General features: G+C 32.4%; 5 protein-coding genes, 1 long non-coding RNA gene and 1 other non-coding gene across 11 annotated transcripts; 3 read left to right on the top strand and 4 right to left on the bottom strand.

The window, feature by feature from the left end:
• Positions 1–5,665: 5,665 nt before the first annotated feature.
• Positions 5,666–7,464, bottom strand: LOC114169016. 2 transcript variants are annotated; one of them, XM_028054025.1, is made up of 2 exons: positions 6,556–7,464; positions 5,666–6,109 (listed from the first exon to the last, which is right to left on the bottom strand). In XM_028054025.1, exon 1 carries the CDS (start codon positions 7,250–7,252, stop codon positions 6,560–6,562), a length of 693 nt encoding a protein of 230 aa, XP_027909826.1. In that variant the 5' UTR covers positions 7,253–7,464; the 3' UTR covers positions 5,666–6,109; positions 6,556–6,559. The 2 variants fall into 2 exon arrangements, with proteins under 2 accessions (XP_027909826.1, XP_027909825.1); XM_028054024.1 differs by having other exon boundaries at positions 5,666–6,093.
• Positions 7,465–16,266: 8,802 nt separating this feature from the next.
• Positions 16,267–16,347, top strand: TRNAL-AAG. The gene has a single exon. It is a non-coding gene; the product is annotated as a tRNA-Leu (tRNA).
• Positions 16,348–17,751: 1,404 nt separating this feature from the next.
• Positions 17,752–21,198, bottom strand: LOC114170167 (pentatricopeptide repeat-containing protein At1g74900, mitochondrial). Of its 4 annotated transcripts, XM_028055650.1 has the most exons (4): positions 19,474–21,195; positions 19,188–19,372; positions 18,305–18,403; positions 17,752–18,006 (listed from the first exon to the last, which is right to left on the bottom strand). In XM_028055650.1, exon 1 carries the CDS (start codon positions 20,968–20,970, stop codon positions 19,495–19,497), a length of 1,476 nt encoding a protein of 491 aa, XP_027911451.1. In that variant the 5' UTR covers positions 20,971–21,195; the 3' UTR covers positions 17,752–18,006; positions 18,305–18,403; positions 19,188–19,372; positions 19,474–19,494. The 4 variants fall into 4 exon arrangements, with proteins under 4 accessions (XP_027911451.1, XP_027911453.1, XP_027911450.1 ...); XM_028055652.1 differs by having other exon boundaries at positions 17,754–18,403; positions 19,188–19,334; positions 19,474–21,198; XM_028055649.1 differs by having other exon boundaries at positions 17,754–18,403; positions 19,188–19,377; positions 19,474–21,197.
• Positions 21,199–33,869: 12,671 nt separating this feature from the next.
• LOC114169918 (arogenate dehydratase/prephenate dehydratase 6, chloroplastic-like) lies at positions 33,870–35,610 on the bottom strand. Its single transcript, XM_028055315.1, has one exon. It carries the CDS (start codon positions 35,368–35,370, stop codon positions 34,096–34,098), a length of 1,275 nt encoding a protein of 424 aa, XP_027911116.1. The 5' UTR covers positions 35,371–35,610; the 3' UTR covers positions 33,870–34,095.
• Positions 35,611–37,953: 2,343 nt separating this feature from the next.
• LOC114169919 lies at positions 37,954–39,956 on the top strand. The gene is made up of 3 exons (XR_003601024.1): positions 37,954–38,206; positions 38,326–38,399; positions 39,669–39,956. It is a non-coding gene; the product is annotated as an uncharacterized LOC114169919 (long non-coding RNA).
• Positions 39,957–41,343: 1,387 nt separating this feature from the next.
• Positions 41,344–52,254, bottom strand: LOC114169711 (nucleobase-ascorbate transporter 12-like). The gene is made up of 10 exons (XM_028054977.1): positions 51,459–52,254; positions 51,248–51,345; positions 50,986–51,156; positions 50,528–50,628; positions 48,314–48,449; positions 48,115–48,165; positions 47,729–48,016; positions 46,580–46,814; positions 44,180–44,466; positions 41,344–41,826 (listed from the first exon to the last, which is right to left on the bottom strand). Exons 1-10 carry the CDS (start codon positions 51,925–51,927, stop codon positions 41,605–41,607), a joined length of 2,058 nt encoding a protein of 685 aa, XP_027910778.1. The 5' UTR covers positions 51,928–52,254; the 3' UTR covers positions 41,344–41,604.
• Positions 52,255–66,789: 14,535 nt separating this feature from the next.
• LOC114168228 (probable 2-carboxy-D-arabinitol-1-phosphatase) lies at positions 66,790–71,402 on the top strand. The gene is made up of 10 exons (XM_028052977.1): positions 66,790–66,854; positions 67,236–67,716; positions 67,823–67,928; positions 68,649–68,865; positions 68,971–69,089; positions 69,287–69,385; positions 69,713–69,766; positions 69,836–69,934; positions 70,278–70,385; positions 70,750–71,402. Exons 2-10 carry the CDS (start codon positions 67,364–67,366, stop codon positions 71,122–71,124), a joined length of 1,530 nt encoding a protein of 509 aa, XP_027908778.1. The 5' UTR covers positions 66,790–66,854; positions 67,236–67,363; the 3' UTR covers positions 71,125–71,402.
• The last annotated feature ends 687 nt before the right edge of the window (positions 71,403–72,089 follow it).

Here is a 72,089-nt window from a genome sequence, read left to right as displayed (position 1 = left end):
GAAGTGAGACATGATATATAAAGCGTAGGATGAGAAAAGTTCAGGTCCAATTATTTCTTAGCTTATTTACTTTTATTCTTTTTGTCACTTTATAAGATGTAGGTGAACCACATTAATCACTAAAATATGTGTCATTTTTTTCAGCTTTTAAATTAATGCATTACTTATTATTGAGGTTTGGTCATCCAAGGTAGGATGAGATTTGTACAAAGTTCTTTTGTTAAAGTTGGCAAACATCATAGTACTATGAATGAGATTTGCTTCAAAATGAGTGGAGAAAAAACAAGGAACAAAATTAAAAAAATTAGATAAAATTTACACACAAATTATAATATTTATTAAAATTCACTTTCAATGAAAGATCTGAAGTGAAAAAAGAAAAACAGATTAGAACATACTTTATTTAACCTAAAATTCTTAAGATCTCAATCAAAGAGACTTGTATAAACACCGTGAAAAAAAAAAACATAAATTAATATGTGATATATTATTAACAATATTAATAATTTTTTGTTTTTAGATTTAGTTTTTTTAAAGTTGAAATAAAATTATCATCTTCTAAAATCAAACTGACATATTCAAATAAAAGTGAAGTGAGAGTATTATACTACTAATTAAATCTTAAATAAATAAATAAAAGTACCGACTTTTAGATAATTTTCATCATCCATTTCGGTTCCAAGTCCTTTTATAATACTAATGTCAAATAATTGGCCTTTTTAACAAACAATGGATGATGCAATTTGAATACAACACTAAGGGTAGGTACTTTTAATGAAGACTTTTTCATTGGTCCACACTTTCCCCATTGTTCAAACTTTACTCTTTTAAAATACTTGTATGAAAGATCATGAAATTAACCATGTTTTTACTCTTTAAAATTTTAAATAAATTCAATTTTTATCTTTTAAATCTAAAATTTGTATATGGCTTTAATTTTTCAAATTTATTATCTAGGTTAACAAAATGTAAATAAATAAACCTTGTGAGAAGGAGAACAAGATAACAAATAGAACATGCATCTATCTATATACCTAATTCCATGTAAGCAAAATTGAAATTGAATTTTTAAGGTTTTCAGTGTAATTTGTTTAAAATAAGTGTTACGTACTTCAAATTGCACTTGTCCACTACAAACACTCCATTGCTGCATCCACTTATGAAGTGATCTATGGCAGCACGAAAGGTTGATGGCAAGTTTTATTAAACTAAAAAATAAGTGTTTTTGATGAAATATTGTAACTACACTTATTTATAAATAATATTAAAAAATTAAACATTTTTATTATAAAACATATCAAACAAACATGTAATGGGTAAATTTTTTGTTCTATTACAAAAAATAAAAACAAACAAACTGGTTCATCAATTCAATAGGTAGTACATTTTTCTATTGATGAAATGAAAAATATACTCATGAAAAGAAAATTTAAAAGCAATGGAATCTATTTTTCTCCTCGATCATCAAAGATTCATAATTAAATTCAAAGTTTCATATATTGTTTGATTGAACATATATATCGAGACGAAACAATAAAATAAAAAATATATATATTTCACATTTAAAAATAAGATTAAGTATGGCACTATAAAAAAATTATATTCATTTTTTTTTTCACATTGTTTTTTTAATGTTTATAGAGAAGTTTCTCCAAACATATCTAATATCTATTTTTATGATAGATTATAATTACAATTTTTCAGATAATTCTGCTCAAAAGTAGTTTTAAATTTAATAACGTTATTTCACCAAAAAAACAAAATCCAATTTTGACATGCGTGTATATAAAACTAAATGAAGAAAGTTTTTTTTTTTTCAAAATCTTAACTAAAAAACTTTTATAACGAAGAAAGCAACTTATTTTTCAGGAATATTTTTTCACAAACAACCTTCTAGCATGAATTTAAGATTTCAGCTGTCCTAAATACTTCATGGAAAAACTCCAGATATCTCTCTTTTTTCTAATAAAAGTTACAAAGTGAAAGAACTTTTATTGGCCTGGTAGCTAAATGAACATTGTTTGGGTAACTATTTTCTGCACCCTCATATATTTGTTTCTGCACTCCCATATAAGAAAATATTTCTTTTGTTACTTTTAGATTGTGTAATAGAAAACTAAATAATAGTTTTTAAATTATATAATTCAAAAAATAACAATAAATTTTGAATTGTATAATTTTGAAGTCAAATAACTTTTGAATTGACTACCAATTTACACAATTCAAAAGAGACAAAATAGAAAGCTTTTTCTTTTAGGGGTGCAGGAAGACATTTATAAAGGTGCGTGATGAGCCTGCTCTTTGAAGAGTTTATTGGGCCGGTGTGCTTGTGGTTTGAACCAGAAAATCAAATCAATAGGCCCAGAACAAATTCGTGTAGCGTATCGTCTAAATTTCTATCTTTACACTTTCATGATGGAAAGAACTGTACATCCAATTAACTTATACTCTATCTTTTACTGTTATAAAAAATTTTACCAAAAAAATTATTTCATAGGAACTTGAACAAAATATTTAGAGGTGCTAAATTATATTTTTTTATATATACATTATTTTTTCTAATTATTTTTTTTTATTTCTGGGATTTAAATTATTTTCATACAGTGATCACATATTTTTTTTTCTAATTTTTTTAATTTATTGAATTCACACGTAATTTGTATGGTAATTTATGTTTCAATTCAAGATTATTCATTATGTGCAGTGGAATTCGTAATGCATGTCAAAATATATCCATAAAATTTTACAAATTTTACCGTATGTAAAAAAACATAAAATTCATGAATGTCATAATTTAAGATTATATTAATTTGGAAAAAAATATAATTAGGGTTCAATCTCAATTTCATAAAAGAATCCCAAAATCATAATTAGAGTTCATACTAATTTGGGAAAAATTTAAATGAAAAGGAATATCATAATAGGAAAATCATAAATCTAACACACATCAATAATAATAGAATACTAATCTTGATTAATGAGAGATACTATGATAATGCATTTTCAGCATCCATGTTTTCCATTTCTTTTTACCTTTTTTTTAGTTTTTTTTTTATTGTCATGCTTTATTGATGAATTAATGAGAAGAAACTTTATGAGACAAAATCTTAATCCCTTTTGTTAACCAATATCTATCAAAATAGTTTTTATTTTATTTTTTAAATAGTAAAGATATATGAATAAATAATATAGATAAATAAAATGATGAGAAATTGTTTCAAATTTATTATAAATAATATAATTTTAATATATATATATATATATATATATATATATATATATATATATATATATATATATATATAATTAAATTAAAAATTTTGTAGGAGTCACGTCTTTCCCATGTCATAGTGAAGGTCCACCCTTGCTATTTCATTCATGTTATAGGTAGAAAACATATTGTCACATAGCATAATATATTTTAAATTTAGTATAGAATCGATTTTTTTCTAGTTATAATTATTTAAAATAACTAAATTAAAACAATTGTATTTTAATATTTATAATTATTACAATATTAGAACAGTAAACAAGACCCAGAAGGCCTAATTTTTCTGAAGGGAAAAATCACCGATAACAAAATTTGTTCCCCCCACCCACATAACTCCTAACCTTAGCCTATTAAAATGTGAGTCTGAAACAACCTTATTCCATTCCAAAATCTTGACCCAATAGACCTAACCCCTACATTTATAAATATAAAAGTTCATTTTTTTGTGACATTTTACCTTTCCAATGGATTGTCAAATGATTTTTTTTATGTGAAATAATTTTTTCCTATGTTGTTGATGCAAAAGGTCCTACATTGTCATCATTATTCTTGTTGGAGTTCTAACTCTACAAAATGTAGGGCTCCAGGGGCATTTTCATTTATTTATAAAATAGGGGGAAGGTCAACAATGAAAATGACATTGTTAAAATGATTCATGTGAGTGGTCTACCATGTGGCTTTTAATGTCAAACTTTGGCTTGCCTTATGTTTTTTTCATTGCATGTAGTGCCTAAATTCACCACCAATTTTCAATATAAGAGACAATTTCAAAAACTAAGGTTATAATGTTATATAAATTCAAAAACTACATAAAATTTCCCCGATTGTTAGCAATAGATCGATATATGTTAGAGGTGAGTTTTAAGTCTAACTCAATCCCACAAATCTGACTTCTAAGATAAGAATTGCACTCACTTATATATTGTGAATTGATCTTATCTCTAGTCGATGTGAGACTTCAACTAATATATGTGTGTCAATATAACATTTAACAATTCAAACCGATGTGTCTAACATTGTTATACTCTTAAATGTCATATTTAAATTCAAATAATTTCAGAAAGTAAATTTGAAAAAGGTTTAAAATCTACTGGGTAGAAGATAGAAGAAAAGTATTGATTTTATATAATGATAAATTTATGTAAGAAAATAACATTTGAAAAATAAAGACAAAGCACATCATATTGAAGTGTGTAGTAATTTATGCAAATGCAGTGAAGATAACGTGGTGGGTCTCTTAACTCTTAACAAAAAAATGCTGAAAACAGTGAGTCATAATGACCTAAGCTATGAATGGTGACAGAGAAAGGAAAAATATGTGTTGATAGTGTAAATGATGGTGGCATGACAAAAGATAGAGATCGAAGGAATGGGAAAGAAATAGAAATTTGAAAGTGTTTGATTATCAACACACAAAAGGGAAAGTTGCCATGAAAGGGTATGAGAGAAACAGAGAAAAAAATTGAGCATGCATGCTTCTATCATGTAGTTCATTTACCTTAAAATATCTCCTCCTGTTTACAATGTTGTCCAGAATCTTTGGCTATTATTATTTACAATTCCAAGTTTATTATATCTTAAAGTGTTTGACTTTATAATGATTATTAAATCATCGATATAACACACTTGCTAATTTTTATTAATTTACCCAATGTTCTAGGTAACTAAAGTGCAATTCACTAATCGGTTAGTCAGTAATTTAGTTTTTATATGCACATATTTAATTTGTTTTGATTTTATATCGTTAATTTCATTTTGAAAGATATTATTATCAAAATCAGACAAAATTTTAAACAAGAAAATAACTCAAATTTTGACATATTATACATCTAGATTCTGACACATGACACTTTTTAAAAAAAGTTAATATCAATTAATAAAAAGTTTGTATTAAGCATTTTAAAGAAAATAAAATTGATTTAAGTAAACAAAAATAGGATTAAATATGTCTATTTTTTAATTTTAATGTCAAATTAAAATTTATCTTTTGTTTTAAACTTTAACACACCTTTAAAAATGAAAAAAATGTAATAATTGTGTTAAATGATTTTTAAATGCTAAATTACAATTTACACTAACATTTTGAATTTTGAATTTTGAATTACTTTGACATATTCTAACTCAAATTCATTTGAAATAAAATTAATATTGTTAGATTAAGAAAATTATATTTATTTATTTTTAAAATTTAGAAATACAAGATATAAAAAATTGAGATAAAAAATAAATTTTAATTTTACCTTAAATTTAAGAACAACAACGATATTTAATTAAAAGATATATAAAAAATAAAAATAGATGAAATAGCAAAAGATGAAATAACTTGTTGTGAGAGGTTATAATTTTTATGGAAGAAAGACAGAAGAAGAAAATGTAGATGGAAGCAACCCCCACTTGCCAAAGAGAGAAATAAATCATAGCCCCATTTTTCTGTCACATCACATCACATGCAGAGAGACCATTGAATCGAATTCAATTCCCTAAACTGCACAATTCGCAGTGTTCATAATCAAAAGTTATAGCAGCTTGGGGGGTCGTACCTTCTAACTTCTATTCCAACACAATAACCAAAAAATAAAAACAAAAATAAATTAAAAACCCTTTCTACCTTACTTTCTTTCCAAGTCATGTGTGAAGTTTGAAGCCGACAACATACATTGTTCTCGCAGATCAAATAAATAGAACTATAGAATTCCAATAACTTAAAACACATGCATTTTCGCAGCCACAACAACTCCTGTTTCTTTGTCTCCCCCATTTCCAAAACCACTTCCATAACGTAGCTGCAAACGGCTTTCTGGAAGAATCACCATGCATTCATGCTTCAAAACAAACACACTAACGTTTTAAATTATTCACCAAAATTTACTACACTATTTTTTTTTTCTTCTTCAAGTTTATCATTGTCCTTTACAATGTAATGTCATGTCATGAGAAATAATATTACGATGTGCAATTATTCATAATCTGCAACTCTTTCAGTACGATAATTCGGTGTTACGAAGCATCACGACAACATGCGAAACCTATGCCTACCATGTTCCTCTTTAGCAACTCTTTCATTCCTATTTTCGATGGCTTAATTAATTAATTAATTAATTAATGAGAAGAAGAAAAAAATAAAATCTCAAAACGGTATGTCGTTTTCATTGGAAGCACTTTTTTTTTACCTTACGTAACGCAGACTTTTTTTTCGACGATAAACCTAGGTGTAATAATAACAATGATAGTGATGAATAAATGAATAAATAAATAAATAATAGAAAAGGAATAATAAGCTTTACCGTTTTACGTTGTGGATGACGACCTAAGAAGTCGTTTTGTGAGGTGTGAGGTTGACGACGGTCTCTGAGAACGAGTGGCGCGTTTCAACGGTTCGACCACCGAGTCTCTGAACCGGTACGGCAACGCTTGGTTCCTCCCTCGCTTGGACCGGACCACCGGTTCTCTCTCCTCCAAGACGTCGCCGTATATATCAACCACCACCCACCTCTCTTTCCGTTTCTCCGGACTCGCTCGCTGAGTCGTTGACTCGGTACCGAGTCCCCTCTCTTCTCCCGAGTCAGACTCGTCTTTTCCAGAGACCACTCTCGCCGCTTCTATAAGCAAATCGAGACAATTACTATCGCGCCCCTGAAACGACGCCGTTTGAACGTCGTTAACTTCATTGTTAAGATTTTGGTTGTCCCCGTCGGGTTTCTCTGAGAGTTGAACGCTCTTCTCCGGAAACCCTTCTTCTTGCCGTTCTTCGTTGCTGTTTTGAAGCGTGGCGGAGGCGCTGTCGCTTCTAGAAGATTCCGATTCCGTGAGGGGAGAGAATCTGAGATTCAAATCGATGCCAACCCCTTTGGTGGGGAAGGGTTCTTGATGTTCTTCTCCTTGTTCTTGTTTTTCTGTGAAGGGTGGAGTGGACGAAATTATGCGCAGAATCTTGAAGAAACACATTTGGGTCTTCGAATAACCGCGGCACGAGGAAGCCATGGGAGCAAAGAAGAAAGCTTCTTTTTTTTTTCTCAGCGGTTTATCGCATGGATCGAGTTGTGGGTGAAATCTACGATTTGGTGTGAGTGTTAGAAAATTTCTTTCCTAAATGGCAAAAAGATTCTAGACAGTAACACACTACATAGTTTATTTCTTAGGTTTTCTCAAAATTAAAATTACTCCCTTTTGTTGGAGAGAGAAGGTGACAACAGGGATAGTTTTTTTTTTTTTTTCTTTCTCTCCTTCTCGTTCCTAATTTTATTTTATTTGCTTCTTACATTTTAAAAGAATATACATATTTAAAAAAATAATAATAACACAAATAACTGTTTAAAGATGATAATTTAAACACAAGAATTGTTTTAATTTAAACATGACGCAATACATTCTGACGATAATTATCGGTGGTATTTGTTTTGTTTGATAAGGTATCTGACACTGTACGGAAAATATGAGATTTGTTTTTCCAGATGAAGTACAGGATTTTCATGGAATGAACTGAGGAGTTAGTCTGAAAACAAAGCATTTAGGATTTAATTTATTTTATTTTGTGATTGAAAATGTTGTTTGGGATGTAATGTTAATGAATGTGGCTTTTGTGCAGTTGAGGAAGGTTGTCGGAGTGTAATTGGGCTGAGAAAACGTGTCATGGTTGTTCCAATGGGATGTGACACGTGGCAAACTGGGATTACTGAGAAAAGAAAAATAGAAAAAGAGTCTGCAACTGGCCTTGGCCCCCCCTGCATGCAGTGTGCAAATAATAGTTCTTTCCTCTGTCTCTCTTCTGAACTCTTATGTTATGCCTCAATCTAACGTCAACCATATTCATCACCGTCACCATCATCATCATCATCTTCTTAACCTTTTTATTTACTGATTCATCAACCATTTCAAGAGATTGTTTATGATGCATGCAAAAGTTTCGATTCAATCTAGTGCCTCGTAGAGAATGGACAATGAAAAGTAGATGCCAACATGGACTTAGTCTGTAGGGCAGAAAAAAATATGGACTTAGTCTTTAGGCCAAAAAAAATATGTGACGGGTCAGGACAATGAATTCGTTGAGTTCGTAGAAATTTGGTTCGTGAAAGTTCTTAACTTGCATGAGTGACTTATCAACCTATTTCAAAAAAATTTGTATTTATATATATTAATTAATTTTTTTTTACTTCTTCATGAATATTCAAAATTCTTTTATGATTCAAAAAAGTATTATGTATTTTTAAATGTACTAGAATTTGAATTTAAAGAATATATCGTCATGTCAAAGTACAAATATAATAAATATGATAAAAATGACAAATTATCAATTTATTATCAACTCTACGAAGTTTTTGTTTAATTTTATGAATTTGTTAAAGTTTTCCAAATTATTAAACATAAAAAATTTTATCATAAAAAATTATTTTAAAAAAAAATAAAGTTGGTCGGCCTGTACTTAAACAGGACAGACCAAATTACTCATGTTAAAAATGCGAGACAGGGTCAGTCTAACTTAAATTTTGCAGACCATACCTAAATGAACCAGACAGGTCGCATTACCATCCTAATAAAAAGTTAGATACATAACTATATTTGATACCAAAAATTAACTTTAACTTATAATTTTTTTACTTATTAAAAAACAATTCGTCCAAACATATAGGAAACAACTACTACTGCATTGACATTCACTAGCTAGTGATGTTAGAGAAAAGAATTGAAGAGAGAATGGGGATGGTGGTTAGAGTAGGGAACGTAACACAACTATGGTGGAGCCTACTTTCTTTATGTGAGAGAATGAACCTTTTTACTTTTACTTAATTTTAGAAAATATTTATTTAATATTTAGTAAAACTAATTATCTTGTTATTTTATATAATTTGGAATATATGTACGTGAAAATGATTATTAAAAAAAGAAGACAAATGAAAAGGTAGAAAAAGTCATACACTATATCACGTGCTATTTTACTTTTTCTAAGTTTAAATAATAAAGCTCTCACCTTCGATTTTTCTGCAGTTGACATTTCTATTCTCACAGGACTATCTAATTTTGAAATACACAAGCTTATACTGAGACAAGGTTGATTTTCGAGAGTAAATTGTGCAGACGAGATTTTTGAAACTTCCTAAAATTATATTTCTCTCTTTTTTTAAAAAAATTTATACATTTTTTAAAATTTACATAATAATTTTTTATATTATAGACAAATTATTTTAAGTTTTAAAGGTATCATGCTTACACTGCTTAAAGAAAATCATTATCCTTATACAAAAATGTCAATATGATTTAACATAATATACTGAAGTATAATTATAACCGACCCTTTTATCAATTCATTGTATATATAATTCTAAACTTCTCACTATTACTGATATTATTTATATTGAAAACACATGTATTGGTCTGCATTTTGTCATGTTATAAAAATGTAAAGAATTTTTTTGTTTATGAACATATTGATTTAATCTTCATACCCATTAGTACACTGAAAGAAGAAAATACAGAATAGAAGAAAAAATACAACATGCTGAAAAAAAGAGAAAAGCATCTCACCTTCAGATAACAGAGGATGTGTAATTTCTTTATTCAAAATAAAATAAAAAAACTGAATACAAATATATATATATATATATATATATATATATATATATATAAATAAAGGAAAAATAGTAAAATAATATGTATATATTAAAATTGATGTTACTGTTTTGTAAGATGTTTTTGTTTATACTGTGTTTTGATATGACATGTTATGGAGTGGAATGGGTTCAGAGGTGGTTGGCAAACAAAGTTCATGATAGCTTACAAGGAATCAGGGTAGAAGGTAGTTGAACTTTAACTTTCCACCTTTAATTTCGCAAGTACTACTAATATTATTATTCTATATTTCCATTTCATACACTCATAACTGCTACACACAATAATTATTTAAATACTCTGAGCTTTTTTATTCTCTTCCAGTTGTGACAATTTCTCTAGTTACATCAAATTTAAGAATATTCTCTAGGTTTTTATTTATTTTCAATCGGTCCTTTTTTACCGGCTTTCATTTAAAAAACATCTCGACATTTTAGCTTACGTAAACAGATTTTTTTTTTCAAAAACACGATAAAAAAAAATAATAATTGCAGATGATATAGTAGTAATAATAATAATTTATTAGTTAGTTAGGATTTTACAGAAACCTTAACTTTTTTTTTCTTATTTTAAAAGGTGACACACATGCACTTTTGATGCTATAATATGATTGTGTGACTAGAATTTATTGTATCTATATTTCTACCTCGTAACATGATATTGTTTTCTTTTTTTGTGTTTGACTTTTGTGTATATAGTCCGTTCTTCTTTCGTTCTTTTATATAAAAAATTGATATTGTTTTTTTAAAGGTAGAATATATTTTGTAAAGATATTCAATTTTTTCATGCTTATTTTAAATTTTTTTATATTAATTTTAATCTGAGATGTTCTGATTTATTCCAAATATCATTATGAGATGTTCTGAGTCATTTCAAATCTAAAAAAGATATGTCTTTATAAAACACTCTACCACTCAAGTCAAATAAATGCGTCAGATAATAATAAAGACGGTAATAATAGAACATAATTAATTTACTTTTTGTATTATGTTATTTATATCATATTTATGGACTTTTACCGGAATAGGTATGTTGGTCCACACGACTAATTACTTTGATTAATTTTGTTTAATACTCTGTTAGTATGTTTTAGCCATTGTTATAACTTAAGCACATTTTTCTATTGTTAATGATGTGGTCGACATGGTATCATCCTGGTCAAGGTTATGTCATTTTGGTCTCGATATATTTAGATTGAGTTAATCTCGGGTCAAACAGTCGAGATGTCTTCAAACACATGTTGTACAAGTAATCAGAACTTAGATCTGATCATATATTTTAGAAAATAAATATCACGTTCAAGATAAAAATGTTTAACAAGAATAATAATTTTAGTATATGTGAAAAAATAGTAAGTCATTCATAACACGGAGTTATTTATGAACTTGTTGAAAAAATAAAATATGTTATGACATGGTTATACGATCTTCATGATAAAATCCATTAGTAAAAAATAATACATTGTTAAATAGACATCTGAATGAGTGCAATTCAATTTTGATGGAACTTTTGTATCAAACATGTGGAGGTAGAAGACAAAAATGTTACAAAGGTTTTATAATTCTTTCTTTCACTATCTTATAAGAACTTTATGAGTTCTTTAAGCGTAGGAAATGATTCCACCGTTAAACCATTAATAAAACTTGTAGCAGTATTAAAAGGTTGAGTCTAGATAACATTTCATTTTTTTTTCTTGTAACCACAATATATATATATATATATACTAATAATAAATGAGAGTCAATATGCACATTTTTTTTCATATCTATTCTTTCAATAACCACTCTTTTAAATTTAAATAATTATTTATAATCAAAAACTTATTTTTCAATTTTACCTTTTTAGTAACATTTTTTTTAATTTAAATCATTATTCTTAATAAAAATTATATATTTTTTTATAAAAATTATTTTAAAGTTTATTAATAATTTTTATTTTAATAATTAAAAATAATTTTATTGTTTAATAAAAGAATTATATAATAGAAAAAGGTTTGAAACACGTAGTATCTATAACAATAATCTATAATCTATAATTATATATAAAGGGGATTCCCTCTTTTGTGTCCACATTTCATAATTCCAACTTTATCTTGGGGATTCCCTCTTTTGTGTCCACATTTCATAATTCCAACTTTATCCTTTACAATTTAATTATTTATTAAATTTTTAAAAATTAACGGTTACTTTCACAAGTTTTTATAAAATTATTTACTTATCTCCTTCTTCTTTTTTCTCCTACTATTCATCAACAATTATTTTTCTCATATTTTCTCCATACATTTCACTTTAATTTTTATAAATATACTTTTATTTTTTTTCATTAACTTATTAATATAATTCAAAAAATGCGTACACACATGCGTGATAGCGTCTGTGTTTACGCTAGTAACAATAATAAAGGAGATTCTTTTTTTGTGTCCACATTTCACAATACCCGTTTTACCCTTAGTTATTTTAAAAATTAATTATTTTATAAATAAATTACTCTATAACAATAAAAAGGGGATTTCCTCTTTTGTGTCCACATTTCATAATTCCAACTTTACCCTGGGGATTCCCTCTTTTGTGTCCACATTTCATAATTCCAACTTTATCCTTTATAATTTAATTATTTATTAAATTTTTAAAAATTAACGGTTACTTTCACAAGTTTTTATAAAATTATTTACTTATCTCCTTCTTCTTTTTTCTCCTACTATTCATCAACAATTATTTTTCTCATATTTTCTCCATACATTTCACTTTAATTTTTATAAATATACTTTTATTTTTTTTCATTAACTTAGTAATATAATTCAAAAAATGCGTACACACATGCGTGATAGCGTCTGTGTTGACGCTAGAAACAATAATAAAGGAGATTCTTTTTTTGTGTCCACATTTCACAATACCCGTTTTACCCTTAGTTATTTTAAAAATTAATTATTTTATAAATAAATTACTCTATAACAATAATAAAGGGGATTCATCTTTTTATGTCTACATTTTATAATACCCGTTTTAACTTTTACCCTTAGTTATTTTAAAAATTAATTATTTTATAAATAATTTACTTTAAATTATTTTTTTACAAATCTCTTTTGTCTTAAATTATTATTTAATTTTTTTTACATTTTTTTTAATTTTATATTTAACAACTATTTTAAAAAATATATATTTGTTATTGATCTTAAATTTCTTAAAAATTAAAAAATACGAATACACATCCGCTATTCACCTGTGTGTTCGCTAGTATATAAAGAATGTAAATTTTAAATATTAACAATTCTTTTCCGATTTGATTAACATGCTAAAACTTAAAATCCGTAAGATCAAGACCTTACCGGTCCAAGCCCAACCCGCTTTACACAGAGACAGTTTCTTCCTCCATATATTTCTTTCTGCACTCCTAACTAAACAATTTTATTTTATTTCATTCTTTTGAATTATGCAATTTGAAAGTTAAAAATTCTGAATTATATAATCCAAGAAACAAAAATTTCAAATCATATAATCTAAAATCTACCTCTTTCCTAAAAAAACTTGTGAATTTTTTGACTTTCAAATTAGATAATCCGACACATTTGAATTGTACAATTCAAAAGTCAACTAACTTTGAAATTGTATAATCTAAAAACTATTTTTTCTTTAATGTTTCTTAATTTTTAAAATCCATTTTTATTTTTTGATTGTACATTCGGAAAAATAGTTTTGATTTCAAGATACTAGAAAGGACAAAATAAAAATAATTTTTATATGCCATCCACAAATAAATCTTTTGAACATTATCATCACCATTTTTTAAGCGCAAACGTTCCTCCCAAAATACAAAAATTCCCAAATTCTGCAATAGTACAGAAATTTGAAAAATTATGGAAAATAGTTTCTACAAATTAGTTAATATACAAAATAGTTTTAATTTATGAAGAAGTCAATTTATTTCTTTATTTATATATATAAAGCGTAGAATCTTGTTTATGAGTTTTTTTTATGGATAAAGATAGTTAATCCACCTTTTTTGATTCATTTTTAATTAACTCATTCAATCACCATTAGATTATTTATTTTTATTATTTCAAATGATGTGATGTGATAATCTAATGGTGATTGAAGTGGTGAATTAAAAGTAAGTCAAAAAAAATGAGTTAAACTATCATTGTTCTTTTCTTAGAAAAATAAAATAAAATAAAATCTTGTGTAAGTTAAAAATAACTTATGAGTAAACTAATATATATATATATATATATATATATATATATATATATATATATATATATATATATATATATATATATATATATATATAATTGCATGATTTTTCCAATTTATGTTTATATTGATTTTAATGTATAAATAAACCCATTTCATAATTTTTGTATAGTATAAGTAATTTTCAGGAAATTCATCTAAATAAACCTATTGTATTAAAATAAGAATTACAAGATATATTTACTTAACAAACTATTTACACTTTAAAACCTTTTTCAGGATGGGTTGAAATTTTGGTAGAAATTACTAATTTTAATAACCCTCCCTCGTGAGGAGAAAGAGTAAAATGATACTCACTAAAATAGTCCATTTTCAATATATATCACCCAATCATAAAATAAATTTTGAAAACAATTATTAAAGAGAGGATAATTTTACTAGTAAGTTGATCAATTAAGTGGTAAACGTATTAATTGTCCATAAATACTTTAAAATTGACATGTACTGCTATCTTATTTATATTTAATTCACAAATCTAATTATGAATTAAGGGTCTTATATTAAATAAAAAAAATTAGTCACTAAAACATTTTCATAAAGATTAAAGAATAACTTTTTACATTGAAAATAACATCAAATATTTTATGTAAACAACAGTTAAATATGTTTTTAGTTATTGAGTGTTAATGCAAAATTAAAATTCGTTTATTTGAAACTTTGATATATCTTAATCCTCAAACTTTGAAAATAAATGGATATAGTCATTATAACTCAATTAAGTTAAAATGTTTTGTATGTAAAATGCCTTCTAACTCACATTAAAGTGAAAAGTGTAAACAACTCAAATACTAGCAGAAAATGCATTTGACACGTAATTTTTTTTTTAACATAATTGATTAAAAGGAGTATATCTACTCATTTTAAAGTTTTGAACCAAAATACCAAAGTTTTAGATAAGGACAAATTTCAATTTCACATCAAATTTTAGAAATTAAAAGCATATTTAATCCTATAAACAATTCATATTTTAGAAATTAATCTCTCTTATATATATTCTTAAATTTCCCAACACATGTAATAACTTATCCTTTATTTAAACTTAATTTAACTAAATTATGATTAATATATTTTTTTACACCTAAATTAAATTAAATGAGGCACATAAGGACAATAAACCACCACCTTATCCTTATCCTTGCGTTCAACATTATGTATTTTAAACCATCATTAGGAAGATTCTTGAACCTTATTAAAAATTTGAATTAGTATATAATTTATCCAAAAAAAAAAAATTAATCATAAACCTATGAGTTTGAACAAGTAAAGGGAGTTTGTCTTACAAGCATTTCAAATTTGAATGAGTTTTAATTCTTAGTTCTTTCTTTAACTATGAATTGACAAGGTAACCTAAATTTAAACACACTTGTAATAAGTCATTAGAAAGAAAATAAAAGGAAGCAAGAAAACAATGTGGAAGTGATATTCAAGAAAAAAGAGAGAGCATATTATAACAACTAATTTGAATTATGATTACATTTTTAGAATGAAATATTGTTTGAGTTTGCAATATTATAAGGCTGATGAATTTTCTCAAACCCTAATTATAATACCATTAATAAAATAAAATAAAAAACTCTTAATTTGTGAAATGAAAAGATGGATGGAAGAATCATCATTTGCAAACATATTTGAGAAAAGGAAAACATAGGTTTAAAAAATTATAAACCTAATATTTCCGGTGAGAACCACAAATAACTAATAATTGTTATTAACTTGATTGTTAACAACATTAGAGGGTGGATTAATCAAGACCTAAAATTCTCCTATTATGACACCACAAAAAGATATACCTAAATTTGTTAAATTATTTGTCCAACTTAGATTCAAGATATTTCCCTTTAATAAGCTTCGGTTTATTTCATCATCAGAAATAAGCAGATGAAGAAAATTCTCTTATGAACTAAAACAATGGACATCTATTATGCCAAAAAAAAAATCCTATAATTAATAAAAAAAACTATATAATTAAAATGTCATTTTGAAAAATCACATCTCAAAAATTATTGAAATATTAAATTTTTTCATTGTTTTCATGTATCAATAATGTACACCCCTAGTAAAGAACGTGCCATTATGATTAATTAAAAACTGTTTTAATTAATATGGGTATATAAAGGGAAGGACTAAAAATATCAACAAAATGTTGAGATGGCCGAGTTGGTCTAAGGCGCCAGATTAAGGTTCTGGTCCGAAAGGGCGTGGGTTCAAATCCCACTCTCAACAATTTATGTTTTTCTTTTATATTTGTTATGTTTTTTTTTCTTGGATATTTTTTATGTTTTTCTTTTATATTTGTTATGTTTTTTTTTTCTTTTCTTGGATATTTTTTATGTTTTTCTTTTATATTTGTTATGTTTTTTTTTCTTTTCTTAGATATTTGTTATGTTTTTTTTTTATTTTCTTGGATATTTGTTATGTTTTTTTTTCTTTTCTTGGATATTTGTTTAATAGCATAAGTTTGTTTAATTTTGGACCAAGTGTTGCCCAACCAACCACATTGATTTGATGTTTGTTGGACCCAATCCAACTGTACTGTGGCTGAACCAATTTTTTCTTTCAAAATCCAGCTTCTTAAACCCTAGATTTTTAGGTCAACTTCATAATTTTCATCTTGAATTGAAAGCACGACGATATCTTAATCAATATATAATCACTACAATTTAGGTGAAAAAAGAAATAAACAAAGAAAAGTCTCTAATTTTTTTTTTCTCAATTCAGGAAAGTGTCATTTTGAGCACCAATTTCTAGGACATGTTGTGATGGTATGCAAATATCTTCATTACTTGAATTAAATTCCCTATGTTTATGAGGTTTTTTTTATTTGAACAGAGTAATTAAACCAAGGATTAAAGACTTGAAATTAAAATTGTTTCTATCATTTTGTTTCTCAAGTTTCATAAATAAATATATTTATTCTAACTGAATGATATCAATTTTCTTATCATATTAAATAGTATTTAAAATTATATATATTTACTTTTAAAATTTAAAATTTAAAATATATCAAAATTTAAGATAAAAATGAATTTTAATTTTATATTTAAGTTTAAGAATTGAAAGTATTTTAATCCTCTAATTACTTAAATTTATCCCATAATGTATGTATAAACACATGAGAATGAATTACGATGAATACCTTATCCCTTTTGTCTAAATATGCATTTAAGTTTTTTTTTTAAATTCAAATATTTTATTTTTTTTCTAATTTTAAATAAAATTATTCAAAAGAACTAATCTAAAATATAAAATCAAATAAAAATTTGTTTTAAATTATAATTAAAAATTTTCATAATAAAATATTATTGAAAACATATTTCATCTTTAAAAAAAATAATAAGTTATACCATGAAATATAAATAATTAAAAATTAAGTATTTTAAAAAGTACATTGCATTAAGAAAACATAAATACATAAAATTAAACTCTAACCTGCTTTTCAAATATTTCTCCCACCAATAAATGCAATCAATATCTTTTATTAAGCAAGTTGTATGCTATTACTAATTAAAACTTATGGGAAATTAAAATTTTTGGTAAACCTTAAGACTATAATTGTGGAATAACCCGGTGAAAAAGAGTAGAGGAAAAGAAGAAATACTTTAACAATATAAAGATTAATAAGAGTCTAATTTAGTTCACAAACGTTTGTGATTAAATAATGAATAGTTTCGTCATCACCCTCCACAAACATTGAAGTGCCTATTTGATCAAAAAATACCACAATTTGATTTCTACACAATAACTTCTCCCTAACAAATAATGCAGAGAGATTACAAAGAATCTTAATTCAAAAATAGCTGAATTTACATGAGACTAAATTGAGAGGCAAGAAAGATGAATCGTGGATTAAAGAGCTCCATCATTATCTTGCCAACATCATCCCTGCAAAGGCAATTACAAAATACTTCATTGATCAAGCTTATTCCAAGTTACAATATAGACCCTTGAATTGTAAGAGCAGGAATAATCCAATTTGCTTCAGCAAATGATCCAGTATTCCCCAAGAGGCAAAACAACAAAATTGGCCCCTGTTAAGCATTGGACAAGTTTCCGATCGGGTCCGGGTCAAAAACCGGCCGACTTATCCGATCAAATTCGCCGGGTCGGAGTTGACAAAATCCATATACTCATCCTTTTCAACATGTTAGAGTGACCAAACTGAAAATTCATCATTAATTACCTCTTCATCCAGAAAATGTCAAGCCACTCTTGAAATATCAACCCCAATGCAGCAAAACTGTTGCAGGCAATAGATTTCAATGTTCTAGCCTCTTCAGGCCTGAAATATGATCAGATTGTAGACACTAGCTTAGCACTCACTCACAGTTGGCTAGTTTGTAGTAAAATTTAAAATTCGGGTAAGATTAATATGAATAATGGTGAATTTTGGCCTTCAATATCTTGTTTTATATTGTAGGAAAGAAAGGTACATAATCTTCGAAACAAGCAAGCTTATAACCAGATAGCCCCCTAAATGCACATTCATCCGGGCAATTTATCTCTTTTTCATTCAATTTATGTCCTTTGAAACAGAATTTCAAACTCAAAGTGGAGTTATTTGCATATATAACATCTCTGATCTTCACACAAGCTCCTATATAATATATGCACCTTTTTTCTTAAACAGTAACAACATAATTATAAACCATTCAACCTTCCAGCTTTCTTAAAAGCTAAAACATGACTAACATGATGGGAGTTGAAGAAAAATCACGGACAGCGAATCTCACAACAAATGGTGCACCTACAACCTCCGCCAGCTAAAATTTTAATTTAAAAACAGTAACTCATGGCCACATGATAACTAACTCCATACCCTTTTGTATTATATATTCATATCCTGCGATAACATGGGAGAAAAATGCTTATACAATAAAACTTTTTCAGCAACATGTCACATTGAAACTTGAAATATACAAAGGTTAGAAGAATCAATGAAACTGAAATTCAACATACAGTGTCAGAATATGTCAGATACACATTGAGTTCGACACTTAAAATAATTATTTGTTCAAAAACACACAAACAGAAAAAAGGAAATCAAAATGGAAAAATGAACGAACCTGGATGAGAAGACCCTGAAAGCATAGTTTTCAGCAATGGTGAGTTCATCATCCACCAGTGAGTTCCTCACCCCAGATCACAGAAACTTCGTCCAAATTGCAGAATGAGGAACATGCTCTCCAATACAATGCACCATGCCCTTTCAACTGTTGAAAAAACAAGTGGCTTGTGTCACTTCGAGTACCTACACTACACATCAGCACAGATGAAGCAAATGAACACAGAGCAATATAACCTCGAGAACAAAAGACAATAACTCTGTCAGAAAAGGAAACAAGAACTCACCAAATCCAACAATCAAACATCTCACAGTTTCAAACGCCGAACAACACGGCCACACCTGCTCTGCATTCTCAGAATCTCTTTGGCAAAATCCTGATTCCCAGTAATAACAAGTCCATTCAACACCCTATTGAAAGTAAACTTCCGCGGCAAGAACCCTCTATCAACCATCTCCATCAACAATTTCCCAGCCACCACCAAATCTTCAGATTTCTTCCTCAAAAACATGGCACTGATCAGAACATTGTAAGTATCCAAATTGGGCAAGCAAGGCTCATCCCTCATCTTCTCAAACATCTCCAAACCCTTCTCAATCTCCCCAGCATCACAAAAGTACCTAATCACAACATTATATGTCTGAACAGAAGCCCTCAAACCATGTTCCCCCATTCTCCCCATAAACCCTAATGCCCTCTCCATGTCCCCAACATGACAAAAACCTCTGATAACAACGTTGTAAGTAACCACATTCGGCGCACACAACCCCTTTCTCAACATCTCCTCAAAAACCACTACTGCATTCTCCACGCTGTCCTTCTTACACAAAACCTGAATCAAAGCATTACACGTGGCGACACTAGGAGCCACACCCTCCTTCACCATCTCATCAAAAACCCTACGAGATTTCTTAACCTCACCCGCCACCCCAAACCCGTGAATCACAGTCGTGTAAGTCACAACATCAATCTCGCACTTCCTCTTCTTCATCTCCAAGTAAAACTCCCAAGCCTCCTTAATCTGATTACTCCGAAAATAACCTTTCAGCAATGTGTTGTACGTGACCATCGTAGGGTTTATCCCTCGCTGCACCATTTCCTTCAGAACCTGCAACGCCATCGGCGTGCGTTTGATTAGGCAATAACCGTTTGCGATTATGTTGTAGCTCACGCAATCGAGTTTGAATCTGGATCGGAACGTTTTGAGCAAGGTGTGTGCCATTTCCACGCGCCTAGATTTGCAGAGGACGTCGAGGACGGTGTTGAATGAGTTCAGGTCCTGGCGGCAACCATGCTCGTGCATGGAGATGAAGGTTCTGACGGCGCGGTGGGGTTTTCCATTCGCGGCGTAGCGCTCGGCGAGGATGGCGAAGGTTCGGGGAGTTGGGCCGCGGCGGAGAGATCGCATGCGGCCCACTAAGGCCCATGCGGCGTTGTAGTCGTGCATGCGGGCCGCGATGTCGATGGCGTGGTCGAACGACGAGGCGCAGTGGATGTACGAAGGGTGGCGGTCCAGGTGTTTGAAGAATTGAAGGGCCTTGGGCCCGTGGTTCCAGAGGCGCTTCAGGACCTGGTTCACGAGCTCGGGGGCCCATTGGATCGTGGGCTTGGATAGGGCCTCGGAGAGAGTGACTGGGTCTGATTCGAGGACCAGATGGGCTATGGTGGCGTCTGAGGGTTGTTGAACTCCGTCGGAGAGGGTAACCGCGTTACGTGGAAGCGGAAACTGAGCGTGCTTCTTCGACAGAGGGAGGAGGTGGAGACGAAAACGCTTCTGGAACATTTTAGGGGCTTTCTCGGATTTTCACTCAAACGCGCGTTTGGTTTAAGCTTTTAGACAGTGCCTTCTTCTGTCTTGCATTGAGGTAAGTAATTGTGTGACTGGAAGGTAATTGTATTCGCCTACCTTGTTTTTATTAATTATATTTTAGTCCTTCTGATTATTTTATTTGCGGGTGTCGATGTCGTGAAATTTTGAATCTGGTCCTCTTGCAAAGCGCAGATCATATTTAAACCACAGCATTTTCTTTATCCATTTTAGAACCATTTTGTTATTGTTTTAGTTATTGTGGATATGTTAGTGTGTTATTAAATTTTTGTCCAAAATATATTTGTATTAAATTTTTGTCCACAATATATGTGGTTTTACAAATATTTTTATTGGTAGGAATGTTAATTGGGCCAGATTATTTAAAAATTCAATTAAATTGAGTTTTATTTATAATTTAATTAAATCTTATCTTACATAAATTAATTTATTTTTATCTTTAATTAATTTGGTTAGGTTTTTTATGTGTTAATTGCAATTTTTTAATCAGTTCAATATTTAAAAATTATAACTTTTAATAATAATAAAAAATATAATTCTAATTCAATTGATGTACTAGATCCAATTCGTTTAACTGAATTAGATTAGATTTTATTTAATATACATAAAAAAGTAACATTTCAATCAAATCTATTATTTTTTTAAATGAATTCACTTTCGTCAGATCTACCAATTTGTAAATACTCTTCTTCGGTGTGATTTAATCTTTATTATTTTGATTAAAATTGTAACACCCAAATTTTCTAAATATTTTAGATCATTACTTATGGTAAATAGATTTAAATTATATATATATATATATATATATATATATATATAATTTCAGTGATAATTGTAATCCATTACATTCAAATCAAAATAATATCTCAATGTAGTTATAAAATATTTCAAAATAATGAAATATAATTAATACACTTCTTTAAAACATAAAATTCATGGTAATTAATATTAACTTTTACTCTAGGTTTTCATTGATCTTCTCCAACTTTTGAGCTACTGACACCATATGTGTTTATGTGCTCATGTATTGGTCACCATCATTAGGTAAGTACAAAATCAAACAAAATTAAGAAATAAAAGAAAATTAATGGTAAAATAATGCATTCATTTATTAAAGATCACTAAATCATCTTGTCTCATTCATCTCAATATTATTATTCAATTACTCACTAAAAAAATAACTTATAATAAAAATTATTAAAACAAATCTTTTATAGAAATCAATCCAATAATTTATTCTACAATAAATTTTATTATTTAACTAGCTAAAAGATATAAACAATTCACATTCATCAAATCAAATACTAACTGTCAATCCAATGACTCAACCTAATGGTTCAATCAATTATCAACCTAAAGAGACTTCAACAACTAAATAAATATAAATTTTGCTTATGGAAGATTAATTTATTCATAAGACTCTACATCTCTATCATACTTATCACTCCTTTATTTTGTGAAAACTTGTATCATGAATGAATAAATTAGAATTATTCATCAATTCATGATAGGATTAATTTTATTAACTCTCTAAATATAATTATCTTTCGTATCATACCGTTTGTCAAGTAAAGTCTTTTCAACTATCACCACCTAGATATCTTCCTCAGATAATATCTTTCAATACACTTTACATACACTAAGGTAGTACTTCCCCATTCGAAATAACATCTTTGACCAATCAACTATACTACATCATCATTCATCACACAATTACAAATGTGACTATCAATTAATTAAAGTTTATAGTAGGTTTAATTAGTTGTTTGGTCTTTGTTTTGGTTCAAAAATATTAAGTTGGTCCTCCAATAATCTCAATTTGTGAAAATTTAATGCAATTTGGTCATTTCTGTTTATTAGTAATGTATAAATAGTTTTAAAGACAATGTCACATCTCAAATTGTAGCTTTTTAATTATTTTTTTTTTGAAAAAAAAATTAGGTGTTAGATCCACAATTGTGCCACATGACATTTTCAATGTGATGTGACCGTAGCAATGTGATGTGGCAAAATCTCAATTTAAATTTTATATTTATGTTTTTTATTTAATTTAATCCCATTGTTTGTTAAAATCGGATAATGTCCCTTTTCAAATTGAGACAAAATTTATTATTTGTATAAATCTTATGGTAATATTTTTATTAAATATTTTTGGAATTATGTTTAAACCAAGTCCAACATTTTTATAGATATTTTTATTAGTTAAAATAATTTTTTATGTATCTTTAACTTGTTTAATTAATAATTATATATGTAAATTTTTATATGTCTAAAATTTTGATCTATAGTTTTTATGTAATTGAACTATTTTAACCAAATTTAAGATGAAACGACTAATTTAACCTTAATAAAAGTTTGTTTAAAATTAATTTATTTAAATGAAATCCACTAATATAATTAAATCTAGTTTAAAAATATTTCGAGAAACATTTAATAAACTTTTTTAATAAAAATATTATAAAAAAATGAATTTGGTCTAGGAAAAGGAAAATTAAGAGAATTAAAAGGGCTAGGAAAGAAAGGAATGAGAAAAGAAAAGAAGAAAGACATGTATATCGGCTTGCAAGTGGGTTCTACAAAAATAAATATCAATGTTTAAAAAAAAAAACTTATAAAAGAATATATTTTCTAAACAAACTCAAATCCAATTAAATTATTTTTAAAGACAAATGGAAATATCGTGTAGATTTACTTAAGCAACAATGATTATGAGCCACAAATCATATAACTAATTAATTAATGATGAATATAAGAATAAGAAAGCACATCCCTCACCTACCACTACACACACAACCCTTTCATCTTCCTCACCAAACCCTCACTCTCAACCCAACCTGCCGCCAACAAATTACAATATTACTTTCTTCTCTCTTATCTTCATTTCACTTTTCAACTATTAATTCATTTTTGCTAACACTTTATGGCTACCTTAAAGAGAAAACAGTACAAGCAACATGTTAGTAAACATAATTTTTTCAATGATTAAAATCTATTTAAAATAATAAACACGAAATAAAATTTGTAAATAAGTTGTGATTATAAATGTTTATATATTAATTAATAAAAATACGAGTTTAAAAGTATGAGTTTAAAAACGTGTTTATAATAATTTGTGTTGGACGTTCTACATCGACTATAGATAAAGCAATTTCATAATACATAAGTGAGGTGCAAACCTCATCTTACAAACCGGTTTTGCATCGTTGAGTTAGGCTTAAAGTCCATTTCTAATATGGTATCAGAGCCAATTGTTTAAAAAAAAAATGAAATTTCTTGGATATTCTGTTTTACCCGCTAGCGGGCCGCTAATGGACCACCCATAATGACAATTTCATAATATATAACCTTATAAGTTAGTTTTGTAGGATTGAGTTAGGCTTAAAACCCAGTTCTATCATCTCTCTAAACTCTCTAAATGCATTATTGTTACATCATCATCTACCATTCAATTTATCCACATTTTGATTGTTTGAATCAACCTAATTCGTAATCTATGAGTGTTGTTTTATAAACGTAGAAGAAGGAAGTTTATGACCATCAAAATTATGACAGTTTAGAAAAATAACCTACAAAATTATGACAGTTAAACAAACACTTTTTTATATACAACAACCACGATTAAGGTTTAACTAATCTTTTAATTCTCTTAAAACTAAATAGTTCTTGTTTAGGATTTTATATATATATATATATATATTTTATTCTTATAAAATCTAAAATCATTGTTTAGTCTTTATAAAGATATGGATTTTGATTTTAGTTCTTGAAATTTTTTGTCCATTAAAAAGTTTAAATGATTATCCTTAGTTTTTAATTTTCAATAATAGTTATTATATTGACTTGGAGCTTTTTTAGTTTGCATTATATTATAACATTAATACGTGTCACTGTTTTTTCAACATATAAATAGTTAATTAATATCATACATATAATACTAAGATAAAAAAAATAACAATTCTTAATTTTCTAGTAACCAAAATAAAATAAAACATTATAAAAGGAAAAAAAAAATCTTACACTAAATCATATTTAAGTCTAAAATCTATAACTTTATACAGTGTCGTTTTTTTAAGTGGAATCATGCAATGCAACTTAAATATCCAAAATAGTTTGACTTTAATAAATAATAAAAATCTTTTACAGAAACAGTAGTTACATATCTTTTATGATCATGATTAAAATATGTTAAACATGGGCTTGAAGTGCTCACATCATAAATTTAAGGCAGAATAAACAATCAATTCAGTTTTTGTATTATAATAATTGATATTAATTTAATTCTTCAAAGCCGTTAGTATTAAAATTAATTTAACTAGTTCGACGACCAGTTTCAGAAGTAGCATCAAAATAATTGTATTGTATCTATACACACACTCATATATATATATATATATATATATATATATATATATATATATATATATATATATATGTATATAAATATTGAAGAACACAGTTGACCTTAGCTTTCACTGATTGATTAAAAGAATAAATTTATTTCATTTTTTAGAAGAATGTTGTTGTTATGGGTCTTTCTATAGAAGCACAAGTTGATAAATAAAAATATAGAAACTATAGATAACGAATAAAATAAGTTTCTTGTATTAGTAAATAAGATCCTTAAGTGAATAATTAATATCACTTTTATTCCTTAATTAATACATACCCTTAACCATACATTCCCAAAATAAATATATTTAAGAAAATAAATAAATCTCATTTTCAAAGTGACTAAAGTATTAAATTAGCGTCATTTTCCTTAGGGGTATTTTTGTTTAGTATTTATCATCGTTGCTATATTTTTGTATTCGAACGAAATCATGTGATAGCATAAGTAGTTTTCATGCGAAGGATTGATGAGTTCAAACATGGAAGGGTATTTAAAATACTTTCGAAGAGTGAATAAAAAGAAATCAATTGAATGACTCAAAAGAAACAAACAAGGACCAATCCATAGATAAGTATTTTCACACATATGATAAATGGTATTGACTACACTATGTTTAAAAAGCATATGGGATTAAATAAAAGTACCAAAATGAGAAGGAGGAACATTTTAGACTTACCAAATTATTTTCCCAATAATCGTGAGGATATTTCTTTAAGTTGTTTTAAAAGATAAGTTTTTGTAATATAAATAATATATATTTGATTTATTTGCTTCACTATTTTTTATGTTTAAATAAAGATAAAATCTTTCATTTTCTTTCTTTTTATTTATGTAAATGATTTTTTTATTACTCTTTTTTTCATGCCTCTCAATTCAAAAAGTGTTTTTAGGTAATGATAATTTTAGCCTTACGTAAGCCTTGTCAAGAGGTAAGATTAAAAGTTTTTAAACTTATCTGTTGTTGTGAAAGACTGGTTGGAGAAGAGAGAAAAAGGAAAAATATTAGAAAAAGAAGATAGGAGTTTTATTGGATTTTAAATAACAACAAATAGGATGGAATTGATGTATTCCTAACTTGATTGGATATTTTCTTTAAGTTAAAATGATGAGAAAGTTAAGAAAATACGACATAACACAAGTTTGATGGTACAATTGCTCCTATGTATTTTTTTTTCTTCACCGTCATTTCATAAATCTCAACATATGAATGTTGGTTTTAAAACTTTAAGACTATTTTTTTTTGGTGATTTATTATTCAAGCAGAACACAAGATGTAGATTTGCGAGGGTTTTTTTATGTTCGTTTGGAATAATTTGCAGGCGAATGCGAGCGCGGAACAACGAGATCAACCTGTTATGCCATCCCGCATTATTGAGAAGATTTGTGGATGAAATGTGTGATTTTACAAAAATAACCTCGTTTGTGGAAATTGTGCATGTCTCATAAAAAAAATCCACGAGTTACAATGTAATAGGATGCAACTTCACGGTGCAGTTTCACATTGAAGAACCTAAATGCTTCTTGCAGTTCTAGATACTGTGCATGTCATTATAGAATTGGGGATTTGATGACCAGTGAGTTTCAATGATAAGAAAATAATGAATAAAGTCAAGGTGTTTTAAAGAGCAATGATGATTCAGGGTTGAAATAATAATGGTAATAGTTGTCCACGAGCTTCTTGTAACAAAAATGTATCGACGAATATTAGTATAAATCAAACAAGATCAATGATATGTCTAGTAAAAAAAGAATAATTACTAATGGTAAGAGTGAAACTCATCTGGATAAGAGTGGAACTGAATTTGTGATACCAAGCACATGGTGCTTGTTTACTGTATATAGCTCTGTGAAGATGACAAACTTGGTTAGTATTATAGGAGAATTCAGGAGGTTGTGTCATAAAAAGAATTTCATATAGGTCACCATTTAAAGAGGCATTATTTATGTTCAACTAATGTATAAGTGTTGGGAATAGTCCAAGTATGAGTCAAAAAGTCCCACATTGGATAGAAAAGACAAAGTTAAACACTATATAAGAATAAAGGCCCATAACAACATTGCCTTAAGGTTTTGGTGTAAAAGTGGTGTCTAAGGTCTTATATGTGTAAGACTAATGTCATATAACCATATAGAACCACAATCTCTCAATGACCATAATTATGCCATGACTATGACTATAAACCATATATGAAAAAATATCGATGGTTCGGAGTGTGACTTAGAATAATCGAGACTAGCAACTTGATTGTATCCACAAGCAACAAGGCAAATTTTGCAATGTCAAAGTGAGCCATCTTTGTTGTATTTCTTTTTAAAAATCCATATGTAGCCAATTGTATGGGCTTCAGGGGGAAGATCAACAAGGTTCCATGTTTTATTTTTGAGCGACATATCAAATTCAAGTTGTATAGCTTGTTTCCACTCTAGTAGATTAAGCACAATTGTGATTGTAGCAGGTTACACATCAATTGAGGTTGTAATCCAAGCTTTCGGTTTATAAATGTCATACTTGCCATTAGTTTGCATTGAATGAATGTTAAGAGTAAAAGGAACATTGGATGAAACATGAAAGGAAGAAGGACAAGTCAAATTGTCCTCAAATAAAGATGAATGCACACCAAAAACAATATTAGAAGAGTGGTTGATGGAGTTGTGTTGTGTATAAGGGATAACAGTAGTAGAAATCTCATATATAGTAGAAGGATGAACCAAGAGAGGAAGGTTTGTATCAATAATATTATCAATATCAATGGAGGACACTTCATACTGATTTTTGTCATGTTATGAAAAGTCATGCTCATTAAAAACATCATTATAAGAGATAAAGATTTTACCATTTGGGATTAAACAAATATAGCCTTTATGATTGAAATGATAGCCTAAGAATAAGCAAGATGAGATTTGAAATTAAATTTATGTTGATTACGCGATCTAAGCAAAGGATAACAACTACAACTAAAAACTTTGAATATACTACAATCAGGTTGCTTTCCATAAAGAACATGATAAGGATTGTCATTATCAAGAACAAACATAGGAAGAGTATTAATGACCATGGTTGCAACAAGAAAGCCATATCCCAATATTTAAAAGGATGAGAAGCACGAGCCAAAAGACTAAGACTTATCTTAATAACATGTTTGTGTTTGCGCTCAACAACACCATTTTGGTTGTGTATAAGGGCAAGTGAGCCTATGATGAACACCAACAACATGAAAAATCTCCTTGATTATTTCGTGTTTATAGTATTACAAAAGTTAGGATAAAAATTCAAAAACACATTAATATCTCTAGCAAATTGAGAGACACTCGACATATTTTTGATTTGGAGAACATGTAAAAAAATTGTTAAATACAAAACTTGATGAAGTAAGGGAGTAACTAAAAATGACATAACCAGTATGGATGATAGACAAGCGTGTACCATTGCTTAGTTTAACTTTTTTAGTACTATTGAATTAAGATTTTGAAGAAAATAAGGTGATATCATTAATAACATGATGAGATGCTCCATTATCGGAGTACTAAAACGAATAAATCATAATGGATGAAGAAAAAAGTTGATAACTGTTATTGCCGTACTAGTTTCGATTTAGTACCGAAAATAATACAGCAAAAGCCACTCGAAAAAAAATCTATCCCCTCCTTCCTTCCTTCCATCTCCTCATATACCGAATTGCCTGCGTGTCGAAAAATACGGCTACTAACCGAGTTGGTTTCGCGTCGTGGGCGATTACCTAACGTGGCCATATCTCTCCGAGTTTCTCGGGGTCTTGCAGTTATGGCTTGACTGCTAATGTGCAGAGTGGGTCGCTTGATATCTTCATTTGGGCCGGTCCACTTAAATCCATTGTTCGGGTGAGACTCGGGCGCGTCTAGCCATTACACTAACCCTCTGAGCTTTCGGATAATTTATTGGGCGAGAAGGTCATACCACTTTACCTGTGCGCGTGAGTTTCAAACATTTCCGTTTTTTTCTTCACTTCAGGGCTAATAAATGAACGCCACGTTGTCCATGTTCTAGAAGGTTTCAACTGCTAAAAACTCAGGTTTTCCCTCTCAAACGATGACATTTTATGACCGTGTCGCTTCATTTTCTCCTTTTCTTACACTCTTCTTCTTCCGCTTCTTCTGCCACCGTTCGTGCCGCCACACCCTTCTTTATCAGTGTAGTGTTTTGCTCCGTTTTCCTCCAGGTACTCTGTTTTCATCCTCATTTACTTCGATTCTAATCGTTTCCATCCGTACTGTGACCTTCTGACTTCGAGGTTTTTGCGCGATAACCCCTGATTTAAGGTTTTGGATGAATAATGAGGTTTTGGATGAGTAATGTAGGGTAACTAGTGAAAAAATGCTTGCTTTAACTATGTCGCTGTTTTAGTTTCAAACCACATTTTACTTGTTCTAGAGGCCTTTGCCCTAGTGGGTGTTTTTTCGGTTTTGTATGCCTGAGCGGTTTTTCTGAGTGGTTTTCCGGTTGCTTTTGGTTGTGCGAGGGGATCTTTAGGTTGGAGTGCTTGGTTAGAGTTTTGAGTGAGCTGATGACGACCTATGACGAATTATATCCTTGGGCGTCTTTAGAACTTCGTCGAGAGATGTCAGGCTTTACCTCCGATCAAGTGGTAGATCGGTTTCGGCAAGGGCAGAGATTATGTCAGAGTAACGAGGCGGACGCTATTGTGGTTCGTTGCGGATTAGATGAGCCCGTGTGTGTTGATATTGAGGCCGACTTGGCTTTGGGGCACTTCTGTTTTTTCTACTCCACCTTGTTTTCTAAAGTCGGTCTAAGGTTGCCCTTGAGCTCTTTCGAGAAAACCTTACTTACCGAGTTGAATGTAACCCCTGCACAACTCCATCCCAATAGCTGGGCTTTCGTCCGAGCCTTCCACATCCTTTGTACGCATTTTGGGGTGGTTTCGAGTGCAAATGTATTTCTTTACTTTTTGAGATGAAGAAATCAACAAAGAAAGTGTGGTCCTCCTTGAGTGGTGTGGGGGGTAGGGGTCTCCTAACTCTTTTCCAATCATCCTATAAAAACTTTAAAGGCTCCTTTTTGATAATTCAAGCGTCACCCCTAAAACCCGACTTGCTTGAGGGTTTTCCATTATACTGGACCCAGAATCCGAACCTTGTCGGGGCGAGACAACTCGGAGATCTCGAACCACAAGAACGGGAGCATTGCTTACTGTTGGAGCAGCTGAAAACTATCTTTGAAACAAAACAAGTATTGAGCTATGAATATCAGCCAGCTAACCTCAAGCTTTACATCGGTCTGTTCTCGGATAATTGTCTTTTTTGTGTTTGCTTGTCATTCTGCTTCCTGATTTTTGTTACACTCTTGCAGAGTCGAGAATGGGCATGTCTAAACAGGATCTGGCGAGGCGCTTGAAGAGCATCCGGGCACCCCTTTTTCCCCGACCATCTGCCGATGAGGTGTCAACTCGGGTAACCGAAGCTCTGCGGATTCCTTCAGACGATGAGGATACCGTATCTGAATCAGGGTTGAAGCGCCATAGGAGATTATCGGTGCCCTGAGCCGCTGTCGAAGCAATAGCGACATCGTCCCAATCCCGACCCGAGCAGACAACATCGTCAATTGGACTGCTGCATCTCGAGGGATCAAGCTGCGACGGCCAAAGTTTCTGGGACTCGTCTTACCAACATGTGTCGCACTCCCTAGCGCATAACGTCTTTAAAGGCGACCTGCAGTGTCTGCTGAATCAAGATCTCTCCTCGGTTCAAGAAGAGATCTGTGCCTTTCTTCATAAGGCTGAGTTGTCCTCAATTGCTTTGTGCAAAAAATTGAACCAAATGAGCCTAACTGAGGAGAGGAGGGACAAAGAAATTTCTGCGGCCAAAATGGAGATAGCTAGGTTGAATGCCGAGCTTGTTGAGTTGGAGAGTTTGAAGAGGAAATTGAAAGAAGAGGAGACGAGGTCGGCCGAGCTCGGGATTGCGCTGAAGGAGGCTGCGAGAAAGTCTGATTTGCTTGAAGTTCAACTTCGCCAACTAGAAGCGAATGTTGAAGAGAAAGAGAGATCCTGGCGGGAGCAAGAGGAGAAGATGGCGAATGAGGCTGCCACTACATATGGTGTGGGGTTTGAGGCTGCTTTGGAACAAGTTCGGCTTTTGTGCCCTACTGCCGATCTCTCTGGTGTGGACGCGGAGAAAGTCGTGATTGATGGGAACTTAGTAGATGGTTGAAGGAATTCGACCTATATTTTGATTGATGAGAAAAAATGAACTTATGTATTAACATTTTACCTATTTTGATGAACATCTTTTGCTTTGCTGCTTGTTGGATTTATTTATTTGCTGTGTTTGCTCTTGATATTCGACTATGTGCTGATAACGTAACCCTCAAGTCGAGATTCAGCTGACCTTAGGCTCCTGCTAAATCAATTTTAGGTAGTCGTTGTTTTGGCAGTAGTTTTTTACCGCCCCTAAGCCGAGCTTAGGTAGTCGCTTTAAGCGGATCTTCACCGCCCCTAAGTCGAGCTTAGGTAGTCACTTTAAGCGGCTCTTCACCGCCCCTATGCCAAGCTTAGGTAGTCGCTTTAAGCGGCTATTCACCGCCACTATGCCGAGCTTAGGCAGTCGCTTTAAACGGCTCTTCACCGCCCCTAAGCCGAGCTTAGGTAGCCGCTTTAAGCGGTTCTTCACCGCCCCTAAGCCGAGCTTAGGTAGTTTGACAAGTGGAGATAGATAAACCAACAGTTAGGAACAAAAGATAATTTTTATTTAAAGGATGTTCTGACCTCGTTAAAAAACCCTCATGTTCCTTGAGAGGGAAAAAGAGTGTCAGGAGTACATGAATAACTAGCTAAAATAAAAACGAAGGTTCCTCGCATTCCATGTTCGGGGAACTTCCAGTCCATCCAGAGTTTCCCGTACGTAAGCACCATTTGCGAGTACCTGTTTAATGCGGAAAGGTCCCGTCCATTTTGGGGAAAGCTTATCTTCGATTTGCAGGGGATGTGCTCTTCTCAGAACTAGGTCGACTTTTGTAAAAGAGCGAGGAACTACCTTGGTTTTGAATTGGGACTCTACTCGTCGCTTCATCGCCTCGCTGGTAACCTTTGCTGCATCTCTAACCTCATCAATCATGTCCAGGTTTGCTCTTGTGCCTTCCTCGGTCATGATGACGGCGGGAAGTGGGTAGCCTTCCTCCGGCATAACGAGCTCTGTCCGCCTGCCCCTCTCCTGCTCGTCTCTTGTATGCATGCGCCTCAGGAGATCACCGTTCGCACGCTGAAAAGCGTCCTGTCCTCAGATTGTTTCATCCATATATCTTCTGGTCTCCTCTACCTCTCGGCGTGCTGCTATGTTGTCAGCATTGGCCTCTTCTGCTCTTTGTCGAATGAGCTCGTTCTCCCGTCTCAATTCCATTATTTGCTGCAAGAGCTCCATGGTGGTTGGCTCCGGAGGAGTGTCTTGTGCGTGATTTGCCTGATGGTCAGACCCTTGCTCTGGACTCTGGACCATTGTATCTTAAATTACTTTGGGGTCGGGGAATCTCTTTTACCTGAGGCCCCACGATGGGTGCCAAAATGTTCTTGCCATACTAGTTCCGATTTAGTACCGAAAATAATACAGCAAAAGCCACTCGAAAAAAAATCTATCCCCTCCTTCCTTCCTTCCATCTCCTCATATACCGAATTGCCTGCGTGTCGAAAAATACGGCTACTAACCGAGTTGGTTTTGCGTCGTGGGCGATTACCTAACGTGGCCATATCTCTCCGAGTTTCCTGGGATCTTGCAGTTATGGCTTGACTGCTAATGTGCAGAGTGGGTCGCTTAATATCTTCATTTGGGCCGGTCCACTTAAATCCATTGTTCGGGTGAGACTCGGGCGCGTCTAGCCATTACAATAACCAACATCAACTCCAAAGAAAAATCCCAAGAGTTGTTGACTTGAAAAAAAATTGGAAATCATGATTAAACCGATGCTAACAATTAGAAGCAAGATGACCGGACTTTCCTCAAATGTGGCACTTAATCTTGATGATAGAAGTATATAATCAATTAAAAGATTACCAATTACTTCGATTGATATTCCTAGTACTAAAATGGCAGCCTCTTCGGTTAAAGAAAGAATTTTATAATCTTAATTTTAGTTTCAAAAGAATTTTATAATCTTAATTTTAGTTTCAATTTGAAATGTATATATATTCAACATGAAAAAAAAGTGTTAACATGTTATATCTACTAAAAATATGACTAATATACACTAAATAAATAAATATAAATCTCAATTAATTCATTTTGTAGAATTGAATTACTTGCCATCATAAGTATAAAAATAATATTTAGTGATAACAATTACTAAATATTTATCAAACCACCAATATTGAACACCATTTATTTTGTCCAAAATATGAAAAAATAAAATAAAATTTGTGTAAAATAAATGTAATTTAAATGAAATATAAAATCTAAAATTTAAATCTTAACAAGACAAAAATAGAGAGAATATGAGATAGTTTGATTTTCACACATTGTTAACTAAGTAAAAATGCTTAAAAAATAATTAAGTGACAGTATTTACACTGTCGATTCGATACTCCATTACACTATACACGGGGATTGAAACAATTTGATGTTTTCCGTCACAAATGGAAGATGGAGAGTGGTGGATATATGATAATATGGGCAATTGTAGTTGAGAAGCGCGGGAGAAATTTGCAATGTCAATCTTCTCGGGGACAAGAGGGGTTCCAGGGTGTCATATCGATAGGGTAACTCCCCAACACTCGCAGGAAAGAGGTGAATTCTTGAACCTCAGCGAGGGCGTTCTGAGCCCTAACTTCCGCCATAGAAGCCTCAAAATCGATGTAAAACAAATACTCGAAGTGTTTGGCGGTTCCTTCGCTCTCATCATCAACAACGCGAATCGGACGGCTACGGTGAGGCCTGGACTCGATCTTCGTCAAGCTAATGTTCCTAAACGCGAATGCGGAAAGCACTTTAAAAAGCACGGAGGTTCCTTTATCGTGAGCGAAGACGATGCTCGTCTTGAACGGCCGATCCGTGCGCGGAATTATCGGTTCGCGCGCCAGCATCACGAACCGCGTCACGTTGTTCGGATCGTCCTGGATTCCATCCGCGACGACCTGTAAACCGTAGAGCTCTGCGGCGCGGGCGCTCGCGATCGCCGCCGTGTCGCGGAGGCCGTTTGCCGCGACGAATTCCGCGGCGCCGGCAGTGTCGTCGACTGCCTCACGCGCCACGTTGAGGCCGAGTTTCGTGAGTGAGTGCTCGCACTGCGCTAAGGCCTGCGGATGCGAAATCACGCGCGTGAGGAACTCCTTGCGGACGCCGGGGAGTGCCAGGAGGCAGTGGTGCACCGGGAGCTGGACCTCGCCGACGATGTGGAGGCGGTGGCGGAGGAGGAGGTCGTAGTTCCGGTGTATCGAGCCGCCGAGGGAGTTCTCAACCGGCAGAACAGCGCGATCCGCGATCCAGAGCTCCACTGCCTGGAACGCCACCTCGAACTGGTCGCACGGTATGGCTTCCCCGTTCGGATACGCTTTTCCCGCTGCGGCCTCCGAGTACGCGCCGGGAACGCCTTGGTACGCCACGCGCAGCTGCGAGCCGTGCATCGGTGCTGGGGAGAGGTCGGTGATCGAGAGCGGCTTCGGCGGAAGCGGCTTGCTGTTGCCGCCGTCGTGTTTGACAGGTACGATATTTAGATTTGTTACGGCAGCGTTATTGCCGTTTACGGCGGCGGGGCTGTTGTCGCCGGCAGGAGAATCCTCTTGCTGCGACATAATTTTACTGGCTAAGATGGCGTTCGAGCTTTGCCAATCGGCTCGAGTCGCGCCGAATCCTTGCGAAAAACCCGCGGTTTCGAAGCCGTAACCGCATTTGACCCTAAATCGGATCGGAGCGACCCGAATAAGCGAGTGAGACGGCCGGTTGAGATAGTTGATAGGGTTAGCGCACGGCGAAGTGAGGGTCTGCATATTAAAGGGCTTAAGTGAAATTATTATTAAGAAAAGAAAACTGAGGTTTGGTAATTGGAATAGGGTATTTTGTTGAATTTGCTTATTGGGCTGTGTAGTGTGTAGCTTGGTGTTCTCTTGAGAAAGGAACGAACAAGCTGAGAGCAGAAAGAGAAGGGTTGAGGAGATTATATATTGGTTGGTGCTTTGATATTTTTAAGAGAAAATGGAACATGACATGTCTTGAGGGGATGGTGTATGCGTGAAGGAGGTTCGGTCAATCCCACACCTACCCCCTCCCTTTCTCTTTCAATCTCTCATATTGCACATTCACACCTTTTTATTATATATTTTTTTTGTTTTTATTCTATCTGCAAATTGTATTTTATCTTGCTGTTGAGTCATCTTGTCATTACAGAATTTCTGCCTTGGCCATGATTGTTTTCTGTTTTTCTATAATCATTTTTAGCTTTCAATAATCACCAGAAATGCAAAAGAAAATATGTTTGGTGAACCGATATTTTTCCTGTTTTTAGCTGAAACTTACTATGAAGTTGGGATTTATTTTTTAAATAATAATTCTTGTATATTATTAATGTTTTCCCATTATTTTTATTTCTTTTTATCTTCGAAAGACATTACAAATTATAAACATTTAGGAGAAATGTTTTTAATTATACGGATTAAAATATACTTTTTTACTACCTAAGTTAAGTAACTTAAAGAATTTCTTAAAAAACTTATTTAATTATGGTAATTTTATAATAAATTTTGTATACATAAATCTAAAGTTTAAATCCTTAGTTGTATATACTTAAAAAGTAAGATTATCTCTGAACGATTCAAAAGGATGGCGGAAACAGAATTCTTGTAAAATGTTATGAAAACAGATCTGAGAAGGGGAAAATTGAAATAAGTTGTACATGTTTTTAATTGTGTGTCTGCTATGCTACCTGCTACCTAGGGCCATGAAATTGGACCAAAGCTCCACTTGGGCCAATCACCTTTGGCTATCTTACCCAAGAAAAATTGTTTTATTACTAAGAATATTCCATTCTGGCTTCAGCAGCTCCACCCGTTGGGTATTAGGTTCAATCCACTTCAGGAGAGTTCTCATTGAAACTCACCCATGTCTCACCTCATACTACTCTCTCTCTTTCAGTGAAACTCACTTTCTCTCTCTCACGTGAACAACAAATGAATCCTAACCTAACCCACACTACTATTACCAAAACAGGTTGCAAATGATGCATCAAAGTTCTCTTGGTAAGCAAATGAAGACATTTGATAGAAAAACTCACTTGTTTTGTTTTTTTTTTACAAAAATATATTTTTCTAATCCAAACTGGATTTTTTTTAAATTCATTTGATGACAGATAAAAACCCACTTGTTTTCGAAAAAAAATGATAGATAAGAACATTTGTTTCTTTATTCTTTAATTTAATATGAAAATTGTTTCCATGTAAATTATAATATAACATCCACCTATGTTTTATATGAAAGTTGAAGATGAAATAGTTTATAATTTAATTTAGGATGAAATATTTTCTTATAATAATTTGAGAATGAAAAAATATTTAAGTTAAATAATTATCTTTATATGTTAAATAACTATTATAATTGAAACTTAATTTATAAATGTTAATAAATTAAGTTATTGTTTATTAACATCTTTTAAGTAATATAATATAAAAAAAATATTTTTTTAATTTTTTGTTTTCTTAAAAAAAGCTGGTGGGCGGGATTAACACTCCAATCCGATTTCTCAAATTTTGCCTAATTAGCTGGCATGGAATCCAAAGCCCACTTTTTCACTCTTATAATTAAATTTAAGCCCGTTAGGAGAATTTGGCATGAGATATTATTTCTGTCCTCATATTAAATTTATAGGTTACAAATATATATATATATATATATATATATATATATATATATATATATATTATAAGATTAATTATGATTTTTGTCCTCTAATAAATTTGTTGTATTGAATTTTTCAAATTTTAAAACTTTTTTTATTAAGTCTTATAATTAAGTATAATTAAGTGTGACAGTTAACTTTGTAATATGATAGTTATATTGTCGAGATCTTTTTCGAATATTGACTGTATTTAACAAAAACTATTTTTAAATTTAACTAAAATTTATAAATTTAAAAAAATACAAAATTACAAAAATCAACAAACTACAATATTATGAAATTATAAAAATATATAATTTCATAATAGCGAAATTATAAAATATACAAATATAAAATTATATAATTATTAAACAGGTATAAAATTGTAAAGTTAATAAATTGTGAAATTGTGAAATTATGAAATGACAAAATTATTAAATTATTAAATTGTAAATTTTTTTTGATTTTTAAAATTTTTGTTTTTTATAATTTTATATTTAACAATTTTTAGTTTTAAATTTTATAGTTTTATAGTTTTATAATTTTATAGTTTTATAATATTTTTGTTTTATAATTTTTTTATAATTTTATCATTTTGAAATTATAAAATTGCAAAATAAAAAAATTATAAAATAAAAAATTTACAATTTGATAATTTTTATTTTCATAATTTCATAATATTTTAACTAGTTTCATAATTTTATATTTGTATATTTTATAATTTTGTAATTGTAAGCCCCTTTTTCTGTCCCAAAAAGGGTTGGGCCTGACCTTTCGTAGGTCCAAGGTTAGCCCCTCTATAGGACCCCAATACCCTAATCAACTTTCTCATTTTCTCTTGTCTCCCTTTTTCAGAAACAACAATTTTCTCTTCCCCTCTTGTCTCCTGCAACGTGTTCTGCTAGGGCACAAGGTTTCTCCGTCTCAGAGCAAGCAAAACCCCTTTCTTTTTCCAGGTAAGCTCTGAGCTTTAGAGCTTCTAATCCATTCTTTCTCCTTTTCTCATTGTTTGAACACGTTGGTCAAGTTAGGTTAAGTTTCCTAACCTCGTTCTGTACGAATCTTCATGTTTCAGCTCTATTCTAGCTTCGGCGGGAGCTGTGGTGCCCTTAGTTTCGGACCTGTTTGCTTAAGTTGCTCTCAAAACAGGTAAGGGGAGCTAGGTTTTTTTAGTCTTTTGGTTGTGTGTGCTTGATTCTGCCTCTGTTTTATGTTTGAAATGGACTGAAAGTGCTTGTGAGTGTATATGAATGCGTGTTATGGGTATCTTTGGTTGTTTTTGGTGCTGCATGCGTGGAACATTGGCGAGAGCTGATATTCTCACCCAAGCGAGCTTGTCTCGCCTAGGCGAGAATAGCAGAAGCTCGCCCTGGTTCTGCTTGAGCTTCTCGCCCAGGCGACCGACTATGATTTTGAGCGATGCACGTCTCGCTCAGGCGAGAACGGCTCGCTTAGGTGAGTCCTCGAGGAGACCAGCGGTGCTCTCTGTTGAAGCTCTCGTTCAGGCGAGATGTTTTTAATTTTAGGCGAAGAGTGACCTCGCTCAGGCGAGGGAGTCTCGCCCAGGCGAGAGCTAGCAGAGCGCCCCTGTTGCAGATCTCGCTCAGCCGACTTCGCCTAGCTTAAGCGAGACAGTTGTGTAGTTTAAGCGAAGGCATTTAGCCTAAGCGAGAAAGGGGTCAGGTTTGGATCTATTTCCTTTGGTTTATCTGTGGGTTGGCTATATGACTTGAATATGCATGATTTCCTATATATATATATATATATATATATATATATATATATATATATATATATATATATATATATATGCACTGGAATTGGTATGTTTGGTATGAGTGATGGCATGGAATTGTACATGATGGTTAGGTGAAATGAGAATTGAATGCATGAGATGAAAGTGGTGGTTTTGGTATGAGAGACATGAAAATTGTATGTGATAGGCGTAATTCCATGAGTCTTGTGAGGAGACCTCATGGTGGTGTGTACCATATATGTTAAGATATGGATTCAAGTAAGGATCGCATCCCGAAACTCTAATGGGTCAGCGAGTCTCAGGTAGAGCAAACTGACTCAAGTGGTGAGAGTGGCGGGAGGCCCTAGTCTCTGGCAGGATAATGGCCTTAGACGCTTAAAGGCTAACCTTGTGTGTGGTAGGGTGAAACCCATTGGTAATGGCTCTGCAGAGCAGTAGAGGCCACCACAAGTGCAAGCGTCTAGTGAATCCGATCTTAGCATATGTATCCGGATAATTGAGTCATAGTGTCCTGCTTGTTTGCTATAACATGATTCTCCGTACCTACTGCGTTGCATGCTTGGACTGTTTAAGTACTTGTTTGTTATACCATGATGAAATTTATATTACACTAGCTTACCCTTGTGTTTTTGTATATGTTCCTGTTATGTTTTCTCTTTTAGGATGATCACCCTTGATGGGAGCAGATGGGGGAAATCCTAGGAGTAGGCCTGGTGGTAGCAGTGGTGCAGCTTAGGGGATCCGTATGTGTGACTCTCAGGAGTGGTTTTGTGGCGTTTGTGCCTATTGTAATTTCTTGCTCTGGGAGCATCGTCTTTTGTAAAACTGTTAACCTCTTTGTGTTTGTTTTTATAGCATGGTGGTATGCCTATGTTTACTTTCAAAGTATACCCCTGGATGATTGTAACAGTTACCTTTCTTATCTTCTATATTCATCTGATTGCTTCTTATTATTATAATCATACGATATGTTATTGAGTAGATTATTCTATTTAAATGAGATGTCACAGTAATTATGAAATTATATATTTTTATAATTTTATAATTTGTTAGTTTTTGTAATTTTATATTTTTTAACTTTTTTAATTTTTAATTTTATAATTTTGTTTTCATAAGTTTACAGTTACATGTTTTACATTTTTGTAAATTTTGATTTCTTAATTTTGTAATATTAATTAAATTTAGAATTAATTTTCGTTAAATATCATAAATATTTTAAAAGATCTTATCATCACGGTCTTTTATCATCAAATATGATATGATAATGTAAAATAATTGTCACACCAAAAAGTTAATTATCACAACTAATTTATAAGAATTCGATTGAAAAGTTTTAAAATTTTAAATACTCAATAAATAACAAAAATTTATTAAAAATTCAATTAGGATCATAAATTTATCAGGATCAAAATATAATTAAGCCTATATTATATAAAACTAAATTGATGTGTTTCTTGACCGTTTTCTTAAGAAGATAAGACAAATAGTGAATTAGATTGCTATCTTAATTGCATATAATAGTCTTCCTAAATTAGACAATAAAACATATGATTTAGTAGTAATAATTACATGTAAAGGTTTGTATCATTATTTATAGAAAAAATAATAATTTAAAAAAAATATCAGATCCTTTTCACCGGCAAACCCAATCAAAGATGAGTTGGTGATACCTTAATTGAAGCCACCAAAAAAATATCCTACCCAAGATTAACCTGAAAGTTCTAATGTTAGCCACAAATATGTTGATTAAAGGCACAACAAAAGATATTTCCGTTTAATACACAGTTGAAGATTCCCATTCATGCATGACCTGCATAAATATTTCCTGGTAGAGGACTAATCAACGATTCCTCAACTAATTTCGAACCAAATATATCTTTATAGTGAAAATAAAATGGTTTCTCCCAATACCAATAAAAAAATATCTTATCTAAACTATGTCTAATGGACATTGAATTTTATTTTTTTTTCAAATCGAAAACATAGTTTCAATCCATATCCAATTAACTGCTGAATTTAAAAAAATAATTTAAATATGAAATCAAAATATTAAAATGAGATAGATTAAAATTATTTGACTTCATTTGGTTATAAATTAATTTCAATTATTTGGAGCCGTCCTTTTCCCAAATACATGCATAGGCTTGCATCATTTCACAGCATTTTTTCGTAATTAATTAGAATAACACCGTAAAATGAGCTGCCTTTATATTCTTACAGATTGTTCAAGCAATGAACATTAAACTAGAGATATTGACAACAGCACAAACCTTTCATGACTACTTACCAAGTACGCTTACAACATCACAATTATAATTATACATAACTAGTCTCAACTAGGAAACGCAAATGAAGCTTGATACAACTACAAAAAAAGTATGTACATTCAAAATGATTTGTCAGATCTCTCGCCTCTATGCAAGATAAAAAGATACAAATGGAGATTTCGAATGAATAAAAAACTAGCTACAAGTTTAATCTAATAACTTACAACACAATTATGCCCCCAACAAATCCAATCACTAGTACTGTAACATTGAGTAAACTCAAGAAATTTGAATATATGTGAAGGAACCAAAGAAACACGAGCGTTGTACATTACAGGCCAACCCACTTCACCCATCTAAAAATCCGACCAATTCTCAAGGGCAATTCATAGTCATTAGCAACAGCAGGTTCTCTTCTAGCAACCTCAGCTTCGGACCAAACATATACCCCACGTTCCACCTTACTGCCAGGTACGGTATTATCCAGAATAACAGCCACAAGAAAGGCTATCACCATGTGTAGCGAAAAAAGCGTGTTCAACACATAGTCCAACTGCAAAGGATTAACAACTGCTCCTTTAGATAAACCTAACATTCCAACACAAGACAAGTTTCTACAAAGGAGTAACACTGATTTTTAACCAGCATTATTCAAGTGTTCAAATAACAAAAATAATTAATACTAATCCCTAGGGGTGGGCATGGATTGGATTTTTAATGATCCAATCCACATCCATTTTAGATCTAAATAATTAGATTAAATTTTTGACCAAAATCCATTTTTTTAGCAAAAGTAGTTTGGATTTTTTTAAAATCCATATCCAAATATTTAGATCAAGATTTAAATCCAATCCAAATATTTGGATAGAGTTCAAAATCCAGAATCCATTTTTTATAAAAGAAATTTAAATTGAATTTTTTAAAACTTGTATCATTAAGGCCTGGATGCCCCGGATGGGCCTGACGACCCGGACGGGCCCAACGACCCGAACGAGCCCGATGACCAGGACGACCCGAACGGGCCCGACAACCCGAACGGGCTCGACGACCTGGACGGGCCGGACAACCCGGACGGGCCGGACAACTCGGACGGGCCCGACAACACGAATAGGCTCGACAACACGAACAGGCTGGATGACCCGAATGGGCCCGATGACCCGGATAGACCAGACGACCCGGACGAACCCCTCCAAACAGTCGGGCCTAATTGGGTAGTCGGGCACGTTTGAGTCGTCAGGCTCGTCCGGGTCGTCAAGCCCATCTGGGTCGTCGGGCAAGTACAGGTCGTCAGGCCAGTTCAGGTCATCGGGCCCATCCGGGTCGTAGGGCTCGTCCAGGACGTCGAGCCCGTCTGGGTCGTAGAGCACGTTCGGGTCGACGTGCCCGTTCGTGTAATCATGCCATTTGGGTCATAAGGCCCTTGTAGGTCGTCAGACTCGTCTAGGTCGTCGAGCCCCTTTGAGTCGTCCGAGTCGTCAGGTCTGCCTGGATTATCGGGCCCATCCGGGTTGTCCGGCTCGTTCGTGTCGTCGTGCCAATCCGGGTCGTAAGGTCCGTGTAGGTCATCCGCCCCATCTGGGTCTTCGGGCCCGTTCGGATCGTTGGGCCCGTCCAGGTCTTTGGGCTTGCCTGACTCGTTCGGGTCTTTGGGCTGCCTGACCTGTTTTTGTCATTGGTCCTGCCTGGTCCGTTCGGGTCTTCAGGTCCGCATGACCCTGTCGGGTCTTCGGGTCTGCCTGACCGTTCGGGTCTTCGGGCCCGCCTTACCCGTTCGATACTTCGAGTTCGCCTGACTCATTCGGGTCATCGGGCCCGCCTGACCTATTCGGGTCTTTGGGTCTGCCTGATCCGTTCGGTTCTTCGAGCCCGCTTGACCCATTTGGGTCATCGGGCCCGCTTGGCCCGTTCGGGTCTTCGGGCCCACCTGGCTCATCAGGTCATTGGGCCCGCCTGCCCCGTTCGGATCATCAGGCTCACTTGAATTTTTTGGATCGTTGGGCTCGATTGACTCGTTCGATTTGTTGGGCCCGCCTAGCCCGTTCATATCTTTAGGCCTACCCAACCTCTTATGGTCGTCGGGCCTGCCCAATCCGTATAGGTCGTCGAGCAAGGCCTGTCCATGTATGAATTTAGCATACTCCATCTCAACCTTTAGTCTGACCCAACTAAAATTTTAAATTGAAAATTTGGATTGAATTTTTTGGATTATCCATATTTAAAATTCTTGATTTATAAAATGGATATCCAATCCATAAAATATATAAAATGTAGATTAGATTGAAATCCAGATCCATTAAATGGATTTTAAATGGATTGGATTTTTAATAAAATGGATTATAAATGGATTGGATTGGAGTAAAAGTGGATTGGATCAATAAAATTAGATTTTTTGCCCACCCCTACTAATCCCAGAGACAATGAATACTTAGTCAAAACTAACAGGCAACTTTGACCTTACAATAAGAAACAAAATACCTATTCCCTCCCTATTGAGCATGGGTAGTCTCTCAATGTCCACTCACAGTCTCATGGAGATAATATGTAATGACAGTTTCATGAGCCACACACCCATTTAGAAATGGTGTGTATATATATACATACAAGAGTGTTCAGGTGCACCTTTGATTTTGTTAAAATTATTTCTAAGTATTTGAAAAAAAATTATTTTACCTCCTAATCTTATATATTTGAACCCGTTAGCCACTGCTTTATGATAAACTTATGTGTAGTTGAGAGTGCACAAAGACATCACTTGACTTAGCCCCACTAACTTAGGGTCTTAGATACGCCACTATCATTTATAGTGATGAAAGTGGCCTTTGGATTACTTTCTATCTTTTCTGAAAATTTGACATAAATTAAAGCACCATATATATACTAATAAAACATAAAAGACACAGGCATACCCCTCCATATTTGCTGTGAATAGGCCCGTGAGAAGCCACAATGTAGGGCTGAAAGTAATTTGGCACAGACAGGTTGGAATTTGGAGAGATGCCATATTGTTGAAAGTAAGCAGGTATTGAAAGAGAGAAAAACAGTGATAGCCCAACTATGATGATATTGCGAGAGCTTCCAGCCTCACTATAGCGTAGATTTGACAAGCCTAATGCAGTGAGCATTGCCCACATAAAGCAGAGGAGACCGGCAACCATAACTTCAGGTATTGAAGCAATGAATCCTCCAACCTTACCTGTTGTGCAACATAAGCAAAATTAAACACAGATAATTTGCAAGAGAAGTTGTTTCACAGATGAGAGCGTAAAACTACAAAACTATAGAAAATCACACATCCTAACTGTATTATAACTTATGTAGTCACAAAAATGGATACAGGACATACGAGAAATTAACAACTTATTTAATGTTTCTATGTAGGTTGATGAACTTTGTGATGAACAGTGTGGTTGCACTGCCATGGCTGATTTTCTGCCAACTGCCAAAGACAATTTGTGAAGGCAGTCCTAATACGGTGGTGTAATAGGCCGCAATGGCATGTTTATATGGCAGAACTTTGGCCATCCACCGTATTCAACTACCTGCTATTGATAACACTGGTTATGAATAAACCACTCTTATATGCCAAAAATATGGATTGGAGAACTGAGAAAGTATCTCAGAGAAGCTTCAAACCACTTTTTCAGTTAGAATTGAGATTTTATGCAATGCCAGTAGCTATAATGCTTCAAGGCACTACATGTTCAACAGACAAATTGAAAGCAAGATAGGTTCTTTCACTTGGAAGATACAAATCGCTCTAGATCATCATTCCAAAAGGGCTAACTTGCATCCAGTTAGATAAAGCACCATTGAAGCATTCGGCTGCAACGAAATATGAAGCACAAATACCTCAAAAGTAGCTGGGTCAGCCAAACATGTATCAAACCCAACACAAATTTTAATATAATTGAGCATTTTCGAGTTACTAACATGTCTCACGATGATGCTAAAATAATATTGCTATCATAAAATATTATGGTAGTTAGTTAGTACTTTGGAAATATGCAACTTAGGAAAAGCATTTGTAAATGCAGGGAAAACTGAATATTAAAGGTTCCAAAATTATCTAATCATTATTTATGTAAACAACCTAAGCAATGCTGAGATTCTTTAACATCACAACTGCTCCTTTCATCATTACTATTCCGTATACTTCGTCTTAACTTAAAAACCAGCTTCTGAGTGCATTATTTAGCACAGTTAAACACATAAAGCTGCTAGGGCCTTAGTCATACCTTAAATGGCAACACAAAATCATGTAATAAAATGAATCTCATGATTCATATTTCAAATGTATAAAATTAATATTGATGCGTATTATTGAAATGCTGAACAGATCAATGAAAAGGTTGACAAAAGCTATCTAAAGAGCTTGAGCAAGAAAAAACTTTTCTTTTCAAAGATTGTAAGGGACGAGATCTGAAATCAATAAAAACAGTTTATCTAAGATTTTCATAAGTGAATTTGAAAGTGTTCTTGTGGGGTTCAAGAAACTTTCGTGGTAAACTTGCTATCTAAGTTTGCATGTGAAGTGTGTTTATAAACTTTTGAAAATTCGGTAAAATCCTAATCAATTGATTGAAAGACTAGATGGGTTAAAAGTGAACCCGTATACAAATCTTGGTATGTTACTTTCTCTTTATCCCTTCAACTCATAAGTTTTGGGCATATGAAATACATGTTTTCTTAAAAATGTGAACAAGATTTTTAAACCTGATACAACAATAGCTGAAAGTGTGTATTGATTTGAAGACCTCATACCTCACAATCTTTGAAAAGAAAAGTTCTTTGTTGATCATTGAAACCATTTGACTCAAAGGAAATAATTCTCACTAAATTTCAAATCCAATTGAGTTTAACCCCCTCCCCCTCTTGCTGGCTGATTTTTCTAACGCTCCTCAAATTGATATATTTGGAAACTTTGCACTGATCAATCTTTGCCCCATAAGACATATTTCTTTATTCACTTATTAGGAAATCATTGATCAAGTGAAAATAGCAGTACCATTTGTTTGGACAAGAACTTGTGTAGGATTAGATTTATAATTCAGTTTGGACATCATAATGAACTACGATAAGGCAATTTTTTATTCTACGCCCTGTAATTCTTCTGGAAGCTTGATTTCCAGAAATGATGTTTACAAACATTATATGTTTCACACAAAATAATGGTACTAATTGCTGCAGACCAGAAAAATGAAATTTGAGAATCACTGGGAAACCAAAGAAATTTCATGATAAAGAATAAGTGTACATCTGAAGAATGTTAGACTAGATCCCAGCACAGAAAAATTATAGAAACTTACCCACAAGAGACAACACTATCAAAAAGCATGCACCAAGTTGAACCGCCCAGCGGCTTCCCATTTTAGTCACAGCAATTGTGTGAACATTTTCAGTTAAAGTTACAGATCCAGCTCCAGTTCCCCAGAGACCAGCCAAGACACTAGAAAGACCTTCCAAGCCAATTCCTCGACTAAGAACTCCAGTAGTCGGAGGTCTGGATGCGACCAATAACGAAGATGCATGGTATGTGCCAACCTGCAAAGATTAAAGTAAACAAATATCAATGACACGGTAAAATGATTTCTTATAATCCTGCATACAGAGAAAAATACAAGGAACATATCATTTTAATTGAGATATTATAGTGTTCTCAACTAAATCAACACATATTTGTATTCGATAACCACCTTGCAGCATCAAAAGTCTTAAAACTTTACCACAAACAGAATCGTCATTGATGTAGTAATTTCATAAGTCTTGAGACAGAACCAATACAACATTACTCACCTTACACTCGGTGTTTACTTGATGTAAATACATACTGGCCAAAAGAAAAGACAGTGATCATATATAATTATAACAAGTTGAAAATCGTGAATTTTAAGTTTGGATCTCATAATGTCTCATTTCAACAGCAAAAGTTTTCCACCTTTGATGACGAAGTATTCAGTTAAAAATTAACTTAAAATAGCATACGCAAGGGTCATATTTTACCCTCCAAAGGAACATTTTTATTAAACGTATATCATAGTAGTAGGTGAAAAACAAAATTTCCAATCAAGCCTGTATGTCATCCAAGAAAAATAACGGTCTTGTAAATACAATACAGCCAGCACAAAGTTACGAACTTGGTAGAAGATCCAAATCACAATTTACCATCAAAGGCTGTACCACGTCAAAGAAAAAGAGAAGCCTTATTGTTAAAGGAAACAAGAGAAGAAAGGGAAAGAAAATATTTTCATAAAAGCTTACTGAAAATACAAAGAATACAAGCCTTATATAGGCCGAAAAACAGAGGATAAAAGGTTTTATATCTATAGTTTACACTTATAAATACAATATTGCTAGAAATGGCTATGAAGATGCTATATACATCAAGTGAACAACATATTGAGTAAGATAAAATACAGCCCAGGAACCACAAAAACAGAGAAAGACAAGAAACTCACCGAATCTACTGATGAGATTAAGGAAACCACACACATTACAAGAGCCATTTTCCAATGGAAGACAGGGGTACCCCATTGTAGTGGATAAGGAAACCTAAACCATGGAGAGGATAACAATGCTTGAGACGTATCAACCCGACAATGCCTCATCCTTGAAAAATGCTTTCTGCAGTGCTCTGAAACCATATTTGAGGCAGGTATATTTATATCACACCCTTTGTAGCTGTAAGCTCCGGCTTCAGTCAGCAAGAAAGCAAATGCCCATGTAATTGCCAGTCCCAGAGGAACCTGGCAATTAGGCAAAAAAAACAGAAATCATTTGCTACAGCCAGAATTTTATTTCAACGACTAAGGAGTTACGTAAGATATTGTAGCAGTCCACTTACTGCATAAATTAGAAATATGCGATGCCCAAGAACAGATATCTTACGAAGATACTGTGGAAATAGAGAAATAACAGATTACAAACTCTAGTTTAGTGCACCAAACAATACTATACACACTCCATGATTTTTTAAATAAAGAATAAATGAGTGAATCCATATTAAAAGAAATAAACACTCAAGGTCAATTAAACAAACTTACAAGAGAAAAAACAATAGCCACTAATATTTGAACTGCACCGATCTCAATACATGTACCAACTAATGGGAAACCATAACTGTAAAATGAAAGTCCAACAGCAGCAATAGTTGGGGCTACAACTACAGGATTTATCAACCTGTAAGGAAACACATAAAACGAGGTTCATTATCAACTACACTGAACAGAAAGTAAGACTGAAATTTGATGTTTTTATGTCAGTCAACTCAGGCAATAAAGTGACTTAATTTTAAATTTTGAGGAGAGTACTCAAACTATTATAAAAGTATACTGCTTATCTAGCAATTTTTGGTTAATATATTCACCAGCTTCATTATGGAAGAGGAGAAATTTTTTAGATCTACATAAATCATCATCTAATGATTGTTAGCATGAGAACAACATTATTAATATTATTATAGACAATATTTAAATTTTATATAACATTCTGCAGTGTTGAATTTTTCAATTATTCATTATAAGAAATGCTGACAGGAGGCAGCTCAACTAGTACGATGATTGCGTCAGGGATACAGAAACTTTTTTAAAATATAAGGTACAACAGGGTCAGGATATGTTAACGCAAACTTTGCACACATGTATATATTAACGCAATCACACATGTATATACATGTGTGTGGGTGTGTGTGTTTGACTGGAATGTCAGTGTAGTGTCTGGTCTAAATTAAATCACATAACAAATAACCGGTCAAAGAACAGAAAAACTGGTCAAAACACCGAAAGATTGATTTGTTGTGGGTAAATGAAAAATGCTTAATATGAGGCCATTTTCATTTTTTTCTCATTAAAAGGTGGGGAGAAAAATAAAAGAAAAAAAATATTATTTACCTTTTCATTTTACTCGTAAACCTGCTATTTGTTAATGAACATTGTTGTGTACTTGTGTTTGTTAAAACTTAAATCTAAGTACGACTTTATACTTTTGAATGTTATTAAACTATAGAATGATATTTTGTTTGTATTTTTGGTGTTATAAGTTGTGATATTATATTTCTTTAATAGTATTTTACATATTACTTTGTTAATACTGGTTCGATTATGAGTGAACAACTGAACCTTGAACTAGTGTCATGAGCAATTCAATGAATGGCCCAGTTTTAAAAACATTCATACAGCCATAAATATTCATGTATGGAGTCCATATGTAATATGGTCAATAATCTTGGTATTTCTTCTCTATGTTTTTAACTCATGAAATATAATTAGGAGTGACAAACTCGATGAATCAGATAAAACTAAATAGATAACTTATTTTTATTTTTTTTTAAAAGTCTGATTCATCCATGATCTATTTGACAAAAAATGCTCATCTAATTCATTCATTACCAATTTTCTCATGAATGGATATCCAATTCATCCACACAAATAATGGTATATATAAGAAACAAATACGCATTTCATCATATCAGACAAAAGTAGTTAAACTGGTAGTTTTAATTAATAATAATGTCACGATTTTAATTTTATTTCAGAAATATTTATAAAACTAAAAGTTTTAAGGGTGATTGATTTAACTACTCAGACTCAATGAGTTGTTTTTCAAAATGACTTATGTTATTCATGACCAATAATGCATCTGCTTTCATTAAAAAAATTGGTGGATGTCCCATTGATATAGTTCACAATAAATTGAATAAAAAAAAAATTAACAATTAATTTAATTGAAATTAGAAATGTGTTTTTTAAAATATATATTTTTTAAAAACAATTATTTAAATACTTTAAAAAATAATTTAAGAATGATTTAAATATGAAAAACATAGGTAAGTTAATTTTGATTCATTAAGAATTGATTAAATGGTCCATTATATTTTGAAAAATAATAGATGAATCGTTAGTCATTCATAAAATTAAATGGATGGGTTGGATCCATCCATTTTTTATTTTCATATTGTATATTGTATTGAATGAATTTACCTATGAATGAATTGGATGGATAAATGGATTGACTTGTCACCCCTAAACACAATAAGAAAAACTAAGAAATAAAATCTTATGCGTTATTATTTTTGCCCCTCCATAACTTTACTTTTGTCTAAGTTCAACTGCAACCTCTACGATTCGGGTAACGTGAATTTCTCAGCTTTTGGCACACCACTTGCATCAATGCACAATTATTCAGTTTGGTGAAAAAGCTGAATTGTGTATTTAAAAACAAATAAAAACAATCAAGTAGAAAAAATCCCAAAATCATACCTTACTAACAGTGACATAAGTCCAGTATATCCAAGTAAAGCTTGAAAAGCTGAACCAATAATTATAGCCCCCTGGAGCTCCTTCATTATGTGCTTGAATTTCTGCAAATAGAGAAATAAACCTCATCATCTATTTTTTCCAATCATTCCATCACAAAATTTAAAATATGACATAACTTCCGACTTATGAGTAACTAAACAAAATTAGAAACTGCTGCAACACCCGAAAACTTTGTTATAGACAAAACGAGTATACAGACAACAATCAATATCTTCTGGGAGTCAGATTTCCTGTTGCTTGTTGAACGAAAATCAGACAACTCATATTTTATCTTGTAAGTAAAAGTGTGAATCATCTGAACTTCATCCAGCATCAACAATCGCAATTCATGACTGCAGGGAATCAAATTCCTAGATTCTTAGATTCTGAAAGATAAACGAAAGGGAAGAGATACAAACATTTCCATTCAATCCTTGAAACTCCGGGGAGTTGATTATCGCGAGCGCCGGCGCCAGATAAACAAAAGAAGGGCCCTGAATCAAGGGTAACCTGGAGCCAAAAGCAATATGCAAGAGAGTAGTCACCCCCGAGACAAAGAGCACGGTCGATACCACCATAGAAGTTTCCTCCTACACTCACTAACACATCAAGAACTTCGCCACCAAAACCAAACACCACACAACACGAAAACACAAACTAAGTTAGATGAAAACAACTCACATGAGTGCCTCCCATGGCAGGAACAATCACAAGCGGAATCAGAACCAACGAACCTAACATCGAAAAGTAGTGTTGAACACCGTACACGCCAATAGGAACTACGCAGTAACAAATACCAAAATTGAAATCATAATTTAATTCCAACCATAACCGAATCAAATCAACGAGTCATTCAATTATTCAAATCGAAATTAAAAAAATATTTCAATACCTAAACCAGGCGAATCTCTGAGCTCGTACTTCATATGCGCGTGCCTCGACACGAACTCCTCGACCTCCACCGGCAAGCCGTCCACCACTTCCTCGTGCCTCGCATTTCTCCTCGGCGGTGGCTGTTCCGCCGCCGCCGTCGCCTGTCCGTTGGTGCTCGGAACCGAATTCTTCTGCACGCCGTCAGAGTCTCTCCGCTTCTTCGCCATGGCAGGCGGCGGCGGAACCGGAACGGGAGGCTTGTCGCCTTGTGCGACGCCGTTAGTGGTTGCCGGAGTTCGAACGCGACCGGCCTCGATATCGACGTTGGGCGGAGGGGTGGTTATCGGCCCCGAGTCTGTTGCATTGGTCTCGCCGGAGAATTTGGGCCTGAAACCTGTTTTCTTGGCCCAGGAAGAAGGCGGCATTGGCTTTGGCTCCGGCGGCGACGGAGCCAGACGGTTACGGTTGTTAGGATCGGAATTGGACATGTTTGTTATAAGCTATTTGCTATGCGCTATGCGTAGCGGTGTGCATAGCTTAACGGTTGCAGATCTGGCGCGTGGAGTTGCAGGAATGAAGAAGCGAAGGTGCTAGGGTTTTACACGCGAATGGAAGTGAGAGCAAAAATGGAAAATGCGCAGTGAGGTGTGAGATTTGGAAAGGGAAGAGTAAGGAAAGAGTGTGAGAGTTGAGTGTGGAGTGAAGGTGAAGTGGACCGTGTAGAAGGCCGTTGGAATTTATGAATAGATATTTATCTATCCATTTCTCGTCTTTATTTTGTTCTTTCTTTCTTTCTTAGACAAACGGTGGGGTTGAAAATTCTATTACATGGCTTACGAAGAAAAGACAGAAACAAACAAAACGGAAGGAACTTGTTGCCCTGGTTAAACGGAGCATCGTCAGGGATTGTTATATTTAAATATGTTCTTTTTCAGATACAAAATTAAAAAATAAATAAATTAAAATTTTAATATAATTTTGTCTTTGATATTTTTAAAAGATGAATAAATTTTTTATATGTTAAATAACATTGTGGGTTCTCAAATGGATAAAACAGTTCAACAGTATCGAGTTAAGATAAATAAATTTCAATTTTAGGTTAAAATTTAAAAATTAAAAATGTGTAAACTAAAATTTAAATTAATTATATCTTTTTCTTAAATGTAAAATATTACATATTATTTTATAAAGCATGTTTAATTTTTTATACTCACCTATGGAGTATTTTATTGTGGCATTAAGAGCATTTCTGTTGTAGTGTGGTGTGTTGATATTTAATGTGTCATCTTCTTGAGTTTAATATAAGTGCCATTTACACCACTCCCCTACCCCATTCAAGACCTTTTATTCACTCATGCATGTTTTTAAAATATTTATTATATATAATGATAAATTTAAATCGTGTCGTCTTCATCGTCACTTCACACAAATTATTTGACCCAATTTACACATTCTGTTCCTTAATTAAATATACACGTTTTAAAATATACTAAATTATGATTATATATATATATATATATATATATAATTATTTAATAGCTCATTGTATAGATTAAAATTGATATGGTTAAATATGTTTTTGTCGCTTAATTCTCAGTGAATTTTAGAATTAGTCAATCTTAAAATTTGAACCAATTTAATCCTTCATCTTTCGAAATACGTAGATTTAGTCATTTTAATTAATTTTTGTTAAGTTTATTTGATATTTCAAACGCATTTCATAATTGTATTTGACTTAAATTAAAGTAAAAATGTGTCAAACTATATAAACAACTCAAATACAATCCTGAAATGTGCTTGAAATGTCAAATAAACTTAACAAAAATTGATTATAAGGACTAAATCCATGTATTTCAAAAGATGAAAGACTAAATTTGTTCAAAGTTTCAAAATGGACTAATTTCAAGATTTACTGAAAGTTAAGGGACCAAAAACATATTCAATCCAGATTGATATAATATATTTTTAGGGTTTAATTAGTCGGATGATATTCACTTTCATTTAGATATGTCAGTTTGGTACCCGCTTTTAAAAATGTGTCAATTGAGTTCCAACTTTTGAAAATATGCCTCAATTAGGTCATTTTTAGCAAAAAAATTATTAATACCGTTAACTATTGATATTTAAAATGACTTACAAAATTAAATATTTATATTTATATTAAAATTTAGTGATAAAAGTCATGAATTAAGTTAACAACTTTAATAAATTTTGTTTGAAAGGGACCTGATTAAGATACTTTTTCAAAAAATTTGGACTAGATTGACACATTTGTAAAAAGGTGAGTACATGTGAATGAAAGTGGATACTATCCGACTAATTAAATCTATTTTTAAACATTAGAAATATTTTTAATATGACTGGTCATGATGAAATGACTTCATATTAGATCGAAAACAGACTATATAAATTTATTAATTGTGTAATATTGATAAAATCGTATAATTATAATACGTGATAAAAAAAAAAATGGTGGTGGGGTGCATTGAGTGAGAGAATCATCTATGGCATATCCTTGTATAGAGTGTTGAAATGCAATTGGAGTTTGGTGTAAAAATAAGAGCATCACGAGAGATATCTGCACAAACTATCCCTTCTCTCCGTCTCATTCATCAATGCCATCTTCTGTCAAGAAAAAATTCACATTTCTCACGAGGATTTCAAATTTTGCCATAAATTCATAAATCTCGATATTTCCACAATTTTTTTTTTGTTTCTGGTGAAAAATGACTCCATTTCTTGAATTTCAAATTATTCATTTCAAGCATAATTTTATAGTTTAATTAAATTTTAACTATTTATTTATGATTTAACTAAAGCATTTTTAAAAACATAATTTCAATCCTCTATATACTTATTATTTCAGTTTTTTATGCAAAACATTTTCTTTAAGTTTTTTTTTTTCATCGTAAGAACATGAAAATAAAACATCTTCCAACGCTACAGAATATGTCTTTTTCATTCTTTATTGGATTCTTCCTAAAAAAGTGTGGTTAGAAATTTCAAACGATGAATACAATTCTTTTTATTAAAAGTAAGTGATGATCTGATTTTTGTTGAGTTACAAAAAAATTAATGTAAATAACACTACATTATTCTTATTAAATTATTTTTTGTGGTAATGAATTAAGAAAATAGTATAACATATTATCTTCTTGATGTGTAGATAATGTATATAAATATAGTGGAGATACTTTTATCAGCTAAAAATAATCATTTTTAACCATTTAAATTATCAAGAAAAATAATTCATAATAACTATGATTTCTGAATATAGATGATTTTTTTCTTACTAAAACTTCCTGTGTCATGATCATGTTAAAACTATATAAATAAATGGAAATAACTCTTGTCTTGTATTATGTATATATAGTAGTTAGTTTTTTTTTATGATTGACTTGAGTCTAAACCTAAATTTTAAAATGATATTCAAATCTACAATGTCCTCGAAAATTTTATGCAGAATGGATTACAAAATTCATATTTGAAATGTGTAGTGATTATATTAAATAGTCTTCAATATATTTGTAAATTTGATTTTATTTTGATTTCAATCAACAATTTATTTCGTATCTTACAAAACTTATATTATTCATTATGTAAATGAATATATATTTATTTTAATTCCTGAAATATAGTTTTTTTAATCACTTGAAAATTATAAAAATCTTTTGCACTTTACTTTAAGTTACATAAATAACATTTTAGATCAAATTGAGTTATTTACTATAATCACTTAAATTAATTAATGAGTATAATATATGTATTGTGCAAGACTTGCACATATGTATTTGTGCGGGACTTGCACATATCGGTCTAGTAAAGGGGTTCTAAAACTTAATAATGTATTGTGTTGAACTTGCACATCTCGACCTACAAAAAGGGTTCTAAGACTTGGTAATATATTGTGGCCGGACTTTCACATCTTGGCCTAGTAAAGGGGTCTTAAGACCTTCTAATATATTGTGTTGGACTTGCACATCTCGTCCAAGATGATCTAACTACATCTTGGCCAAAGATATGATTGTTTTCCAAACTCATTTCCCTCTTTCAATATGAAAGGTCTGATACATCTCAACTAAGGTGGGTCTGCTACATCCTGACAAATAATTCGGTGAGCTTTATATACATGGCCTGATATATGTCAGTCAAGGTAACCTGATGCATGCAAGGAAACTAAAGGTGTGAGATGAGAATATCTCAAAGAAGGATATTTTAGTTTTAACAAGATAATAATACGCGTGATTAACGTTACAACAGTTACAATAGAGTATTCATTACCAGTGATGAAAGAATCTAAATGTTCTTAAAGATAGTTAACGAGAGTCAAATATATAAAGATATCTCGGTATCACTATCTTGATCTCTTTGTTATCACTAAAACTATCACATGCTTCTCTATTAGTGACTTGAGTGTCAAAGTACTTGGAGGTACTCGCTCCCCCGTCTTGAAAACAAAGTATACATCTGTAAGCAACAAGTTAACAATACCATACACTCCATGACAAATCAGTTCCATACAAAAATAATATAAAATAAAAACAAAATTTTATATCATTTTTCATTTATATAGAAACCATCATTTCTCTGAAACTTCTCTCGGTCATCTCTCTATATTTCTTACCCCATTCTTCATCTATTTGATGATCACCTAAGGGTGGTCCTTGCAAATAATTTTACCCATCTAAAGTTAAGAATAAAGTAAAATCACTTTTTGTTCATTTTTTAAGTCAGTTAGCATTTTGAGTCGCATGTGACATATGGTTCAATGTTTGTGACTCAAAATAGCTCAAAGTGAATATTTGTTTATCTTTGATCATCGTAGGGATGTACTTAGATCTCTAATTGAGTTTTTCTCTGTGTAGTTAGAATATATGTGGGAATTAGAGCTTTAGTAATAATCTTGAGTCAAGGATTTTTTTTTTACATCAAGTAAGGTAAGAATGTTATAAAAAATTTATGCTTTGTTAATGTGATTTGGTATGTAGGGTGATAATGAATTTGTAGGATTGGTTGTTCTTTGATTTTGTCTTACTTGCATTAATTATGTGATATACATGGAACTGTGTAATTGATTGAATTTATTGTAATCTATATGGTGGTTGAATGAATCGTTAAATCTAGAAAAATAAGTTTAAATAAATTGTATAAAAAAAATGCATTTATGTAAAATTAATCTCTTCAAAACTTACTTTAGTTTTGTAAATCTAAATAAAAAGTACAAATTTATAAAATTTAATTTGAAATAATTCTTTATTTATTAATATTTCTTAAGAATAGATTTATTTCAATAAATTAATTAATATTTCTTAAGAGTAAATTTATTTTAATAAATTAATTTTTAAAGAGATGCTCAAATAAAATAACTAACATAATGTGTATGCACTGGTAACATGTCAGAATACTCATACATGTTAATGAATAAATAGTTAAACACCCAATACTCATTATTTATTTATTAAAAGAAATGTGGCTGGTATAAATTACACATTATGTTGGAAATCAGAGTACTAGCACAAGTACTCACAACTAAAATACAAGATGAAAATAAAGGAACAAAAAATAGATAATAGGCAATGAATATAATTTATTTAAGGAAAGAAAAATTACATACCATTCTCTCTAATCCCAAGGAGAAAATAATGACAACCCCTCTCTTGGAAATAAGAAAAACTAATGCAAGGAGAACCTTAAAGGAGAAACTAACCTTCTCTCTTGGAGGAGAAACTACTATTCTCTCTTAATTCTTCTCTCAAGCCAAATAAAGTATAAGGAATAGAGAGGGAGAGACTTTGGGATGATTTCCTAAGGAAACATTGGACTCCTTTTATAACATTAAAATGAATCCCAAACTAAGTTCCCACCAATGTGGGACTTCTATTCTCACAATCTCCCACTTGAAGATTTTGATGAAATTAATCAAATCTTCACACCATGCTTTATTCTCTGCTTTCATGTTGCTTGTTCTTCTGGTAGACTTCAGTAGGATCGAATCCACGTAGACTTCATTGACACATAATTCTGATCCTCCGAAACGCAATGCAACACCCGAGGTTCCTTCTAAGGATCTCTTGTCAATACTTCACTGCTCTCCACCAAACCCGCCATGAACCTACTAACCACTCCCACTGCTTGTGCAATGTCTGGTCTTGTACACATCATAGCATTCATAAGGCTGTCCACCACCGATGCACTCGGTACTCGAGACTTCTCCATCCTCTCCGCTTCACTGCTAGGACTCATACGTGAGGAACAATTGATAGAAAGTGGGGTCGAAATTGGCTTGCAATCTTGCATGTTGAAGCGTCGCAAGATTATCAGTAAGTATTTCTTCTGGGAAAGCCAAACCTTCCTATCTTTTTTGTCTCGGTGTATTTGCATCCCTGAAATCCTTGTTTGCTGGTTCCTAGTCCTTCTTCTCATACTTCCTAGCCATTTGTGCCTTCAATTCCTGGATTTGAACTTTGTTGGGGCCTACCTCCAACATGTCATCCACATACAACATCAATGGTCTAAACACCCAGTCTGTTGTAACTGAGGCTTATGAAGGAATCAAATCTCTGGTACGAACACCTGAGCTCTCTTTAAACCGTACTGAGATTTGTTCAACCATGCAAACCAAGTTTTCTTGTTCTTTAACGCCTTCTGGTTGGAGCATCATTTCATTTCTGCTTAACAATAACCTTGTGGGTAGTGGGACCCACAGGTGGTACCCCTTCACATTGTTAGCATAGCCCAAGCACTTAATTTTCCCCAGTTTCAAGCTCTACTCGTGCTTTGGATTCCTTGAACTGGTAACAACACATTTGACTTTCTCTTGATGTAGTACACCCACAATCTCCTGGAGTAAACTTTGATTCTCCTAGTGATAACTCTGGTGATTCCCTTACATCAGAATAAACCAAGTCTTTTTGTGTTTTCCTTTTTCTGGTAGTCAAACTAGCAATCTGCGATCTATGACTATGTTTGTTGGCTTACCACACAGTGCTCGTGTAGAGATAAAACAACCTTCTTGAGCCCGAGTAAGAGATTACGTTCTGCATGGATTTACAAACTTCGCTCTGACTTATACCCAAGTTTACGATGTCACATCAACATCGCTTATTCTTGACTTGTCGATGCAACCATTGCATTAGCATCCTGCAACGTATCTCCCAAAAGCACATACACATCTGCCATGATCTTCTGAGCTTTCATGACTTACCAGATCTCTCCTCTTCTTCACAGAATATATTCGTCCTCCGAGGTATTTGCCATACAACCTTGTGAGGTTGATGCCTCAGAGTTCTTTCCTCCATTCTTCAAATGCCAACAATCTTTCTTCACATGTCCTCTTTTGCCACAATGGTAGCATTTGAGATGCTTCTTACTTTGACATCTATCATGAGACTGACTCCCACTAGATCCACGTTCTGTTGATCTACCTCTCGTCATCACCAAAGCTTCTATTTGCCTTGCACTTTCCACCATATCCTCTTTGTTCTTTCGCCTGGATTCTTCTTCAAGAAGAGCTCCGGCAACATCCTCAAAGTGTAGGAGGTCAGCAACATTGTAATTTGTAATGTTGATGACAAGCTGATCATACGAATCAGGTAAACTCTGTAGTAGAAGCTCCGCACGTTCATTTTCAATTATGTTGAAATCTGCCGCTGAAAGTTGGGCAAACAATGTATTTAGATTGTTGATGTGGTCTGTCACCGATGTGGACTCACTCATTCGAAGAGTATAGAGTTTTCTCTTCAAGAATATTCTTGTGTGAAGTGACTTAACCTCGTACAGGCTTGTGAGAGTATCCCAAATCTCCTTTGCTGTAGTCTTCTCCGCAATGCTGGATAAAACCGTATCTGCCAATGCTAAGTGCAAATTTGCTATAGCATTGTTATCTATTTCCTTCCACTTTTGATCTGTAATGCCCACAGGTTTTTCTTCAATTGCCGCTAGACAATTGTCCTTTCTCAAAATTGCCTTCATCTTCAGTTTCCACAATGAGAAATTTTTCCCATTGAACCTCTCTATCTCGTATCTTGTTGTCATGGTTTTAAAACCGACTTATGCACTTCTCACTATGAATAGTACTGTCTACTGGAACAATGGAGGCAGACCGTGAACCAGTGCACCAGGTAATTCCCAGGAAAGAGAGGTGGGTCACTAATGGACACGCTTAAGTACCAAGTCTTTCCTAGCCAGAACTTTCCTAGACATGCACTTTCACACTACCACACTTTATCCACTATCACAGCACTATTCTAATGACAATAGCAGCGGAATATAATCACACAATTACCAACAGCTCTGATACCACTGTTGGAAATCAGAGTACTAGCACAAGTACTCACAACTAAAATACAAGATGAAAATAAAGGAACAAAAAATAGATAATAGGCAATGAATATAATTTATTTAAGGAAAGAAAAATTACATACCATTCTCTCTAATCCCAAGGAGAAAATAATGACAACCCCTCTCTTGGAAATAAGAAAAACTAATGCAAGGAGAACCTTAAAGGAGAAACTAACCTTCTCTCTTGGAGGAGAAACTACTATTCTCTCTTAATTCTTCTCTCAAGCCAAATAAAGTATAAGGAATAGAGAGGGAGAGACTTTGGGATGATTTCCTAAGGAAACATTGGACTCCTTTTATAACATTAAAATGAATCCCAAACTAAGTTCCCACCAATGTGGGACTTCTATTCTCACACATTATATTCACAAATATCACAGTTTCAGATTTTGTTTTTTCCACAATAATGCTAATTCTAATAACTTTTATCGGATTATGTCGTGTTTTGAAACCTAAGTTATGAACAACCTAAATTTTTCCGTGATAAACAATAATTTTATAACATTTTCACAAAAGCAAAATTTTACAAAACACGTATTTCATGAAAAAGAAAATACATGTTTTAAATTCAAATATCATGTGTATATGTAAATTTTGAACACAGTTATAATATAAGATAAAATAAAAATGTTAATAAAAACATATTTTATTCATATAATAAAGATAATTGTTCTTAGATATGAATTAACAAACTTGGATTTGGTTAATGAAAAGATGGGTGGGTGTGAAGAAGTGAGAAAAGACATAGTGGTGGTGGGGTAGACTTCACAACTTATCAAGAGGTATAATAATTATTGAGAAAAATGAAAAAAAAATAAAAAAAAGTATAAAATATAAAATGCTAGCTGTGAAGAATGGCTTCTTTTGAATGTTAGATTGGTGAGTCTTCTCTACATTATCCAAACACCTAATATGAAAGCAACTAGGCACCACACCAACGAAACTAATAAACTACTTAATTCTTGTGATCTTGTAAATGGGTTATCAACATGTTGAAAGAGACTAACACTTTCGTTATTTTTTACTCGCGAACACACAGACGCTATCGTGCCTGTGTATTCGTATTTTTTAAAAGATCAATAACAAATATATGTAAAAAAAAATTAAATAATGATTTAAAACAAAAGAGGAAAATGATTAAAAGAAAAATAAGATATATAAAAAGAAAAATGATTAAAAATAAATTATTTATAAAATAATTAATTTTTAAAATAACTAAGGGTAAAACGGGTATTATGAAATGTGGATAAAAAAAAAAAGAATCCCCTTTATTATTGTTATAGATATCACAAGAATGCACTTTTTCAAGTTAATTAATCATTATTTTTGGTTTTTCAATTATGAACAAATATGGCTACTTTCAAATATAGTATAAGCCTCGATGATTTTGTTATATATGATTATTTCGGTTTTATTTATACTATTTTCTATGCAACTTACATGAAATTAGAATACTTCTTATTTTATTTTATTTATCATTTCACTCTTTTATGTTTGTAACAGTGAAAATATTTATGGGTACCCCATTGTTCATATACTTTTTTTCTATTAAAATAACATTCACATTGATCTTGTAAACCCCTTTTATGTTTTAAAAAAAGTTGGACCAATTTTGGTAAAAGGCCTAAGGGCACTCCATTGCTACCTCCTGAACCCCTTCCATCCACTTATTCCCTAATTTGTCTCATTTTATTGAACAGTTCATCTCTTTACTTCCTCTTCTGAAGCAGAAGTTTAGTTAGGGTTTGAGTGACGTTTTTTTTCCGAGCTAACTGAGTTCATTCTTCTTCCACGTAAGTTGATCCCCACCCTCTATTCCTTTCGTTTACAACTCCTAAGCTCTGGTTCTACCTTAACCCTTGTCATGGTCTCATTTTAGCGCCCTCTTGTTTCTGTTTCAGCTCCTTAAGCTTTCCTGGTCTTGGTGCTCCTCCCACTGCGTGTTTTCTTCTCTTTGGGTTAGCTTTCCGTCAAGGTAAGGGAAGCTAGGATTTAAAGTTTCTTTTTAGTATTGCATATTTTTGTTTTTGGGTTTTGAAGCATGTTTGTGATGCCTTTTGTTGCTGTGATGCGTATAGAACTGATTGGAATGTTATATGGTTTTGAATGCTTGATGTTGCATGTGTGAGCAGGTGAGAAACCTACTAATTTCGTCCAAGCGAGTAGCCCTCGCCTAAGTGAGAGTAGCAGGAACTCACTCCTGGTTTCAGCTTGAGTTGTCGCTTAGGCGGTGAGCTTCAGTTTTGAGCGAGAGTAATCTTGCCTAGGCGAGGAGTTATCGCTTAAGCGAGAACTTGATGTATTGCTTAATGTTTGAGCTGGCTCGCTTGAGCGAGGGAATCTCTTTCACTCGAGCGAGGACTTCTAGTGTGAACGAGAATGGTGCAGGGGTGTGCTTTGGTGCGGTTCTCTTCTCTGTTTTGGTTGTTTATCTCCATGGTTGAATGATTTACATTAAAAGCATGAAGTATGGTGCCCCGTATATTTTGTGATTTAATGAGACTGAGATTTTGCTGTATTTGGTATGAAATGAGTCATGGATTGGTTGGTTGGTTGTTCATTGGCATGAGAATATAATGCTCGAGATTACATGTGTATTTTGTGTGAGAACATGGATGTGGTATGAGTTAGACGTAATTCCATGAGTCTCTCGGTGGGACTTCATGGTGGTGTTGTAGTGTATATAATTAGATAAGTATTCAAGCAATGTTGCATCCTAAAGCTCTAAAGAAATCACTCAGTCTCACATAAAGCAAACTGATTCAAGTGGTGAGAGCAGCAGAGGTCTTAGTCTCTGGCAGGATAATGGCCTTAGATGATCATGGGCTAATCTTATGCGTGGTAGGGTGAAACCCATTGACAATGACTCTGTAGAGCAGTAAAGGCCACCACAAGTTCAAGCATCCAATGAATCCGATTTTATTATATGTATCCAGATAATTGAGTCATAAATTTGCTATCACATTATTGAATGCTTACTATTTTGTCTGTTTATGATCTTTTTTTAACTACTTCCCATAATATGTTCAAAATTTCTTTTTACTCTAGTTTATCCTTTCAATTTTTTTTTTATGTGAGTAAATGTGAAAACCCTTAGTGTCATCACGATGTTGTCCTTGTAATTCTTTCTCTATTAGCAGTTAGCTTATATATTTTTTGCTATGTGCTCTATTAATATTATAATCGTGCCATTTTATTTAGGAAAATTTTTCTATTTAAATGAGATGTGAGGTATCTCGAAACTTAAATTGAGTTATTATCATTTTTAGTATTAAATTTAATGATCATGTCTAAATTATTGATCTTCTCGATTTCTTTCTCTTTATATTATGAATATTTTGAGGAGGAATGATGAAAAAGTTATTCTGTTTTGTGTTATGAATCTGAACCATCGATTCATGGTGTTTGGTGTTTGAGAAAAGCAGAGCATGAAACAGACAAGTAGTGTGCGTGGGTTGTGGTTGGCACTGAAACAAGCAAATTATACCAAAAAATCATAATAGTTTTATGCCAGGATTCAACACAGTCATCGATTGAGTTTGAGTATTATAGCCGCGAATCAGGAGAGTCGGGTATCTTTAAACATGACACCATCCGCCACACAGGTTTTCTACCTAATAATTCGATTCATCTTCGACTTTATTTTCGGAAAAGAAAAAATCCGCATTTTAATAGACTATATGAGATTGTTCGCTGACGATCATTAAATGCAGCTCATCTTTGCCATAAATTGTTTTCTTAATTACTTTTTCAGAAAATATAAAATTTATTATATCATTTATTATAGTTGAGAATAATTACTTAGTATTTTCTTTATTTAAATTCATTTTTAAGAAAATATTTCTATTTCTAAAAATATCTTTCAATTTTAAAAATTAATTATTATATAAAATACTTGAATAAAATAAAATAATAATTTTTTTATAACATATCTCTTATATTTATTATGCATATCATATTTCTCTTATTTTTATAATTTCTATAATTCTCAAAATTTATATATTTTTAATATTTTATATTATAATTATACTACTTTTAACATTTTATTTTATATCATAATTATATATATATATATATACACACATATATATATATATATATATGAAAGATTATGTCATCCTAGAATGTAAAATGTAATCAAATAGAATGAAATCTTGAAATGATATTCAACTAATTTATTGTTACATATGACTATTAAAAACATGTATAATTTTTTTTTGTAAAAAAAATCTCATTATAATTATTAATATAAAAAATGTTATTAGATTTTAAGTATATGTTTACAAAAAATAATTATGAAACAAACAATATCTATAATTTTATCATAATTAGTTTTTACTATAATAAGTAATCAATTAAGTTTAAAAACACATTCACAATATATCGATTGTGTATATTAAAAAAGATAATGATACTTTTAACATCAATAAATCTTTTATTCTCATTTCACATTATCTTTTACTATCTTTCTCTTTTTTTAATATAAATACAAATAACTACAAAACTGTTAAAATTAAGTTTTGCGCTGTGCATCAACCCACACAAGAAGCCTCGTTCGAAGAACTCTCTGCATCCATGGTAGCCACCGCGCACGCACCGTTGCAGGAGCCGACGAGGATGAAAGAATCAAGGACAAAGAAACCGTCCGAAGGTGGTTCTGAGATTTCGGCATGGCTTAGTAAAAGCCGCAAGTTAGAAAAGAAAAGAGCATCACAACAACTCTCAAAGATTTTTGAGGAGCAAGACAAAATTGCAGTATACGAAAGTGATGATAAAGATACAACCCAACACACTGAAAACTTGGCTCTCTATGGCTTTGATGAAACCATGGAAGACGGTTCAGTGGTAGTTCTAACGATTAAAGATCAGCCCATAATTGCTGAGGGTGATGTTAATGAAGAGGCTGACATGCTCGAAAACGTTGAGATTGGAGAACAGAAGCGACGAGACGAGGCTTATAAAGCTACAAAAAAGAAAACTGGTGCATGTGATGATGAGTTCAATGATGAGGAGAAGAAAATGTTGGCACAGTGTGATGATGTTAAGGTATCATCAGATTACTATACGCATGAAGAAATGCTGAAATTTAAGAAGCCCAGGAAGAAGAAATCCTTACGGAAGAAAGATGAGTTGGACATTAATGCCCTTGAAGCTGAAGCTGTGTCTTCAGGGTTGGGTGTTGGTGACCTTGGTTCTCGGAACAATGTGAGGAGACAAGGTGTGAAAGAAGAGCGAGAACGATTGGAGTCTGAGATGAGAAGTAATGCTTACGAGTATGCTTATGCTAAAGCAGAGGAAGCTTCCAAATTGCTGCGTGAGGAAAGAACTCTGAATGTCGAAACAGAGGAAGATGAAACTCCAGGTTTTGTAGGTGATGATGAGGATCTTCGTAAATGCTTAGAGAAAGCAAGAAGATTAGCTCTTGAGAAACATGTTGGACCTGGAAAACTGAAGCAAGAGAAGCGTATGAAGCAATATCAAGAAGAATCGAAGATGAATCTTTGTGGCTTGACACCTATGAGAATTAAGAGGAAAGTTGAGTTATCAAGCTCGGATAATCCAAAAAAGCCTAAATCATAATTCTTTGGTATACTAATATCCCAGTAAGCTTAGAAGTTGGACCCATAATGTTAATCTATTATGTTGCTGATTGGTGAAGATTTGCAACTGAATTAATAGTGTTAATTTCCTTAATAAAACTTGATTTTTTGAAAGATGTATGTTTATAGAAATTTAAGGACCTAGCAATCTCACAACGCCTGTGGTTTAATTTTTCTCCATTCTATGCTGTTCAGAATGTGTGATTCCTTCTATGTAAATAAGAATTTATTTTCAGTACATTAACTCAATTTTGGATTGTGAATTTTAAAAGAAGATAAGTACTCGACGTAATAATTGGTATCAAAGTTAAGGTTATAAGTTTGATTTTTAATAGATAATCATTCAGATAAAATTAATGCGGATTGCACAATTATCCTCAGATATACGTTCTTTCATTACACATTTTGAATATTTATATAACTAAGTGACTATTAAATAACTATTTTTAAATTAAAATGATTATCTTACCATTATTTCTTCTTATAAAGTAATTGCTTATTTAAATTTAACAATACATGTTTTAATTAGTTAATCATAATTTATATTTTTTATATGATGATAATGGAGTAATAAAGAAATTGTAAAATTTACTTAATATTTTGGAGATATAATCTATTTCATTTAAAAATTATTATTCATTTTAATCAATTTTAATACATTTGATATGGTACTTACTATTTTAGTTTTTATCTTTAATTTTCATGCATACATCTTTGAATATATGATAAATACTGAAAATAAAAAAGATATAGTTTAAACGGATCGTCACATGTCATGTATCTTAAATATAATTAGTTAGTATATGTATATCAAACAACTAGTCAGATATAATCTCAAAACAGGATAAATAAGTTATATCTTATTATTTATTAGTATATCTCTTCACATCTTATTGATGAAATAAGCCTCTAAATATAATATTAAAAAGAAAAAAGTATAAAAAGGTGTTGATGAATTTAAATTAAATTTTTAACTTAACCGAAGAGTTTGAGTTTTTAATTTTTAGCAATCATTTTTTGTATAATACTTTATATTGTGAACTAATAAAAACCAGAGTACATATAAATTTTAAATAATTATGTCATATTATAAAATGATCATCATTATGAATACTATTTTAACTTTTTATTTTATTTTGTTTATTATTACATATAATAGGTTAAAATACATATTTAATCTTCGTTTAATTTTATTAACTCAGTCCACTTTTATGAGGTTACAATTTTAGTAAATTTTATTCAATTCAATTATTTTTATTAACGTTTAAACAACGAACGAGACAATGAATAATACATACCAGGTATCAATTTTATTATTTATTTTTAATTTTCTTTTAATTTTTTAAAATTTTAAAAAAATTCATATATCAACTTAGTATAGTATCACACTAGCAATAAAACACTCTACCTTCATCGTCTTCAATCCTTCTCATTTTCGCCTCAAACTGCTTCTCTCGTTCATCACTATTTTGCAGGTTCTTTCCTTCTTCGCCTTTTTTCAATTCGTTGATCAATTAATGTGTAAGTGATGGTTTAGAATTTCAGTTTCTTTGTTATGTGTTTTCTTCCAAATTGTGGCTGCAGAATTTTTTTTTCTGTTCGCCATATAGTGTAATTGCAACATTTGTTTATGTCTATTGCTTTCGTTGATATTTTAATAGTGTTATTTGCAATTTCATCACATAACTAGATCGATTACTGTAAATACAGACAATAGGTGTTTTGTATTTATCGACAGAACTGGAATTGTATGTGATATATGCATATTCTATATTAAATGTAACAATCTTAAAAAATTATACATAGTAAGATTTTTAAGATAGAGGTTTAGTCTTGGAACACGTGTCTTTCCTCAGGCATCTCCCTCCACGCAGAGCGATATAGAAACAACGGCAACCAACCATATTGTTACACAGCATAAAAAATTAAAAAGAAACAGAATCTCAAGTTCCAACCCAATCAGAGTGGCAGCGGATACAGTACGATGTTTTTGGTGGTAAGACCATGTGGTTCTTCCTCTGCGGGTATTCATCGTCTTCACCCAACTCCCACATCGCACCGTAGCAGAAACGTGGTTATTAGATGCTCGCTCAGCAGCGTGCAGGAGAAGAAGGAGAAAGCTGAATTGGATTCGGAGCTGCAGCCTTCGCTGGCATTTCCGCCGATCAGGGCGGCGAAGAGGGTGGTTCTGGTGAGGCACGGGCAAAGCACGTGGAACGCGGAGGGGAGAATCCAAGGAAGCTCTAATTTCTCTGTTCTCACGAAGAAGGGGGAGTCTCAGGCTGAGACCTCACGCCAAATGCTCATCGACGACAACTTCGATGCGTGCTTTGCCAGGTTTCTTCTTCATCATCGTCATTATCATCGTCTTCCATTGATCAATGCAATTGTTGGTTATTATGATTATGACTCTTCGTGACGCTGGATTTTCTTCTTTGTTTAGTCCTTTGGCTCGATCCAAGAAAACTGCTGAAATCATTTGGGGATCGCGCCCGGAACCCATCATTACCGACTCTGATTTGAGGGAAATCGATTTGTACTCCTTTCAAGTATGCCATGCTCCACTCTCACACAATTATCATTTTTTTTCTTTCTGTTTTAGTTCAATTTATACTTAATGTCTGTGTAGCAACTTTTAGAGTCAGTGGTGACCAATTATAAATCATGCTAACTGTGATTGTTAAAGTTATTATTGTAAGAGCTGATATGCATGTCAGTTTCTGATTAGTTAAGAGCATATTCTATTTTCTCTCTTTATGTTCACTGGTAATTGGAAAATGAACATAATTAGAGTGCACTGTGTTGACTTCATGGTCAGATACCTGCGCTCATACATTCTGGTGAATTCATATAGTGAAGAATTCATATAGTGAAGGATTCTCCTTGTGCATGAAAACATGTTGAGCCAACGATACTAGTGTATCCAATAGGCTGAGAAAACCAGTTGTATGAAAAAGTAGAATAACTTAAGAAAACATTTTGCTTTCATTCTTTTGTTTCTTTCACATGTAGTCATAAAACTTGTCACGTGATGTCAAAGATTTATGTACCAAATGCACAAATCTTTGAAAATTGGGAAAAAAAGTAAAAATAAGTCGACAATTTTGTGATTAAGGATGGAAGCATGAAAGTATTTAGAGACCTTGATCCTTGAGAGTCTGTGAGTTACCAAATTAATAAGCCTGTATCTTTTTAAGTACTACAATGGTGTTTGTATTGTACTGAGGTATAGCTTGTGACTTGGTGTGACTGATCTTGTGTTCCTTTAGGGTCTGCTGAAGCATGAGGGGAAAGCAAAATTTGGTTCTGCTTTTCATCAATGGCAGGTTGATGCTGAGAATTTCATCATTGATGGTCATTATCCAGTTAGAGAGTTGTGGGATCGTGCTAGAAGCTGCTGGACTAAAATCTTAGCTCATGATAGCAGGTCTGTTCTTGTGGTTGCTCACAATGCTGTTAATCAGGCTCTTGTTGCCACAGCAATTGGTACCGGTTTCTCCCTCTGAGGAAATTTTGATGATGAAAAGAAAAGATCAAATTTTTGTCAATTTGAATACTATGCTCACTTTTTCTTCCATTCCTAACAATCAGGTCTGGGGTCCGAGTATTTCAGAAAATTACTTCAGAGCAATTGTGGTGTTAGTGTGCTGGACTTCATCCCAAGATCTGAGGGTGGATCTCCGCATATTTGCCTTAACCGGTTAAATCAGGTATATGGCTAATTTACTTGGTACAATGCCACAAAGTTGACCATCTGAGGTTAAATGTGGAATTGGCTTTGTTATCCCCTGGCCATAACTTCAAAGTTGATGTGAATGAAGATTGTGTTATTCCCCTCTTTATCAACAAAAAAAATGTTTTTTATTACAAAAAACTGTTCTACAAACAGAGTTGAACTTTAATGCAGACCCCTGGTTCACCTATTGCTGGTGGGAAATCTGGAGGTCGAGAGACAAGTAAGAGGATCATACTTGTTTGTAATGGATCAACACAAGGAAATACAGAGGTATGAAACAATGGCCAAAATGAATTTGATAAATTTCTAAAAATTGAGTCTTTATTTAACTTTCACCTAAAAAGCTTCATGTGGGATATAAAACCATTTTCATTTTAATAAAATCTTCATATGATGGCAGTGATGCCTATCATGAGCTTATTTGTGAATATTTCACCCAAAAAGCTTAAGGTTTTGGAGTAGTTGGTTCATCTTTCAGGTTTTCATATAGTCAACAACCATGTGGTTTAGGGTTTAGGATAATTGATTGATCTGGTCTATGATCCCAAATGCATTTCTTCACATCCAGGTTCTAAACAAACTACCTTGTGTTAACAGAATGGTTTTCCTTTCGGTGGTGATCAACCATTGAACATGCTTGGTGTCATACAGGTATTACATCCAATCATGAGAAATAGGTGGGGTAAAGTTATTTCATCTGACCTTTTGCATGTATAACAGTCCCAGAAATCTGCAGAGCTACTACTTGATTTGAAAGTGAGTTCCATAATTAGCAGTTCTAACAAAGCCAGTGTTGGGACAGCCTCGGTAATCTCCCAGGTAGCCTCACTTTTGGTAATTTGTAGTTAGCTCTTATGTCAAATTCCTATTTCCCAGTTTAATATATACTTGCATCTACTGCTACACTGATTCTGGTTTAATACACACACCGCCTATTGAATTGTGTTAAAAAGTTAATTTTAAGTTTAACTCAATCCCACAAAACCAGTTTGTGAGATGAGGTTTGTACCTACTTATATATTGTAAATTGGTTTTATCTCTAGTCGTTATCTCTAACTAACGTGAGACTTCCAACAAATTGTATGTTTGAACTGGAGAGTTTTGGTTTCTTTCTCTATTTATATTTGTTCTCCTCTAATTAAATTGTTAGATTTAAATTTAGGTACAAGAAGCTGCAGATTGCTTGGGTGCTGACTGTGTGCCTCGATATGTTGAGATGAAGCAGATTGGGAACCTTGATGTTGAAACTATCTTCAAGCAATCTGAAATGGCAAGTAATGTTTGAATGTGGATCAATCATTTGTCCACATTTTTCTTTCTCTGAAATGGATACTGGTTAATGTAGTATTTTCTGTATCTTTACAAAGGAATTGTCACAAAAACTTGCTAAATACAAATTGAAGATATAGATAAAAAGCTTCATGACAAACAATATTGAGAAAAGTAGAAGGAAATTGTGACCATCTCAATGTACCAAGAAATTCAACTAGAAAAAGGTTTTGCCAAGTGTTTGGTACTGATAGCTGCTTGTAATTTCAATATCCATCTTTCTAGTCTTAAACAACAAGGATAGGTTAACAGTTTATGTGTGCATTATCAGTATGTTCTGTCTAATTTTCATTTATTCACTGCAGGATATATCAAACTTTCCGCCATTTCAACCTGGTTGGTTAAATAGAGTTGATGATGGATTGAGAACAAGATTATGGAATCAATCTGGAAAAGTGTGGCAATCTTTGTTGGATGAAATATCTGATGAATCTAAGCCAGAAGAAGTTATAGTGGCAGTTGGTCACCCTGCAATCCACATAGCACTAATGGGGCACTGTCTTAATTTGAGCAAAGAATGGTTGGGATCATTTCATCTTGATGCAGGGAGCGTTAGTGTTCTTGATTTCCCTGATGGAGCTAAGGGAAAAGGTGTCATCAGATGCATAAATTATACTGCACATTTGGGGAGATGGTCCATACCCATCACAAGATCAACAGAAGATGGTGAAGAGTTTTAAGTCTAAACATGTGATTCCAAAATGGAATTGAAACAACACCCAACTCTGAATTGTAGAGTTTCAGAAGTTCAACATGGTGAAGATGGTTGAAATTTCAAGGCATGATGACTGTAAAAATGAAATCTTATAAGCTATTTCACCTATAAGATCACTTCAAGGTATAGATATTGCTTGATGTGATATGTACAGTTCATAACACCAATCATCCAAGATTACTGTTAATTGTGCTGGATTTTTCTTTTCAAATAGCAATTTAGAATATAGACTATTTGGTGATTGGTGACTATTTTTCTGTCTAGAAACAAATCAAAGAACTGTGCTCGCTGTTAGCAAATAATGGCACAGGAAGAAATTGGCACAATTCAAAAGATACAGTAAAAAATGCTACGATTCTGAAGAAACTAGTTACTGAAGAGGCATTCATGGAACAAAAGTTGTTCTGTCTAGTATTTTTCATTCTCCTTTCTTTTACGGATAACTAGTAAGAGAAACCGTGTTCTATATTTCCTTTTAATATAATGAATCCAGAGAAATGTGAAAGGGAAAACAAGTTTCTTAATTTAAATACTTTTAGATCCAACTATCAAGGTTGTGTTTAAATTTCCATTGAACCAATTTTCCAATTCTCGTTTAACAATGCTTGTGTGTTTGTATATACATGTAAAGTAAAATTTACCTGAAATTTCACTTGACTTCCAACATTGAGTTCTTTTTTTTTCTTCTTAACTTCAACTAAATTTAATTTCCTAACTTAAACCTAAACAAACACTAAAAAATTGTGTGTTATGAATTTAAATTAATTTTAGGAATAAACGCAATAGAGAAACAAAAACATTTCAAACCCAAACACCACTTATAACTAAAGAAAAGTAATCTAAATCAGGAAGAAAAGAACAAATATATTGAAAATTCAAATATAAATTTAAGTAGCAATAAATAAAAAATGAAAAACTCGATTATCATAT

The sequence above is a fragment of the Vigna unguiculata genome, chromosome 11, assembly GCF_004118075.2.
Source record: "Vigna unguiculata cultivar IT97K-499-35 chromosome 11, ASM411807v1, whole genome shotgun sequence".
NCBI classification, from domain to species: Eukaryota; Viridiplantae; Streptophyta; class Magnoliopsida; order Fabales; family Fabaceae; genus Vigna; species Vigna unguiculata.
Note: the sequence above shows the minus strand (reverse complement) of the source record. Positions and strands in the feature narration are given on the sequence as shown.

Bases quoted from the DNA above. Each gene is read 5' to 3' on its own strand.
- LOC114169016 (XM_028054025.1), bottom strand. From the start codon at position 7,252: ATGGCTTCCTCGTGCCGCGGTTATTCGAAGACCCAAATGTGTTTCTTC.
- LOC114170167 (XM_028055652.1), bottom strand. From the start codon at position 20,970: ATGTTCCAGAAGCGTTTTCGTCTCCACCTCCTCCCTCTGTCGAAGAAG.
- LOC114169918 (XM_028055315.1), bottom strand. From the start codon at position 35,370: ATGCAGACCCTCACTTCGCCGTGCGCTAACCCTATCAACTATCTCAAC.
- LOC114169711 (XM_028054977.1), bottom strand. From the start codon at position 51,927: ATGTCCAATTCCGATCCTAACAACCGTAACCGTCTGGCTCCGTCGCCG. The intron at 51,346-51,458 runs GTATTGAAATAT...GTTACTGCGTAG, and splicing joins CAGAGATTCGCCTGGTTTAG to TTCCTATTGGCGTGTACGGT. The intron at 48,166-48,313 runs GTAAGTTTGTTT...CTATTTCCACAG, and splicing joins TGGCTATTGTTTTTTCTCTT to TATCTTCGTAAGATATCTGT.
- LOC114168228 (XM_028052977.1), top strand. From the start codon at position 67,364: ATGTTTTTGGTGGTAAGACCATGTGGTTCTTCCTCTGCGGGTATTCAT. The intron at 69,386-69,712 runs GTATGAAACAAT...TTGTGTTAACAG, and splicing joins CAACACAAGGAAATACAGAG to AATGGTTTTCCTTTCGGTGG. The intron at 69,935-70,277 runs GTAGCCTCACTT...ATTTAAATTTAG, and splicing joins CAGCCTCGGTAATCTCCCAG to GTACAAGAAGCTGCAGATTG.